We start from the raw sequence: 72,089 nt of genomic DNA on the forward strand, positions 1-72,089 counted from the left end.
ACCAAGGCCTTGCAGTCTAAAACTCCCTATGAAGCTTGGCATGGCAGGAAGCCTTCTGTGGCTCATTTACGTGTTTTTGGTTGTCTTGTTTATGCTCTTATGGCTGAGCAACAATGCAATAAGCTTGATGATAAGGCAATTCAATGCATATTTGTGGGATACAATTCAAAAAGCAAGGGATATAAACTCTACTATCCAGCCTCAAAGCAGATTTTGGTAAGTAGAGATGTTGTTTTTGTCAAAAACTTAGTTCAGCCCATGCTTTCATGTAAAAAACAGCAGAATGTATGCTCACGACATGTTTGATTCGCTCAAAATCAACCTACAAATCAACCTTTTGATGATGAGGCCATTATTGAGGATGTAGTGGATTTGCTCATGGCAAGAAGACCATTGGTACTAAGTGGGTTTACAAGTTAAAATGCAAAGCAGATGATAGTATTAATCACTACAAGTCCAGACTTGTTACAAAGGGGTATGCCCAGCAAAAGGGCATTGATTATGATGAGACCTTTGCACCCACATCTCGTTTGACTACCATTAGGTGTCTCATTGCTTTGGCATCACATCATGGGTGGAATGTACATCAGTTGGACATTAAGACTGCATTCTTAATAGATCTAAATATTGGTCATGTCAATATTTAGTAGAGCTGAAAAATATGTAGGCCCAAAGTATTATTGCAGGTTTTCTAAAGTTCAAAATGGATGGAATGCACAAATTATGTGAAGCATTCCAATTAGCTAAGCATGCATTTCCACATGACGAGAATGTAAGTAAAAGACATTGGATATGGTGCATTCTGATGTTTGGGAACCAACAAAGATGACATCAATTAAAGGATGCTAGTATCATGTATCTTTCATTGATGTGATCACACTAGAAAGTTGTGGGTATACTTCATGAAAGAGAAAAGTAAAGTGTTTATGCATTTTCACAGCTTCAAGGCTATTGTTGAGAAAGAAAAAGATATACAAATAGAATGCCTAAGATGAGATCATGGGGGATAATATTTCTCCAATGAATTTAGTGATTATCTAAGAGAACATGGGATTAAGAGGCAATTTATATATAGGTACACCCCGTAGGAAAATGGGATTACAGAAAGGAAGAATAGGTATTGCCGAAGAGAAAAGTGAAGTGTTTATGCATTTTCACAGCTTCAAGGCTATTGTTGAGAAAGAAAAAGGTATACAAATAGAATGCCTAAGATGAGATCATGGGGGATAATATTTCTCCAATGAATTTAGTGATTATCTAAGAGAACATGGGATTAAGAGGCAATTTATATATAGGTACACCCCGCAAGAAAATGGGATTACAGAAAGGAAGAATAGGTATTGCCGAAGTTACTTGTGCATTGATGAATGAGAAAGGAATGCCTAAGAAGCCATTCACTCACTCGTTCCATAGTGTATTCTGATATAGTAATGTATAGTAGCTCTCCTTGTAACCTTGTCATAGTAGCTCTCCTTGTAACCTTGTCTTATAGCTAATAGTATAGTCTTGTGCATATGATTTAATTGTGTAATTTTCTTTCATGACTACTTAAGTGAGTAGAGAATATTGAGCATTGAATAGTGAGCATTGAATAGAGAAGTAGACACTCACTCACTCCATAGTGTATTTTGATACACTAATGTACATTGGTTTTCTTGTAGCCTTGTCTTACAGTGAATAATATAGCCATGTGAATTTGCTTAATTGTGTAATCTTCTTTCATTACATCTACTGTCTCTTTCAATGGGATATCACATTGTACTTCTCTATGTGAGTGTGTGGATTGCACTAGCAATCTAGCACATTGGGCACCCAAGCATTACCAAATATATCCTAATCAGTGGTGGACTTCCATCTTACTAATTGACCCTTGACACTTTTGGCTATCCTGCTGGGGATAAAACATTGCCATCTAGGGTGTTAAAGTAGAATCTAGAGAGAAGTAGACACTCACTCACTCACTCCATAGAGGATTTTGATATAGTAATGTAAATCAAATTTCTTGTAGCCTTGTCTTAGTTAATAGTATAATCCTGTGCATTTACTTAATTGTGTAATCTTCTTTCATTGCATCTAGTTAGTCTCTTTCAATAGGCTATCACTTTGTACTTCTCTTTGAGGTTATAGCATCTATAACCTTTTTGATCAAGGGAATATCCAATCAAGATACATTTTCCTACCTTGGGATCTAATTTTATTCTCACCTCATTTGGTACATTTTTTTGCATTAGGATCCACTTTACTTCTCACCTCATCTGGTACATATGCAATGCACCCAAAGACTTTGAAGTATGCCAAAATTGATTTTCTTCTAGGTAAATTGTTATTCAGGCATCATGCCTTGAACTATTGTAGCGAGGGTGGTGTTCATGATATAAACAATGGTAGTTGCTACTACTTTAGCCTAAAAATAGAGAGTCTATTAGCTAAATGATCACTATTTGCTATTATCTACTCACTTGACTCAATGATCTCTAATTCTGCACAAATTCCTTATATATATGTGCCTTTCAACTACATTCAAGATTCTAACTAATTGATATTATAAAGTATTATACAAGTAGTGGGTACATTGGCAGCTTTGGATGTGGCTGGACTAGTGCTACCAAAGTCTGTTAAGGAGGGGCTGATGGTCCAGTAGTAGGTTAAGGGTGGATGTCATGGATCAACTCCTAGAGAGGCATTACGAGATAGCCTTTACAATGGTTCTCTCACAAAAGGAAAGGGAAGAAGAAGAAGCTAATGTAAGAAGGAAACCTACAAACAAGCCTTTATGGAAGGCATGAAAGATTCAATAGAGCACAAGTAAGAGTAGGGAAGAAGGGGAGCTCACAAGTATTATTTTACAAGGGAATGATTGTGTGTAGCTTAGTGTCAAAAATGACTTATATACAAATGACCACTTTTCACACTAGGCTTCCAAACTTAAAAATGGTCCCACTATTACTAGTCTTAAGCAAGTATGTATACAAAGTCTTTAGACTTTTCCTAGTTGCCATTAAGATCAGGGTAAAGCTACTTTATATTTTTCAGTACCTTTTTACAAAAGATAAGTTCTTGTTCGAATGGGTTAGATACTTATAGTAGGTCGAATGGATGAAACTATGTTAACCTACAAAGTGGTTGATACCACATTAGTAAAGTGTGGGTGTATTTCATAAGTGAAAGAGAAAAGTGAAGTGTTTACTCACTTTTAGAGCTTCAAAGATATGGTAGGAAAGATAAAGGTCAAGCAGAGGAAACTATATTAACCTACAAAGTGGTTGATACCACATTAGAAAAGTGTGGGTATATTTCATGAGTGAAAGAGAAAAGTGAATGAAGTGTTTACTCACTTTCAGAGCTTCAAAGATATGGTAGATAAAGATAAAGTCATGACATAAAATGCCTAAGGTCAGATCGTGGTGGAGACTATTTCTCCAATGAATTCAATGACTATATAAGAGAGCATGAGGGATAAAGAGGCATTTTAGATGCCTGTACACCTCGCAACAAAATATGGTTAGTGAAAGGAAAAATAAGCATATTGCAAAAGTTTTGTAGGGAAAGGGATACCTCTTTTTTTGGGGGATAAAGAAGCAGTAGCAATTATAATTTATATTATGAATAAGATGCCTAGTTTTATAGGTAGAAAACCAAATTTGGCACACTTAGAAGTATTTAGTTGTATTATAAGCATGTACTAGAGTATAGTATGCACTCTTATCTTTATATTATGGCTATAGAGAAGTGAAGAAGAAGATAGAAGAATGTAGCCATCCATGTCTCTCTTACGTGTTTGTCTACTCTTGTGTGTGTGCATGTATGAGAAGAAGTTTGGCTTTTGCAAGGAGCTAAAGCTCACCCTCTCTCCCAAATTCTTCTCATGGTATTAGAGCATCAGTTCATGTAGTAAAAATCTTAAAAGGAAAGAAAGAGACAAGAAAAGGAAGCGGTACATAGGTAAGGGTAACTCTATCTCTATTGCTTTTATTTAAAAGAAAATCTCTATATAGCTACTAGTCAAGAACAACATCAGTAGGTGCATAGCAACCAAGGAGGGTGTACTGTCATATCTTAGGGAGGCCTCTTTGGTGAAGCAAAACTATAGTGTACACTATGTTACAAGCTGAGGGCCCTTACTGTTACTATTTTTGCCATCTAGAGTCGTTTTCGAGCCACGTTTTGGCCCTGAAAGGTTTTTGTAGGACACTCTACAAAGTGTTGATAGTGATAATTTTTTATTGTGCAGTATTTTTGTGCTTGTTTTGCATAGTTTGTTGTGTATAGAGGTTAACTTGAAGTGCTTACATAGATTTTAGGATCTGCACATAGATGACAGATGTACGCTGATGTGATTGGTTCACATCAAGTGGCTACATAACACGTTTATGATACCATTGATAATTGTGTATGTATCTCTCAGGCATAGCATTGGAAATTTCAGGATTGATGTGAGTGAAAATTTACTACAAGTTTTATTGAGCCTATAGAATACCATATTTGGTTTAGGTGAAAGTTAGTGTAGGTAACAATGTCTGATAGTCTATCTCAAATTGTGAGTGACAAGCTAGACAAGAACAATGAAAGTTCAAGATAAAAAACTTCCTAATAGAAAAAGGATATTGGGAGTTCACAACATGTGAGGAGAAGGAGCTAAATCTTCCTAATGAGAATCCCACTTCATAACAGGTATAAGCCTTTAAGGCATGGCATGAGAGGGCCAACAAGGTTATGTATTGGCTCTCTGTTAGTGTGTCTAATTCTATGATTAGCTTTTTGCTGAGAATCACACTCCACAATAGGTATAGGCCTTTAAATCATGGCATCATGAGAGGGCCATCAAGGTTACGTTTTGGCTCTCTATTAGTGTGTTAGATTCTATGATTGGTCATATAAAGGATGCAATGACACCTAAAGATGTGTGGGTACCTTGGTAAGCTGTATAGCATAAGTGCCATGGCTAGGAAGATGCAATTAAAGTAAGAGGAGTTGCATAATGTGTGAAGGAATAAGCTCACAATTACTCATTGAATACTAAAGGGCTTGCATAAGCCCTTGCCTCTATTAGAGCACCTATTTGATGATGTGATTTGGTGTCAATCACTTTGAATGGGCTCAAAATAGATTTAAGCCCATTCACACTAAATCTCATCCTAATTGACACCAGTTTTAGACATTTATAAGAACTCATGAATTTTTTTCTAATTTTTAGAATCCCTTTTAATTTAGTGAGGAGATGAATGTTGGAAGCAAATCATCCTCTAGTAATATGCAGGAGGAATCCTTCTACTCTTACATAGGTAGAGGTAGGAGGTTGGATTTTATCTAGAGGTCTAGGTGAATGCTGCTATGGAAATAATAATCATGAACAATAGGGAATCAATTTACAAATAGGTGGAAGAGGTCACTCTAGCGGTAGGGGGAGCCAGAGAGGCCAAGATGAATCATAAAGAAACCAGAGTGGAAATATCATTGGGATTACTATTTTGTGATAAAAGGGTATATAGCAAAGGTTTGTTATAAAAAGAAAAATGATTTAAAAAGTGAGAAGTTGTAGAAAGAGAGCTATATGCATCTTTAAGTAAACAAAGTAAAGATAGAAGTGAGCAAGTATTTTTGTGATGCAGACTAAAGATAGAAGTGAGCAAGCTAAAAATACAAGTGAGCAGTAGTAATATTCTTTAAGTTCCATGATTATAAATGTGCCAAATTAAGAGATATATAGTATGTTAATTCAGAGCTGCCTCCAACCAACATGACTAGCCATGGTGCGTGGTTTAGAGAGTTGAGAAATTTGGAAAAACCAAGTTGTGTAGAAAAAGGTAATGATACATGTTATGTAGAAATACAACACACCCTATTGTGCATGTTAGTAAAGTTCCTTTGTCTATGAAAGATGAAAAAATAAAGTCCTTTACTAATGTGCTTCATGTGTCAAACATAACAAAGAACATGGTTTCTATCAGTCAAATGATTGTGCAAGGTGTCTACAAGTACAATTCAACCCTCATGGGTGTTATGTGGAAGATTTCAATAGCCACTGCCACACTTGGTTACAAAGGGAGATAAAGTTTATAGAATGTTTACACATTGGATGTAAACATTCCCGATCTAGTTTCTGTTAGTTAGATGATTGAGCAGGGTATCTATAATAATAAGGTTCAACTCTCATGGATGTTATGTGCAATATTTCAACAACCACTAACATACTTGGTTATAAAGAGAAACAGAGTTGGCATAATGTTTACACATTAGACAAAAGCACGCTTAAAGTGAAGGATGTAATGTTTACACATTGGATGTAAGTATACCTAAAGTGAAGGCTATAATATTTTCTCATTGGATGTAAGCATCCCTAAAGTTAAGGCTATAATGTTTACATATTAGATGTAAGCATACCTAAAGTGAAGGCTATAATGTTTGCACATAGAATATGTGTGATTGTAGACATTGATATTTTTCATAAAATTATGCAATGGACATGTCAATATTCAATGGGGTTGAAGAATATGATTATAGACATTAATATTCAACATAAATGGATTAGACATGTCAAAATTCAATGACTAAATAATATGCATGCCCTAAGTATTGTTATAGGTTTTCCCAAGTTTAAAGTGGATGGAATGCACATAGTATGTGAAGCATGCCAATTGGTCAAGCATGCTGCATGATAGGCGTGCAGGTTAAAGACCTTTGAATGTGGTGCATTCTGATGTTTGGGGACTACCAAAGATGACAATAATCAAAGGATGCCATTAATACATATATTTTGTGGATAAGCACACTAGGAAAGTGTGGGTGTATTTCATAAAGGAGAAAAGTGAAGTGTTTACTCACTTTTAGAGCTTTAAAGATATGGTCTACACATAAAATACCTAAGGTCAAATGGTGGGGAAGAATACTTCTCTAATTAATTCAACGACTATTTGGGAGAGCATGGGACAAAGAGGTAGTTTAGATGCATGCACATCCTGTAACAAAATGGAGTTAGTGAAAGGAAAACTGTGCATATTATAAATGTTGCCCATGCATTGATGAATGAGAAAGAGTTACCTCATTTTTTTGGGGGTTGAAGTAGTAGCAACTACACTTTATATCATGGTGGATAGGATACCCACTATAGTAGTTGATGGCATGATACACCTGAACAAAAGTTTATTGGTAGAAAACCAAATTTGGCATGAAAGTATTTGGGTGCATTGCTTATATACGTGTACCATATGAGGTGAGAAGTGAGTTAAATCCTAAGGTAGAAACTTATTTATTCCCTTGAGCAAAAAAGTTATAGATGCTCTAACTCCACTCACTATGCACGAGATGCAAGTGAGGAGGAATTTATGGTTGATGAAAGATAAGTAGCTTGTAGTACATGCTAGTGCAAGGTATTATAGAGGCTGAAGAAAAGAATGAGATGGGTGCCTTAAAGGCTAAGCAATAATCATAGATGCTTGGTGGGCTACGAGAGTCCTCTATTATAGGACCTTGGTCAGATAGGTTAAGACAAAATGTTAGGTATTCTGATGTATCATGTGGTGGCACTATATGTGCTAGAAATTCAGTAAATTCACATGTATCACCAAAGAGAAAAGAAAAGGTGGATCATGCTTTATAATGGCCGATGTTTTTCAGCATGGCACTCCTTTGTTGATGGATATAGTGGCTTAGAATAGAGGCCTTGATGAGGAGTTTGAAAACCTCACTATTGTTACATTTGGTGTACAAAAAGCCAAAGTAGTGGAGGACATGTCGCAAAATGACCCAGGTGTACACAAGTCTAGTGTTGCTTGGTTTGTAAAGGGAATTAGAGTTGGCACATTGTTTACGTTATATGTAAGCATACCTAAAGTGAAGGCTATAATGTTTGCACATGGTATATGTGTGATTATAGAAATTAATATTTGGCATAAATGCATTGGACATGTTAATGGCTAAAGAATATGCATACCCAAAGTATTATATAAGTTTTCTAAAGTTCAAAGAAGATGGAATGCACAAAGTATGTGACGCGTGTCAATTTTGGGCAAGCATTCTAAGCATGCATTTTTGCATGATATAAGCATCACTAATGACCACAATAAGAAAGTGTGCGTGTATTTCATGAAAGAGAAAAATGTTTACTCACTTTCAGGGCTTTAAAACTATGGTACAAAGAGAAAAATGCATACACATAAAATTTCTAAGGTTAGATGGTGGGGGAGAATACAATAAATTCAATGATTATTTGAGAGAGTATGGGATAAAGAGGGAGTTTGCATACAGGTACATCTGTAATAAAAGGGGGTTGTAACAAGGAAAAATAGGCATATTGCAAATATTACCCATGCATTCATGATTTTGGGATTGAAGTAATAGCAATAGCAATTTATATTATAAACATGATGCCCACTACTATAAATATAGTAACAATCATAGGCACTTTTAGTGGACTAGGAGAGTCTCCTAGTAATGGGTCTATTGTGAGACCTTGGATAGGCAGGTTGAGGTAGAATGTTAGGAATTTCAATATCATGTGGTGGTACTACATGTGTTAAAAATTCAACAATTTCCAAGGTATCATTTAAGGGAAAAGACAAGGTAGATCAACCTTCTAATATCTAATGTTTTAGTAGGTCACTTCTTTGTCAATGGAGATACTGGCTCAAAATAGAGCCTTGATGAGGAGTTTGGGATCCTAATTATTGTTATACCTTTTGTTGATAACACGTAAAGCATACAACCCATCGTTATGCATATATGGTCAAAGCTATAAAAATTGTAGATTCCACATGTTCCACATATTTTGAGGAGGCACTTTGACATAAGCATTAGCCACCATCTGGATGCCCAAGGTTAACAACAAGAAGTGAGTAGCCTCACCACCAACTTCTGTGCCAAGAAAAATCACACCCATGGACCATAAGAACCGTCTCCTAAAAACATAGAATCCACAAGACCTTGCTTGTACTTTGAGCAACAAAAATATGCAACAAGGCATTTCATCAGATGTATCAATATTTAAAGAGCTACCAATCAAAGCTTCAGCTTCAGCAATTACTCTAACAACCAACCATAGTAAAATTGAAGCAAAATCATGCTCAATGGCATAGCCCGAACTATTTACCAACCCACTTTAGCAGCAGGTATAAGGAAGGGCTCCAACACCCATGAAAGGTAAGATGAACATTATAAGTAAGAATGTTCATGCATAATAGTAAGTCCTTCATGCCCATAAAAATAATTCAAAAAGGATCATAAATCATTCTTAGCACTTTACAAAAGTAAGGGGAACAAGAATGATATTTAAAAAATTGGTTGGCGTGCAAAACCAATGGACATATTCACGCCATGAAAAACTCAAGTTTTTTATGACCAAAAATTTGGCCTCAACAACAAGAAGTATCATTCCTAGATCTTCACAATGATTAGGTGAACCATAAAATCACCTCATAAGCAAGGACTGCAAAAGTTCATTCGATGTGAAAAACTAGTAGAGACTCATGATCATATCTTGAGTTTTTCACACCCAAAAAAACTATTCTAAAAGTAACGAAAATCATACCTAGCCTTTTTAACAAATCACTTAAGCCACAAGATAACCTCAAGATAAGAAAACTCAAAAGTTTAGTTGACATGAAAAACTACTCAAAGTTCATAGCCATGAGTATCTAGATTTTTTCACGTCCAAAACAAGTGGTTCAAAGGCAATGAAAATCATATAAAGGTCTTCACAAATGATTATGTAGTTCAAAAAATCAGCTCATAGACGTGAAATTTAAAAGTCTACATCTGGTTAGAATTATAAATTAGCAAGATTTTTTTGCCATGAATATCTTGAGATATTCACGCTATGAAAAACAAGAATGATTTTTCACGTCTAAAAGAAGGTTCAAGAGCAGCACTTTTCACATTGATCACAACTTCTTTTACATAAGTGAAGCATTATAACATATTTGTGTGTTAAGATGATGATGTTTTTTATACATATCTCAAGATATTCACGATCGTGAAAAACCAGTCTAGTTTTTCATGCTAGAGAGAACCATAAAAAACCCTTTCAGATTATTACACATGCATACATATCAATTCATTGCACTACAAAAAGAAGTTAAAAAAAGAGAGTTAAAAACAAGGAAAGATAAAAAAAACTATTTGAGACTAACCCCCACCAGCCATGCTTCACTCATATCTCCGGTCATATATTGAAGAGAATTTCATAAGTTACATAGTTGCAATACACATATGTAATATGCACAGACCTATGGGGGATGGACTATAAAGGGAAATTAAGCACGGTTGTTGCTAGGATAGCAACCGGTAGAGAAGTCATTGGTATAGGTATAACTAAGAAATGGTCTTTACATCAAATGGACATAAAGAATACATTTTTACATGGTGATTTATAAGGTAGCAATCGGGAGAGATTGCTTTAGGTGCAACTAAGAAATGGTATTTATATCAAATGGACGTAAAGAATGCATTTCTACATGGTGATTTAGAGGAGGAGGTCTACATGGTACATCCACCAAGATATGAGGACCATGCGCATCCAGATTTTGTTTGTAGGTTTCCTAAAGCCTTGTATGGCTTGAAACAAGCACCTAGAGCATCATGGTCAGATAAGAAAGGAGAGTATCTATTAGATTTCATATATCCAAGCAGATTTTTCACTTTATGTGAAAAAGACTAATAGGGACATTATTTTAGTTATCATCTATGTTGATGACTTGATTATCACATAGGGGACAGTGATGGTGACATTCATGAGGTGAAGATACTTCTCAAGAAAAGTTTGAGATGAAGGATTTGGGTGAGCTGTGATACTTTTTGAGTATAGAGGTTATAAGATCACATGATAGGTTGTAGGCCAATCTCAGTGTCATTAGAGCATAGCACCAAATTGGCTACACAGATATATGTGACCTTTTAGAGGTCCCTACTATGTATAGGTGCATTGTAGGGAGTTTGATATGCTATTGGGTTGGTAAGTTAGTTTACTCAAGCCCCAAGGAATTAGATGCAGCTAATTAGGATACTTAGATATATAAAGTCCATAGTACACTATGAACTTTTCTATGATATTGGAGTATATATGCATGTACACATACACATGCAGATTGGGCTAGTAGGATCTCAGATAGGAGATCTACTAGGAGCTCCACGTTTTCTTTTGGAAGTATTATTGTTAGCTGGAGAGCAACAAGAAGTAACCACTAAACGGTTGCTTTATCGAGTACAAGGACACTACTATAACAGCAAATGAGGCAGCTTGGTTTGCAAAAGTTACCTAGAGATATGGGTGAGCCCATGAACAGGGTTACTATCATTTATTGTGACAAATGAGAAGCATACAGTTGATTAAGAACCCAATGTATCATGCTAGGACAAAGCACATAGAGGTGCATTATCACTTTGTGAGGGAGAAGGTTCTAGCAGGTGATGTGGTTTTGGCATATGTCAGCACAGAGGATCAAGTAACCAACATCTTTACCAAGGCATTGGGTATCAAAAAGCTTTGCACGTTCAAGAGCTTACTTGGAGTGAGAATTGAGCTCGAGGGGGAGTGTTGAGATATCAAGCTCAATTAGTGTGGATATGGGTGATATGCCACGTGCCACTGGTATGGTTGGTGAGATTATGGGTGATATGTTATAGTTTACAGGCTATGTGATAGCCACCTTGGTGTATTAGAGTTATGGCATAGTTATAGTGCTAGCTCCTATAATTGGGTTCACACTATGGATCGATCTTTGTATATTATAGTAGGAGAGTACTTCCCTTATAGTATATACTCTTATCTTGATGTTATGTTGTAGAGAATAGAAGAAAATTCAATCATCCATCTCTATTATGTGCTTGTCCACTCTTGTGTATGTGCTCTTGTGTATGCGGCATAAAATTGTATCAACTCTCTCTAGCTACATGGCAGAAGTGTAAGGGTGGGGAAGACTGTGCACACGTGGGTTTAGTGCTGCACAATAGTGCGGGTGTAGAACTAGTTTCTTATTAATAGAAAAGAATCTCATCTCGTGCTTTGAAATAGGAGGTTCTTTGTATGGTTTGTAAACACATGTAGTGGGCGGCGATGTTGTGCAAGTCTTCAATGTTTCTACGAGGACTTTGTCTCGTTGTTGACACCATTGACTCTGCCACCCACTAACAAAAACCCACCTTTTATCACCACCACATTACACTATAACTCACTATTTTCAGAGCTGAAGCCAGAAAATTGTATCTGAAAACTAACTAGTCTCCTTTTAATAGACGAGAATTTCATCTCGTCCTTTGAAATAGGAGTTTCTTTGTATTACATGTAGTGCGGGCGAGTGTCGAACGTTTCTACGAGGACTTTGTCTCGTTGACACCACCGGCTCCGCCACCCACCACCCACTAACAGAAAGCCACCTTCTATCGCCACATCACTTTAGGCGCCTTTTCTGCGATGGTTCCTGTGCAGGACACAACACAGTGACCTCGAGTGTTGTAGACGGGATTTTTACAGAAGAAGACTTGAAGCGACCCACATCCTTCTCGGCAGCAGCAGCAAAATCAGGTTTTTCTCTTACCAGTAGGGCCTAGGGGGCCACACATGGCTGAAACCACTGCAGAATTGAGGGACAGGATCTTGCTTACACCCAGCCAAAACCCTAAATCTCCACGATATGTTGACAAAGATGGGGTGCACATCCAAAACCCTAAATTTGAGAGAGATGTTGGGGCCTTGCCTGCAAAGCAGCAAGCCATAGCACTGGACACACAGCATATGCACGATGGCATAGGGTTTTCACAGTTCATGATAGCAGGATCCATTGCCGGCATGGTGGAACACATGGCCATGTTTCCTGTTGATACCTTGAAAACCCGTATGCAGATGACGAGGGAAGCATGTGGATCTGCACACTCCTTAGTGGGTAGGACTTTTGCCTCTATTATCAGATCAGAGGGGGCAGCAGGTCTTTACAGAGGCATTGGAGCAATGGCGTTAGGCGCTGGCCCTGCCCATGCTGTGTATTTCTCTGTTTATGAGATTTTCAAGGAGAGATTCGGTGGCAACCGCCCAGGACACCATCCATTAGCACATGGTGCAGCTGGAGTTGTTGCCACCATAGCAAGTGATGCTGTATTCACTCCAATGGATGTTGTGAAGCAGCGGTTGCAACTGGCAGGCAATGTCTACAAAGGTGTAGTGGATTGCATACAGAGAATTATCAGAGATGAGGGGATCAAAGCGTTCTATGCTTCATATAGAACAACTGTGATAATGAATGCGCCTTACACAGCTACACATTTTGCAACTTATGAAGCAGCCAAGGCAGGCTTGAAGGGCGTTTGGCCTGAGAAGATGAACGAGGAGAATCTCTTTGTACATATAACTGCTGGTGGTGCAGCTGGAGCACTAGCGAGCACGGTTACAACACCTCTTGATGTAGTGAAGACACGCCTGCAATGCCAGGTAATCAAAAAACAGTGTTCTCTTGTCCCATCTGAGTGTTTGATTTACTAGTTTGATGGGGTGTTTTGTGCTGTGCCCATTTCATAAAGTGTTTAAGTGGTTGTTATTTACAAGATGGTGCCCAATAGGTGCTCACATCCAACGGGGTGAATTACACTAGGTGCCTTGCACTTGGCAGCCCAAAGACCACCAAAAGGAGGCCAACCAAGGGCCTAGCATGGGCAACAATCATGTTGGCCAGCCGTAGAAGCAGCCTGTTGGTGGCCAGTATAAGGTGCATTTGGCCAAGAGGCAGGACAGCCAGTCCCACACGTGTGAAGCAACATTTAATGCTTATTTTCTGCAGGCCGACAGCATCAAGGAAAACCAACCAGCAGCATATGAGCATATATAAGCCGCCCCTCAATCTCAAGCATAAATCATCTCATCTTTCTGGCTTAAACCCGGTTCTTTCCTGGAGACTTCAACACTTGTTACCGCGGGTAATCGTGAAGTGTGTGATGGATTAAATGTTGTGTATGGGGAAGATCAGTATCTCCATGACAGACGGAGTAAACAAGTGCAGAAGTATGTGTGCTTAAGTCCTAGGGCTTGTGCACACATAATCCTAGCCAAGCACTTCATTGTGCTTCAGTCCAAGGCAGCCCGAAGTCTCCTTTGGTAGTGAGCCTTCATTCTTGCATCTCCCTCAACAGATCTGGGTGTGCATAAGGCTTCCGAAGTGGCTTCATAGTTGTCTTCAATCCATTCGATGGTTTAGCCGACGTTTGGTCTACATCGTCCTTGTGTTTGGCAATCCTTAGTCAACTGTCTTCAGTAGTTTTCTGCATTGCACAGAAGTTCTCCAAAGCAATAAAGCTAATGCTCCTACTTGTGGAAGGGGGCCCTGAAGTGGTTAGATTGGGACCCAATCTAGTGTCGTCTCTACATTCTCTCTCTACAGTTCTATCTCCTATGAAAAAAGATTAAAGTGGATTGCTTCATGCTTACTAATGTAAAGGTATAAAGACGGCCTTGCTGTGTGTTACACGATCATACCGGTTGCATGTCACGTAATGTGATGTGGTTGCAAGGATATCTTCTTGTTCTTCCACTTGGCGTGAGACAAGTGTTTATGGTTACTTAGGAGGGTCATAGGAAATGCATTGTAAATCCTACAATGCTCGGGTAGATTTAGTGTCATTATTGATTTTCCAAGTGGTTTTGAAAGGTCCATAATACCTCTTAGAGGGCTTATAAAAAGACTCCCTTGGAATCTAGGGCTCTATTTTTTGTCCAACCATACAAATAGCTAACTTGCTATAAAAGGCCAGAAAGCTTGTTGTATTAATCTAGGAACCCTAGCCAAGTATCAGCCTGTTGATCCTAGGGTCCCCCAACCTTGTTGGATTAGTGTAGATTAGTGTCTAGGTACATAGCATTCTTCCCCTCTTCAAACATTTACCCTTAAATGAAATTAGGAAAGCACTTACTCAAACTAGTGCCGACTCCCAAGTCGAGTACTCCTCTTGTTGGGTGGTTAGGGTTTCAGAGAAATAGAGCGCGCACACACACACACACACATGTACACAGCAGCAAGCTCTCAAGAGAGTGAGAGAGATGGTGATTGCTACTCAAAATAGATAGGTACAAAATGTGTGGAGCAAGGGAGTTGACTCCACAATATCATAATACAATCAAATAAGTGTGGTAACAAGCGCTTCATAATTCAGCAGAGACACAACAAAATAATCAACATCAATCAACTTCTACTGCCGGCGCTACCTCTGCAGAGCAGCCTGACTCATTGCTCATCATCGTTTATTATTAGCAGCAGCCATCGGCTCCATCATCCTGCAACAGCAACATTTCTGCCCATACTAGTCTGCTGTCGGCTCTACCCCCTGCAGCAGTAGTAGCCTGGCAATCTCCTGCAGTTCATCGTCCATCTTTAGCACTGTCTCTGTTGTACCTACTTTGTGCAGTCCTGCTTCATCATCTTCAGCAATCTCCTGCAGCATTCAGCCATCTGTTCGCTGCTCCTGCACGCAGCCCGGGTGTCACCATTGACAGCCCTTGACCCCTGTGTTTCTGCTGCCCACTACAGCTACTACCTCGGAGAGCCACCGCAGTCATAGACGCGAGCCTTTGTCACTGACCAGGCTTCAGCTCCGACCTCGTCTTTGCTTTTTTGTCGGTCTACTACTTTGAGTCACCTCACATCAGAGGGCCTCTTGTGCTAGATTTCATTCACCATTATACATACACTCATTCATACATTTCATGCTGTGTTGATTTGCTATGATCTCTCGCACACGTGGTCCTTTCGTCCTTTTGCCCTCACATGGTATCAGAGCTATCGTGAGCAAAGGGAGTAAAGACCTCGAGAGCACATAGCATGGATCGTCTATCCATGATTCCGGAGGACTCCTTACTCAGATCTAGACCACACGGAGGATGGGACTTCTTAGTCATTGGAGAGCCCCGTTCGAGGTCTTACATTGGGAGACGACCAGCCTGTCTACACCTGTCACAAAATTCCTCATTGCTTCTGTTTTCTATTGTTCATGTGTGGCATATGGAGTTTGACATGACATACATGTATGGCTTGTGGAGCCTAACTGAAAGAGTGCACAGAGCGGAAGAAAATAAGCACTAGAGTGTTGAGTAGAGAGTGCAAGAGAGAGAGAGAGAGATGGAGCAACTATGCTGAATATACTGAAGTGATACAGTCCCAAGCAAGAGACAGATAGAGTCTCATAAGTGAGGGAGCAAAAGAAAGACTAGGTAGATTACAAAACTGAGAGGTGGGTGCAGTAATTTTGGGCATTTTTGGGGCATTTTGGCACTGTGTAAGCCATTTTTGCTGCTCTACTCAGTCATTGGTGCATTGAGCTGCACATTCAGAGGATTGAGAGTGCAGGCATATTTGGGTGAACTGTATTCAGTGGAGTACAGTTGCTTTCAGGGTTCTTGCTATTGGCTTTTTTGATACACAGGTACAACATTGTGCATAGGCATAATGGCAAATCAACAGCAGAGTGATGTATTCACGTATTTGTCTAAGGAAGACAAATTGGACGGCACGAACTACTCCTTGTGGAGTTTTATGCTGAAAAATGTGCTTGTGGCAAAAGGTCTTTGGGATTTTGTTAGTGGTGATGAACCACGTCCAGGTCCATTGGCTCCAGAGACTCCTCCCCAAGGGGGTGCTCGTGGACGAGGACAACAGGTACAGGCTCCAGGGTAGCCATTGCCTGTTCAAAGAACAAATGCTCAGAAGACATGGGATGCCAGGGATGCACAAGCTTTGTCACTCATTGCATTGTCAGTACAGAGGTCTATTATACCTCATATTCGTTCAGCTGGCTCTTCACAGAATGCATGGGTGACTTTGGAGCAGATGTATGCTGCTCGTAATGAGGCTCGAATCTCGTTTTTGAAGAGAGAGCTTGAAAATCAGAAAATGCATGAAGGAGATGATATGTCTAGCCACTTAAACAAGCTGCAGGATTTGAGAGAGCAAGTCATCAATGTGGATGAGATTATTCCTGAGACACAGCTTGTGTCCACCATCTTGCACTCTTTGCCAAGATCTTACTTGGCTTTTCATACCTCTTTGAACCTCAGCATGAGGAATGCTGCTGAACCCCTTAAGTATCAGGAACTTGTTGCTCTCTTGCTACAAGAAGAGCAAATGAGGAAGAATATGAATATGAACACAAGTGCTGAACAAGCATTTACTACAGGTCAAAAGGGGAAAGGAAAAACTCAGCCAAAGAGTTCAAATCAGAATTCAGGTGATGGTGGTTCATCTCAGGATACCAAGAAAGGTGATGGACAGCCCAAGAAGAAGGGCAAATGTCATTATTGTAAGAAGCCAGGTCACTACATCACAGAGTGTAGAAAGAGGATTGCCAAAGAGAAGGCAAAGGAAGCTGGGATGTCTGTTAATGAAGCTTCTAAAGCTCCTCCAGAGACTGCTTCTTTTGTTGAGGACAGGGATTACTGTTTCTATACATGTAGCTATGATGCCTCTTGGTCTTCACAGGCACTCAGTATGACAGAGCATGCATGTACTTGGTACTTTGATAGTGGTGCCTCAAAGCATATCACATCTCGCAGGGATTTGTTTTGTCATGTTGGCCCTGCCCCGGTTGGCAAAACTGTTCAGTGTGCCAACAATGCTTCATATCCAGTTCGTGGCATTGGGGAGATTCAGCTCACAGCCATTGATGGCTCTATTCTCCGCCTTACAGATGCCTTATATGTACCAGGGATAAAGAAGAATTTGTTGTCCATTTCTTCTTTAGCACATTGTGGTATGCAAGTCCACTTTGATGATGATAAATGCATGGTTAGAGACAAAGCTAATGCTTTGACCTTAATGCTTACTGGTACATTATGTCATGGACTTTATTAGGTGGATGCATTTCAGCCAGTGGATCAGTCTGCTTATAATGCATTTACTCTTACTCCAGCTATGGTTGATGCGGAGTTATGGCATGCTCGCATGGGGCATGTAAATTTTGGTAGTCTTATGCTTATGCAGCGACATAACATGTTTACAGATCTACCTCTCATGGAGAAGCCTCCAGATCACATTTGTGAAGGATGTATTTTGGGAAAAATGCATAGGTTTTCCTTCCCACGTGATCAGGCTCTACGAGCAACTGCAAAGTTGCAGCTTATACACAGTGATCTTTGTGGTCCCATGCAGACGAAGTCATTAGGTGGTTGCTTCTATTTTGCAACATTTATTGATGACTTCTCTCGTATATGCTGGGTCTATCCTTTGACACAGAAATCATAGGTATATGATGCATTTTTGGCCTTTGTAGCACTTGTTGAGACAGAGTCAGGATGCAAGGTTAAGACTCTCCGTTCTGACCGAGGGGGAGAATATATGTCACACATGTTGAATTCCTTTCTTGAGAGTAGAGGTATAAAACATCAGTATACTACTCCTTATACTCCACAGCAGAATGGGGTTGCAGAAAGGAAGAATCGGTCACTCATGGAGATGGCCAGATGTATGCTAAAGGCAAAGAGGCTACCACATATCTTTTGGGTGGAAGCTGTCATGTGTGCTTGTCATATTTTGAATCGATGTCCCGCAAAGGCATTGGTTTCCATTACTCCTTTTGAGGCTTGGCATGGCCGCAAGCCTTCTGTATCACATTTTCTTATCTTTGGGTGTCTTGCATATGCACACATACCCAAAGAATTGAGGAGGAAGTTGGATGATAAAGCCACAAAATGCATTTTTGTTGGGTATAGCCGTGAGAGCAAGGGCTACCGGTTATATGACCCACTATCCAGGAAGATATTCACTATTTGGGATGTGATTTTTGATGAAAAATCAGAAATATCCATGGCTGGTTATGATGCAAATCAGGCTGAAAATGATGTGTTTGAAGGTCTACTACCTATGGAGTTTCATTCCACAGTTGGTGATCCAACTCATGAGGGTACATGACAGCCAGCCAATGATGAAGGTGGTGCAGAAATTCAGCAGCAAATTGAGCCAGAAGCTGAACCAAATATGGGGCAGCAGGCACCACAGGTCAGACACATACCCAGATGGTATTTGAGGACATTACAGGACAGCCATTTAGAGGGTCCTCTTGCTGGTCGTACTCGTAGGGAGACACGGACCAATGAGCATGCACACATCATGGATTTGAATCTGGTTATGGCAGCCAGTTTACAGGATGATGATGAGCCTGATTCATTTGTGGATGCACGAGATAATGTGCATTGGAACAAAGCCATGCAGGATGACCTTGATTCTATTAAAAGGAATCAAACATGGGATTTGGTTGATCTGCCCAAAGGCAAGAAAGCAATTGGTACTAAGTGGGTCTATAAGTTGAAAAGACATGCAGATGGATCCATTGACAGGTACAAAGCCCGTCTAGTTGCAAAGGGCTATGCACAGAAGAAGGGCATTGATTATGAGGAGACATTTGCTCCTACATCCCGTATGTCGACACTTAGGTGTGTCATTGCATTGGCTGCACATCGTGGTTGGGTTGTTCACCAGTTGGACATAAAGACTGCATTCCTACATGGGGACCTCGAGGAGGAAGTTTATGTATTCAGCCCATGGGTTTTGCAGAACATGGTCATGAAGGGAAAGTATGCAGGCTGAAAAAGGCCTTGTATGGTTTGAAACAAGCTCCACGAGCTTGGTATGCAAAGATAGATGCTTTCCTACTCACTCAAGGATTTGTGAACAGTCCATCAGAAGCCACTTTGTATGTAAAGAAAGAAGAGACAGATCTGCTGGTCATCAGTCTTTATGTAGATGATCTCTTGCTCATGGGATCAAATGATGACAAAATTGCAGCTTTTAAAGAGATACTGCAACAGACATTTGACATGTCTGATTTGGGGCTTGTACACTACTATTTGGGTATACAGTTTGTGCAGGATAACAAAGGCATTGGGTTGTTGCAATCTCGGTATGTTGCTAAACTTCTGGAGAATAAATTTCAGGATTGCAAGCCTATTAGTACTCCTATGGAGCCTGGGATGAAACTGTCACTACAAGATGACAGTATTTCCTTTAATGTCACTACATATGCTCAGGCTGTTGGGTGCCTTATTTACTTGTGTACTACACGGCCAGATATTCAGTATGCAGTCTCTCAGTTGAGCAGATTCATGCACAGCCCGCGGTTGTCACATTGGCAAGCTGTGAAGCGTGTATTCCGATATTTGCAGGGTACCTTGTCTCTTGGATTGCTTTATCCTGAGGGGGGTGACATGCAGTTATACGCTTACAGTGATTCAGATTGGGCTGGTGATTTTGATACCAGACATTCCACTAGTGGAAATTGTTTCTTTCTTGGCTCTTCATGCATTTCTTGGCTAAGCAAGAAACAGACCACAGTGGCCACTTCGTCTTGTGAGGCAGAGTACAGAGCAGCCTACACTACTACTGTTGAGTGTGTTTGGCTGCGTCGTCTCATGACTGATATGGATATTTCAGTGGAGGAGCCTACACCTATCTATACTGATAGTCAGAGTGCCATTGCTGTGGCCAGGAATCCTGTGTTTCATGCTCGCACGAAACACATTGAGATTCACTATCATTTTGTTCGGGAGAGACTCCAGGCAGGAGATATCAGTCTGATCTACTGTCCTACAGATCAGAATGTGGTAGACATCTTCACCAAGGCATTACCACGTCCGAAATTCGAAGCATTCCGCACTGCTTTGAATTTGTTTCCTTTTGGTGGATGATGTACAGTGATCACATATCACTCCAGGGGAGTTTGTTGGGTTTTATGCTGTGTATGCACCCAGAGGAGTGCTAGTGATCATCAGTAGATTACTGGGGCACTTTTTACTTGAGTTAGTGGAGGTTTTTTCCCCCAGATTAGTTTAGTTACACTTATAAACAGTTTATAAGTGTTTTGGTCCACCCGGCACATTTTATGGCCGGACATGTGAACACACATCTTTTTAGGTCACTTTATTATGTGGCTATTGTACTTCACTTCATTATCTGAATACATACAAGAGTCGTGTGCTCTCTCTTTGCTTCTCCACGCCTGTGTTTGCAGCACCTCCAAACCCTAACCCTAACAGTCCAAGGCCTTCACTTGGCGATGGCGATGCAACTCTGATTGTCACACCAAAGAAGAGTAGATCCGGTAGGAGGATAGCCAAGCTCCTCCAATAATCTCTACAACCAAATCGCCTCACATGCAGCATAACAAACCGCATGATGCTCTGCCTTTGTAGAGGAAAGCGCCACAGTAGGCTGCTTTTCACTGCTCCATGAAATGGCTCCAGACCCGAGTGAAAAAACACAACCAGTGGTCGAACGCCGAGTATCTGGATCTCCAGCCCAATCTGAATCAGACCATCCAACAAGAGTGCCCCTCCCTTGCAGACCGCCATCGCCAGCCCCCCCCCTCTCGCAGCCTCGCCATCGCCAGCCCCCTCTCTCTCTCTGCAAATTTTGTGACATGAAGGCCATGGAGACAGAAGAACATATGGTCATGGTTTGTCCTCGATATACACATATTCGAGGCGGTTTCAACAAACTCCTTGAAGGCCCCACACAACTGCCACAAGTATTGCTTACAGCCATACCCACTAGTTTGGGGGCATTCATCACTCGACTCTTCAAACATAGAGAGGAGCTTGAGTCACATTATGCCACACACTAGCTTGCTAGTTTTACCCTTCATAGTAACAGAAGGAGACTTTTTTTTGTTTTTTTGTCTTGAACTAGTTTGTTGGTCCCATGGGTCATATTTGGGCCCCAGTGGATGATAATACAATCTTCTTCTTTTTTTTTTTTTTTCGTGAAATGGTGTTTTATATTATATGTAAAAATATACATCAGCCACATGGCTCACACAGAACCTATGGCCCCAAAAAACACCCCCACAAAAGATCGTCTAAAGGATCATGACCATGCAAACCTGTACACTAATAAGAAAGCCTCCTAGCCAAATAAGCATCCTAGATAAAGGCATCAAAGATGAGCCAGCCGAGCCGCCGTAGACCATAACGAAATAATATCTGCATCCAGTAGCTGAGCTGAGAGAAGAGAAGAAAATTGCCAAAGCAGCAAACCGTGGATACGTAGAATGTGCCCATGTATTCCAGACAAGGAATCAAAGATGAACCCATTCCGTGTAGTCCAAATATGCTTAAGTCCTGTCCATCTAAGGAAATGGAATATCACAAGGTGACTGTCCGAAGTAATGACTTGAGGACAAATCCCAAATATCCACTGATGAGCCGAAACAGTAGACCTCTCTACTGCCTCCCAAACGCGAGAGACAAAAGACTAAATCTGACGGGCCACTGGACAACTCATGAACAGATGCATAACTGTTTCAGTGCATGTCGTGCAGAAGAAGCAAGAGGCCAATGTAATTTTACGACGGCCGAGCTGATCCCGTGTAGGTAACCCTCCCACCAACATCCTCCAAATGAAAACTTTACCTTGGTAAGGGAGTTTAGACTGCCAACCACGCATAAGAGTTTTCTACCACCATGATTTAGACTTGTGCAATCCCCACACCTTATTGGCCTTGGCTGAAACCCAATCTTTCTCTGATACGAGCTTATGATAGACCTGGTTAGCTGAAAGTGATATCAAGTCACCAGATTTACATAGTGCCCAATCAAGCCAAGGCTGATCTGCAGATGGCCGAGGCAACGGAGTAAAAGGCTCAACTGCATGCATGATGTCAACCCATAGTGGCTGAAATGTCCGAGGAACCCTAAAGTGCTGCCGAATACGACGAAACGAATATGGCCTGTCACGACTAGGTATCACAGCATCTCGGATTCTAACCAAGCCTAACCTGACCATGCGGTTGAGTCGTATGCGTGAAGCATCTCTGTCTGGCCAAACAATGACATGCGACTCCACAAATGTTTGGAACTGCAAAGAGTTCAAAAGTAGTCTTTCATGACTAGGATCCCACCGAGCCAATAGTAGAACTTCATGCCAAGAAAGGAGAATATGTGATAAAATGTGAGATGAGCGAATACGGACAGGATGAGCCGCATTCACAATGTCCCACCATGAAGCCTGCACACGTGTCCGTCCATGTGACAATCCCTCCAACTCAATCAAGTCACGAGCCATGAATACCCAAGGGTGCTCCTGCAAACACATATCCTGAAAAAGCGCCCACCTACCCGCCACCATATGCAAGCGGACATCCAGTAAAGCAGCCCCACTCATTCTTTTGGGCGTCGTAATGTGATTCCAAGCTATCCATGTTTGACCCATAATATTTCCTTGCCTCTTCCACAGCATAAACCGAATGGGAGCAACCAAACGGAGAAGAGATTTCTGCGTCCAAGGTAGCAAAGGCAAAAAATAGGAAATCATGCTAAGCATAATAACCTGAGCTACCTTAACCCTCACGTGCATAGGCCACCCTTGAGCTTTCCAATACACAAATTTATCCGAGATCCGAGTAGAAATCCAAGCAAGAAGCGCTTGGGGGTCCACATCCACACCCACTGGACACCCAAGATGACGAACAATGTCTCCTGTATGCGCCACACGGCCTTGCCACCCTAATGCCTCAAGATCAAATTCCGTGCATACAATGAGGGCTGATTTTGTTGAATTTATTTTCAGCCCAGAAGCCAATGCAAAATTATTCCAAGCTTCCATTGCTCGATCTATATTGGCTTTTTCGGCCCTGAGAAACATAAAAGTGTCATCCGCAAGGGCTTGAGCAACCAATTGCTTGCCATGAGGGAGATGCAAACCAACCACTTCACCATGCGAGCATCTAGGCGAGATAACATAGGATGAGTGGCAATGGCAAAGAAAAGAGGGCTAAGAGGACAGCCCTGCCGGAGAGAACGGGTGAGAGAAATACCATCCGAAAGTCCTCCATTGAGCATAATCCGCGTGATAGAGCCAGAGCCAAGTAAATGCACCAAATTAGCCATTTTGGGACCAAAGCCCATGGCCGTCATTAACTGAGAAAGGAAAGACCAGCTGACATGATCAAAAGCTTTTTCAAGATCCAACTGCACCATCACAATCTCTTGCTTCTTTGCCTTGGCATAATCCACTCCAATTTGAACATTAAGAATATTATGCAAAATATTCCTGCCATGCACAAATCCATATTGATATGGATGAATAAGAGTAGGAAGCACCTTCTGCAAGCGATTGGCAAAAATCTTTGTAAAGATTTTATACATAATACCCATAAGTGAGATTGGGCGCCATTGAGCCAAAGAAGTAGGCGAAGGGACTTTGGGCAACAAACGAAGTATGCCCAAGCGTCAAAGGCTCTGCAAGCTGATCAGCATATTTTCGGAAAAACTCATTTGTCAAACCATCCCAACCAGGGCTCTTTCCCATGGGAAGTTTGGAGAGAACAGCTTCCACTTCCCCTTGAGTAACAAGAGCATCAAGCTGAACCGCCACATCAGGGTGAACTTGATATCGTACTTCAACAAACAATGACTCCCTTGCAGCCAGGACAGCCGGCGAGACATCCTCTCGAGGGGCAAGCAAATCTTCATAAAACCTGATGCAATGCTGAATTACCTCAGAAGGTTGAGTAACAAGGTTGCCTTGGGCATCCATCAGCCTAACAATATTCTCACGCATATGTTTTTGATGCAACTTATCATAGAAGCGATGAGATTGACAGTTAGCATCCCGCAAAGCATCAAGACGTGCAAGTAGTTTAAAGCGAACATATTGTGCTTCCTGCACCCTAGATAGCTCCTTTTTCAGCCATTCTATGGCATCCACAACTTCAGCATCCATAGAGTTAGTAAACATGAACGCCTGCAAGCCCTTTAAAAGCGACTCAAGAAGAGCCACATGCTGTTTTTGTATAGAGGCATTAGCAAGACCATAATGCCGCACCAATTTCCGAGTGTTGGTAAGGAACACTGGCCAAGCATGATAATCAGCCATGGACACTCTTGTGGAGAAATGTCGTATCAACTGACGCATATAAACATCAAAAACTTCATGCTCCAAAAAAGTGTGATTTAAGCGCAAAGGCAAGCGTCCCAACAAGCCTTTATATGCATCCACAGGATGATAGACCATTTCAAACACAAGCAGCCAATGATCCGACAAAACCTGTTGCTGATCAACCATCATAGTAAGAACCTCTGGCAAAAAGAGATCTTGATGTAAAATATACATCCTATCCAATCTAGCATAAGTGCCCCGAAACTGTTGTGAGGCATAAGTGTAACCCCTTTCATCTGGATGCAACCAAGACCACATGTCTTGTTTTAACGACCTTGCTGCAAAAGCTCCCCACGCCATTCTCTCCGGGCCATCCATTACAGAATGAGGCGACGTGGCTTGCTCCTTGGAGACACACATATTAAAGTCTCCCATCACAAAGCCAGGATGAGAGATTGAAAGAGCACACAAGTCATTCCACAGCAAACGGCGTGCACGAGCATTATTTGGAGCATACACCCCTAACAACCATAAAGGCGTATCATCCCAAACAATCTGTATCACTAGAAATCTTCCATGAACATCTTTAATCACAAGAGAAGGCTGAAACTGCGAACGAACAACAAACATAACACCTGATTGCGAAGCAGGATGTCCGCTGTAGAAAACGGGAAACCCCTTATATACATAGGCTTTGCCAGCCAACTTATGCTGCTTATGTTCAACTGCACACAAAACATCCCAACCATGATAAAAAGTTGTACGCCAAAGCCTGAACTGCTTTTGGCGCGAAGAAATACCCTTTACATTTCATTGTACAATTTTCATAAGCCTTTCCAGAAAAGGAATCAACAAGGCCGTGTACTAGGCCCAGGACAATCTGCCAAATCACGAACCTTTTGAAGCATTGCATTTTTAGACATGGTATTTGTGATCTCAGACTGCCCTTGGAGTTCCCGAGCACGTGCCAAAGGGTAATGACCATCCCATGGCGAGATGACCTCACCCTTCGAACCAAACATAAGAGGCAATTGTTGTTGTGCTTCTTTTGTTAGGCGACTTCTAATAGGATAGCGTTCTACTCTATCCACCCCAAGAGCCCCTGTACCCTGAGAAAGTTGGCCTCCCGGCCTCTCAATCCTGGTCTGTTGTTGCTGGGCACCTGAACCCAAAGGGCGACGAGCATATGTATGTAAGGGCCCCTGATGAGTAAGCAAAGGCCCCGCCAAACAGCATCTGAGAAATCCCCCCGCGGGGCAACAAATCGTGTCTTTTTACCACGTACTTCCACCCATGGGTGCTCAACCTCATTCTGAACATCCACATGTACATCCATGTGCTGGGCATCATGTAAAGGAGCATCATGCTCATCTTCCACGGGCAATTGCCCATCAACGATATCCTTGGTAGCAACAACTTGTTCTTTCTTAGGACATTCGGAGACAAAGTGGCCCACCTTACCACATTTGAAACAGTGGCCAGCAAATGTATCCCACCTCAATTCATATAAAGGTTGCAGCCCAGCCATATTGACACGCAAATGTGTCGGCCTAGGTCTCCCAATATCCCATAACATGCATAGACGATTTCGGTTTCTAGATGTCATTCGAGGCACCACCAAGACATCACCAATACCTCGCATGAGATCTGGTAAAACACGCCAAAACATTGGTGGGAATTGTTTCACTTCAACCCAAACTGGGCAAGCCTGGCGCAACATATCTTGGTACTTTGCCATAGGCTTCCACGGAACCACATGAACCAACTGCCCATCCAAAAAGAGTGGCACCTGCTCCAAGACTGCCCTACGGGCTTTCGAAGTGCGAAAAAGTGTTTCATAAAAGCCTCTCGGACCATCATAAATCTCCTCAAGTGCCTCAAGCGACACCAAGCGGCCCAACCATGCTCTAAGACGAGGCAACAACGGAATACGCCTAATAAAGAAGAAGATAGCAGCACGATCATGAAAATCTGCTAGCTGTTGTAGCAACAAAGGAGTCTCCATGCATACATCAGCCACACCACCATTATCTACTTCAGCCATTTGCACGCTATTTGCCTTCACATATTCTTGTAGAAGCTCACCAGTGATCTGCAGCAAACGTGCAAACTCCAGAGAAGGTACCTGAGAACTTTCCTCTACATTCTCTCCAACATTCACCGGAGTGTAGCTTGCATCAACATCACGTTTTTGTTGCTCCGAGGCATCTGAAGCATAACCCACATCCTTCTCGATCATCTCCTCAATAAGATCCATGTTAAGACTATTGGCAGCCATGCCACCAACAGCAGCAGCCGGGTCATCCAAATCCATGTACAAAAGCAAAGAAAACCCTTTCTCTCAAACCCTAATTCAGCACCTGAAAACCCTAATTCAGCACCTGCAAACCCTTGAATAGTTGCTTGAACCCTTGCTGCACCCTTGAGAAAACCTGCAAACCTGATTTTTTTATTTTTTATTTTTAATCTTCTTCCACTGCTGCCTGAAACCCTAGAAACGAAAAAGAGTGAAGAAGAAGGGCTAAGCGGAAAAAAGCCAAGGAAAAAGCCCCATCTCTCTCTCTCTCTCTCTCTCTCTGTCGCCTCCCTCTCCCGCCGCTGACCTCTGTCGAACGTGTGTCACCTCCCTCCCGCCTGTTGACCTCTGTCGCCTCCCTCTCCCGCTTGCTGTTTCGAACGTGTCGCCTCCCTCCCGCCTGCTGTTTCGAACGTGTGTCGCCTCCCTCCCGCCTGCTGCCTCCCTCTCCCGCTTGCTGTTTCGAACGTGTGTCGCTCTCTCTCTCTCTTTCTTTCTCTCTCTCTCTCTCTCTCTCTCTCCAATCTTCTTCTTTTCTCTCTCTCTCTCTCTCTCTCTCTCCATTTTGAAATGTTCAAGAAATTAATCCATTTTAGAAAACCCAAATATTCCAAACATGTTAATTTTCAAATTCTCTCAGTTTTCTTAACTCTCGAGTTCTCATTTTTTAAAAGTATTCTTAAAATATAGATGCTCATTCCTCGTCACATTTAGATTTTGATTACTGACATGTTCAATCAATTGGCTGACAAATAAATCTTTTCATTGTATAATTTCGGAGTGGTTTTACTGGCTGTAGGGAGTCAATGGTGCAGAGCGATTTGGTAGGAGCTCAATAGGGGATGTGGTGAGAAGTATTGTACAGAACGAGGGCCCAAAAGCACTACTGAGGGGCATGAAGCCAAGAGTTCTATTTTATACACCGGCTGCAGCAATCTGCTGGTCGACCTATGAAGCAAGCAAAAAAACTTTGCAGCATCTGAATGATAGGCAATCAGAAGATGGTTTTCTGTAGTTTACTCATCTGTTTGCTCGCTTTATGTGACAGAAAGGGTACTCTAGACTCCTAGCTGAATTGAGCCATCCAGGTATCCCACGAGGTTTTGGTGCTTCCCAGCAGTTGTGATGATGGGTCGATGTTCCAATTTTTGGTTGTGGGAAGGGAGCAAGTGTATAATCCTCCCTTATGTGAAGGGAATTTGTAACCAAGGTAAACATTATTTCGACAAAGATCTAGTAAGGTTTCTGGAAAACCTTGTTGATTAGTCCAAGATGTTTCACGTAAGTTGTTTGATCAGTAACAAGTGGTATATGCAACCATGCATTTACTGCAGCATAGTTCTGGTGCTACTCATAGATGTACATGCATTGCCTTTGTTATTTCTTAAGTTGTGTGAGTGACCTTGGTTCAGGATCAATAGTCCCTATTTACATGGAGGATACGATTCGAAGTGTTGCATTCAAAAACAAGGGCAGAGTATGCGTGCAGCAGGGATTTCAGAGCACAAATGATATGCACTTGATTAATGGTCGATTAAATCATTAGCCCTGGATCGGGGACAGGCTGGCCTGCCATCGTCAGTTGGTACGCAAAATTGGTCTCAGAAATTGTGAAAGATTCAAGGTTCTTGCAACTAGCGAAAGAGGAAAGAAATTGGTGGAATTTCATTTCATTTTTACAAGGGGACAAAGCCACTTTGTTGTGTGAACTCATATGGGGGTTCCATGAGAGCTCTCTCTCTCTCTCTCTCTCTTTCACGTGCTTCACCTCTAGAGGCCAATCACTCTCTTTGCAGAACCGAGAGACAGAGAGCTTTCTCACCCTGTGTGCTGGAGAAGGGGCTCTGGGCGGCAAGGCAGACGGCGGTTGCTAGCTGGAAGAGGGTGACTGGGAACCTTAGGTGTAACTAGATGTCCACCCGCGTTGTAACTTCTAAAGAGACTTCTTATCAAACAAAGCTCACTAATCTCCCTTTGCACACAACAGCGCGGTACGACATATTTTCAACTCTTACTTCTTATTTCTTACACCTTTAAGAAAGAAATTTCTAAGGTTACACACACTTTTTCTCTTGGTCTTTCACTCTGTGTGTCTCTCTCTCTCTATAAAACACAACACAAAAACATATACGTGTCAATGTCTTCTAACAAAAATAATGATAACGAGCAACCCATGACGTGATCTTTGTCTTATTAACAAAAGAGATAAGTAGTCAATGTTCTAACTTATGAAAGGATCAATCTAATTGCTAGTAGCATAATGTAGTTTGCACTTTTAAGAGCACTGTACTATGGACAAAATATACTTTGAAAAAAAAATAATTAAAAAAATCAATAGTTCAAAAAATGAAAGATGTAAATAGTCAACATTCCAAGTCATAAAACTATTAATCTAATTGTGATAAGCATAATCTAGTTTGCGCTTTTGAGAGCACTCAATTAAGGGCAAGTTATCATGTCCAACAACATAAGATGGTAATGTAGATGACTTTTTCTTTTAAAAACTTTCTTTTGTGAACCTACACACAAACACAAGTATTAATAAAAAGACATAACAAAAACATTAAGAAACATACGTGATGATTAACCATACCACAAATGAAAGAAGACATTGTCGAAGGTGCGAAGAGCGCTATATAAAACATATAACAAAACCCTAAGCTCGTGTATGAGCTATGTCGGATCCAATCACATGGAATTGAGTACTCAAAAGAGATGTGACACAAATCTTGTGTTCCCAAAAACAAACTCCTTTGTAAATAAGTAGACACCATACTCCAGCTTAGGAGAAACGACTTCATACAGTTGAATGACCTCATCAATTACTTTCATCATAAAGGTATCAACCAATGGTAAATCCTAAAATAAAATATAAAGTAATGAAGCTATATAACAAAATCTATAAGAGTGGAAATGCCTGAGGATGCAATAGCTAGGGCGATATGCTCTTCCCCACGCAATCGTGCCAACGTGCAATTATACAAATATGTCTTTTGTGATCCTCCAAGCTATCAAGGAAGAAAACCTCATCTTCACCCACAACGATTACTTGCAATACAGTATCTAAGGCAACCTATTGGAAATGGTTTAACAATGCCTCCATTGTACGAGATAAATTCAATTGTTCAATCATGTTAAAGGTTAGCTCTTCGGCGAGTAGAGTGTTCCCTTGAAGGTTCAAATGTTCTATCTCAGGTTGAGGCATTCTAGGAAAGTTAACCAATGTCCATCCCAATGCATGAAGCGTTTTTTCTAGATGTAGCAATGCATAATTTTTAGCCAAAGATTGGATTCCCTCAAATGGACCTATGCTTACTGTCAAACTGTGCAAGAAACCCTCAGCCATCACTTCCGAAAATCTCTCCTATAATATTTGGGCAGAAAACGGCTCATACAACAACAATATTGTTATAAATAGATATTTCAATGGCAAACCTGTTTGTACAGCAGATGCTTCCTCCATGCATGAAACCCATTCTCCATCATCCTCTAGTATTTCTCTAGAAATACATGATGTCTTGAATGTAGGGAAGACACATTAAATGGACATAGATCTTCAAATGACTTGTATCCTTTATATATAGTTAGGGGTAACCGTACATGTTAACCCTCTCCAAACGACCCTTCATACATTGATGCCGACCACCACACCAATTTCCACCTCCTATAGCCATGGGCGTCGAGATTGCCAACTTTCACTCTTATAAGCCCTATTTTATATATTTGACGCGTATGATTGTCAATTGTTTATGAAAGACACGCCACGAGATTAGTTAGTGAGAGTACATGTTTTAGACTAGATGTTTGCACAAGCCTAGGTGACCTTAGGTACCTGAGAACCTATTTTTAAAATATGGCCGATCATGTATGAACACTATGGGCTAGGTGTAAAGGCCAATTTGTAACTCTCATAGCTCATTCTCTTGTATGCTCTTATGTGAATACATTGTGTGCTCTTGCTCTCTACACATTCACCCTCTTACCTATTGCGTGCCTTGTGTATGCTTGAGCTCTTGTGTGATCATCTATACATGTGTGAGTGTGTGTGAGAGGTAAGATCGAGAGGTGAGTGCGATCAAGCTACGAGGTGTTTGCGGCAATACGGAGGTCGAGATCACGTGTGCTTCTTCCCGATGCAATCTACAAGTCTACAACGAGGATCGACCAAATGCAAGCATGTTCACGAGGTGAGTGATACACTCCACCAACTCTTTGTGTGCTACCTATGGTAGATTAGGTCCCAGTTAAAGCTCTTGTGTGCTCTTGGGAGCGATACACAAGTTTCCCATGACATTTGGTTTGAGCCTCCATCGATTAGTTGGCATGAGGAACTTCCATAAATGGCATCATTGTCGGGGAATAGCGTGTCTACCTAGCCACATTGTGTCTTGAATGCATTGTGTTTAGCCTCTTTTCTTTGATTCACTAATGAGGCTACTAACGAGTTCGTAATGAGTTGCATACTAACAAAAACCTCCCAAAAATCATGTGCTTTTGTTAATTTTACATCAATTTCATGTTTTTAATTGCATTGATCATCTTTTGTTACTCTTAAACTTGTCAATTTTATCTTTGTTTTGTCAATTTTGTTCAATATTTCCATTCTTGCTTAAAAAAAAGAAACAAAAATGCTCATTTGAGTCCTCGATCGTTTCGAAATTGGATGAAACAAACCCCGCAATTGCGTCCGAAGAGTGCTAATTATCCTAATTGGATATGTGTGCACATGTTTCAATAAGATTTTAGCACCTTGATGACCTATGAATCGAAGAGGCTTTTTGCTTCTTCAAAATTCTAGTTTTTGTGATTAGTATCATAAATTGGATTAACACTATCTCTCATCTTTCTTTAACTCTGTCTTCCTCACTCGCTCTTATCTCTCTCTCTCTCCTACGATGCATCTAACTGACCTCAGGGGGTATGTAAGTATAGTACATGAGTTAAAATGAAGGGGTTTTTTAATTCAAACTTTTAAGATAAATTTACAATTTTTTTTATAAATCGATTTTAAATAAATATCCGTAAGACCATAAAGTTTTTTTCATGAAGTAAGGGGTTTTTTAGATACCCCTTAATCGTACTCTCGATACATAAACTTTCTTAATAATGCACCCTCGAGTACCTAAACTGACGGAGAGCAGTAGCCCAAGTGTGTTGGACTCTAGGTAAGCCCTGCTTCTAGTAGCCCACGTGTGTTGGGGCTCTAGATAGGCCCTGCTTCTACTCCTCGATTTGGCCTTACTGTGCGTTGGGCTCTAGAAGATAGGCCCCGTTTCTGATCCCCGATATGCCACCTAGCGCTGGCATTGCTAGGCGACTGCAGTTTGCAACACCTCACTCACGCCTGCCAGCGCTGAGCTGCCAACTCCATGCTACGCTCCGCAGCGACTCCACGTTGCCAGCGTTTGGGTTGATTAGCAGTTCAACAGGGAAAGATAAACTGAAGGCCTAACTTTTGTGCTAAAAAATTCCTTGGCATTAAAGGGAAAGAAAACACGTGGCATGTTGAAATTGCACAACACTTCAATAGGCCTTAAAGTGTGTTTGGTATCTTACAAAAATCACGGCTATCATCAATCACCTGAATTTCAAGGCATTGAGTCTACGCATTGCGAAAAAGGCCGCGAACACTTCCGCTATCTTGAAATTCAATTTAGCTAACCAGCCAACTAGTTTTGGGTCGGAGAGATAGCTGAACACGAGGCATTTTTCAAGGCTTGTACCTCCACGAGAAACACTTACACCAAAAAGTTCTAGGCATTGGTTTACTTGGCACCATTTTGCAAAATCCTTTGCGTAAACAGAGTCCACACACCTTTCACTTGCACTCTCAAAATATGCGATTGTAGTACAGTCTTGCTCATTGAGCCATCATAACAACAATTCTCAAATTTGGCCCTCACTTGATCTAAGCACTCTAAACTTGCGCAATGGCATCAAAAAATGACCTAGAGACTAAGGTGTCCACCACTTTTTCTAGAAATGAATTGAAGTTTGAATATGCAAAGCCTGCACCAACATTAATGTTGACAGGCGAATTCTAAAAGAGGTTCAAGAAGTAGATGTAATACAGGCTAAGGTTAGAGACCTTGAGGAGAGGGCAAAACTAAGAGCTCAAGAGCAGCTAGTACACAAACTAAGCAAACACACTAGCACATAATTCTTTGCAAACATTTGAAATTGAATGCAACAAGTCTAAACTATGTATTGACCCTCTCAGTGGCTATGTGAGCACTCGGACTATTACAATGTTCAAAGCAGTGACATGGGCCTATAGCATTAGAACACAAATGCTCATGGATCACACCTTACACATTCAATACCACATTCTATGGGCAGAGATTGTGGATGTGATCTCTAAAGCTACAAAAGGAAAAGAGCATTTGCATGAAGTTATTGAGTGCCTAAATCAAATCGTGGAAAGCAAACGTGTCATGCAGAGTACTCTCCTAACATTGCTTGCACAAGACCTCAACCTTGGCCAACTTAAAGAATACTCTTTCGATCAACAAAGCTCAAACTCTGTTGATTCTATGAGCTCTAGACACATCACCATATGTGAGCCTACTAGACCTAAGAGTAGCTGAAGTTCTACTCATATCCAGAGCTCCAGCTTGCAAGACCTACAAGAAACCAAGTCTAGTAGACCTAATTTCCATTGTACTCATTGTTCTATAGACCACTTGATCAAGGATTGTCCTATACGTGCTGCTCAAAAAAGCCTACTGCTAGCTCAAGCCTTGACTATCTCACAACGAGCAGCACAATTAGTTCCTAGCTTGTCATTGCACTACTTCTCAATCACATGTCACCACTGTTAGAAAATAGATGAGATTGCAATGCTAATGATGTTAATCACTTAGATTGAGAAGCATAAACAACCCCACACTTGAGCATACACAATGCTAATGACCTAGAGTGTAATAGATGCCCTAAGCATGTAAATGATTAAGCAATAAACATCATAAATGGAAATGATGAATGATAAACACCATGATTACCTCGATGCAATAGAGAGAAGCCTTTTGCCCACAAAGGAACCACCGAGTATATTGCCAAAAAATGGTGTAGCACAAAGTTATAACATAGTCTCTTCTCTTAATCACAATGATTGTAGAGAACACAATTATATAGATCCCTAAGAAGGTAAGTGCTTAGAATCCCTAAGAAGGTAAGTGCTTAGAATCCCTAAGTTACCTCCATCTCCCCCAGATTATCTCACCTAACTCACCTAAAAGTGACTCCTAGATTAGGGGAAGTACCTACCATGCCTACCCAGGGTAACCATGGTAATTGGAGAGTTTATAACCTTAGGACCTCTATCCCTAAGGTGCACAGAGCATTATCCACTGAGGATTAATGATAATGGATGATAGATCACTAAAATATCAACACCCTCTCTTGATCTACATCCATACCATGTAGGGTGTGTAGTCAAGAAAGTTACAAAGAGTGTCACACAAATTCCTAAAAACATAAATAGGGCAAAGCTTTAAAAAGTGAATTAGTGGCCACATTGGCCTCATGATAGCTGCTCCCAATCTTCTTGTCTTCAATCTTCTTATTCTCCTCATCTCGCTTCTTCTTGTAACAGAATGTGGCTTCATGTCCCTGTTTCTTGCAATAGTAGTAAGTCCGAGGAAACTTCGTTTTCTTCTTCTCATCCATGATGAGAGTTGTTTCAACTGTAATCTGCGAAGTAGATTCCTTGGAAGTCTTCTTGACTTCCATCCTGGTTTCTTCAAGAATCAAATAAGAGGCAACTAATGCAAGAGTCATGTTGGATTGATTTGGAAGAGCAAACACACTGCTCAAGCATCACGCATACTAGCAAATAAAATGAAAACTTCCTCCTCATCAATATTGACCCTAGCTCCACTGAGCTAATCTATTAGAATCCTTACATTGTTAACATGATTAGCCACTTCATCTTTTTCATGCATTTCAAGCCTATATAATTTCTTTCTAAGGAACATCCTAGCTATTGCATTAACTTGTCCAAAGATTGATCTCAAACGGTTCTAAGCTTCATGATAAATCTTAGAAGAGCTCACTTGATGAATTTGATTGTCAGCTAATCCACAAATGATAAATGAAAGTGCCTTGGAGTCATTGCTTGTCTACTTAGTAATGTTGTCAGGGTCCCTGGTAGCCTTTTTCTCTATGCCATTGACAATGGCCCAAATATCTCGATCCACTAAGCCCATCTGTATCTTGATGCTCCATGTGTAAAATTTGGAGCCATCAAACTTCTCAAATTTCTCCAAGAAATGACCAAAATGATGACTAGATGAGTGAGACATGATGCATACACTATGCTAGCGTACACATAATGATGGGAGAGATCCTTTATCAGTCAACATGATCTTGTACAAATTGGTAAAGATGGTATAGTAATCGAGCTCAACTAAATGATCCCTCACACAGAAAGGTGCCCTTTATAACTGGAGGGCTACAATAAAAAATACTTTTCCTAGATCCCACTTACACAAAGTGATGGAAAGAACTACACAAATCAGAATTTTCCTTCACCAAAGAGATGCATATGAGTGCACATAAGTTCTAAGAAATCAAGGATTGTGCAAGGTAGTAGTAGTGGGACTGTGACTTTTCCTTTTTAATGTTTTGAGACTCTTTAGATAATTTGAGTTGTGCTTTAGTTTTGATATGAATAAACCTAGGCATCTCTCATTGAACAGATCCAACCCTTCACACAGAATGAGATCAGATGTTTGCTCTTTATAACATTAGAGCATGGTACATAATGCTTATCACAAAGAAATGCATACACTCACCACTTAAGATGATGAATGAAAATGTGCCAAGGATGTCGTAACCACTTTATCACTAAGGATTTATTAAATACCTTAAACCTTAGAGCAATGTGACCCTTGAATTAAATCACCAAGTAACTTCTTAAATGAACCTTTCCCTCATATAATGAAGGGGAAAAGGTGTGCAAGCGGTGGAGGCTGATTTCTCCTAGAATCGTGGACCAAACCGGCGTCTATTTGATGGAGATAAAACGCCTTCAGCTGCACAAGAAGATGATGCTGTAAATTACTTCGATTATCCACAAATTAGAGGCTAATTAGGGATGTAATTAGCACACGTTTTTTTGCAATAACCAGGCTCAGAACCCAACTGCAATAGTTACTGCTGTGTGTCCTGATATGCATAGATTTGAGCAGAGTTTTGGCTGGGCTGAACCACCTTGAGTAGGGCTACACAAGCCCTCATACAATGCGTGTGATTTGCCACAGTGTGTGGCTAATGAGGGCCTCCAAATTGACCTTACTTCTCTACTCAACATAATAGAAAACTCTAGTATGATGTCGTTCGTGAGCACTATTTTTGCAGGGTTATGTGCTTGTCTTTGATGCTCTGAGGTGAGCTTCACAAGCCCTCAACAAATTGCCAAAGATGATGCTTACAATGTTCCAATTGAATCTCCCGGATCCACCTTGTTACAATAAGTGAATCCCTTTGATCTGTGAATTTTCATGAAGGATAGACAAAATCCCTCCCTCCCCTCTATCATGCACATAACATGAATAAACTAATAGCCACATTGTAACATGCATACCTAGTACATGAAGGATAGACAAAATCCCTCCCTTCCCTCCATGCACATAACATGAATAAACGAATAGCCACATTGCAACATGTGTACCTAGTACACGAGGATATTTAAGGATAGACAAAATTCTCCTTCCGGGTACACAGAGATACTCAAATTCCTCTATCATGCACATAACATGAAGCACCATGAACACCACATATATGCAATTTTTTAATGGTTTATCACCTCTACTGACTTCAGTTCAAGCTTTATTTTTGTAGATTGCAATCTAGTATGTACAAGCAGCCATGAATTAATTTTCATGAGACAACATATCACATTAACACACCGCCTACACACATATAGAGGAAACACACATTAAACTTGATTAGGGCATAATAGCAGTAAACTTGGACAATGCAAAGAACTTGGACAATTGCATGGAACTTGGACAAGGGCATAACAACAGCCATACTTTGATAGGGAAGAGACCTTGGACAATTGCCTTAAACCTGAAGAGTGGACAATGCAGTAAACTTGGACAATCTAGAACTTGTAGCAGGTCAATAAACCAATAAACCAAGGCATATACATATCTTCTTTTTGTGCATGCCTCATCACCCGCCGACCATTGCATCAACTAGTGATTGGTCAAGTGGGGCGCAAGATTAAAAGTGCTTGGGCCTGAACTCCAATTTGATTGCTATCTAGTATGTACAAGAAACCATGAATTAATTTTTGGTCAACATACCACATTAACACAGCACCTAGAAACATGTAGAGGAAACACACATTAAACTAGTAGTAGTGACCTTGGATAGTTTCCTTAAACCTGGATAGTGGTGGATAGTGCAGTAAACTTGGACAATCTAGAAAGTGTGGTGAACGTAGCTAGACTGGTCAGTAAACCAATAAACCAAGGCATATACAATAGTTAGAGTAAACCAAGCCTCTGTCTTTTAATCAAAAGAAGGTAGCTTAGATATATGTAGGGATGTCAAACTTGGATACACAGGCAATGGTTTCTTGCACGTGCACACACACACACACACACACATTCATGGAGCATAAAATCGCATTGCAAACCTGCGTTTTTACATCTAATGTGTCTTTGTTAAGGAAACCCTACCCTAATGTGTCGTGGAAAGTTACCTATCCGTCGAGCTCGAGCATGGCTCAAGAGCTCCACCGTAAGTTGCTCATCATCACCATCCTCCCACACTTGTCGTCACACCGAGGCGGTTGCTCTAATCCAATAGGTGATGAAAGCTCTCTCGCGGAGATGGTGTGGGATCTCTGTGGAGGAAGAGGATCACGTTGGTTAACCTAATCATCACGAGAGAGAGAGAGAGAGAGAGAGAGAGAGAGAAGAAACAAGTGATTAGCACTAATCACTCCCAAACCCTAACCCTAAGCATACCACACATGCTAGATTAGAGTTGCAAGAGAGAGGGAGAAAGAGAACACTCCACTTCTATTGCACAAATGGGAGAATGAGTTACAAACAAGAGAAATTGGCTTTTATAGTTCCACACCTTTTTCCACTAGGTCGCCTTTTTCCACTAGGTCGCCGAGGAGTAAGTGACCCGGGACGCCCAAAACATACTTACAAGGCTTTTCTCTATGGTTTGGCCAACTGACCAAAATCCTCTTGTCTGTCCTTTGAAGCTCAATACTTGGAGCATCTTTCGGGCATTTCCCTCATCAAATGACAGGATTTACAATATAGCACGGGCACTCATTACATAAGTGTGCGAACATACTTGTCATAGGAATATGTTAACCAATATGTGGTTAACATACTCCCCTTCCTGGTCGATCACGTCCTCATGATCGGTGAGGGGTTGTCGAGGCACGCGGGGAAGTATCTCACTTGGTTGGATCTCTTGTCTCTCTGGAAATGAGAGGAGGTGGGGGAATTAATAAGATGGAAAGAAGTTAGTGGAGTATTGGTGGTGATTAAGTATCTAGCTAGTCGTACGGGCTCTTTTTTGTATGTGCCCAGTAGTACTCTCTTTTTTTAAATAAAAAAATCGCCTTTGCAAGCGGGACAACCTCATTAGAGGAGTTAGAGTACTTAAATGAGTAGACTAGCATGGAATACTTAATGACCAGTATCCCAGTGGTAGGTGGTATGATTAAAGAGGAGTTAGTAAAACAATGGGGTCAGTAAGCAAGTGGTGAGGGGGGAATTCAGGAGGGACAAGGAGGCAACACACATAGAGACTTCTTTGCGCTCCGAGATGCTGTATGTTGATGGCAATGTTAATGAAGCTCTAGCATCTTTCTCAAGACACTGTGATGGGTATCCTTGCTCCCATGGATGTCAAGTCATCAGGCGCTGCTGTGGGTATCCTTGCTCCCATGGATGTAGACATGAAGTGCAGTTATTCGGGTGTAAAAGGGGTGATCAAGAAGATCCAGGCAATGGGTCCGACGGCTTACGCCCACCATGGTCCCCCCATCCAGAGATGTACCTGGATGGCTATCGATGGTGAAGCTTTATGTGGTGTGTGTGCATCGGATAAATCCCAATGAGATTTGCAGGTGTTGTGCATGGGCGAGAGCAAAAGGTGTGCTCGTGGTCCTAATCATCTAGAGTCTCCTTTTTTTTGACGTGTTTATTGGTCAGCACCCCTAAAGAGGGTTTTGTACTGAGTGGCCCTATTACCTTTGAGTTTATCTTTGAGTGGTTGGATGAGCTCAGCCATGTGTAGCATTGCCCCTTGGTTTGGTGACGAAGTCGAGGGCAGGGTGAAGCTTCGTGGATGAGACTTCATGGGTTGAAAGGGTTGGGCGAGTTGGGCGTTGGAGTGCCCATGGGTTGGGTGTGGGAAAGTCTGGAGGATTTTGTTGAGGAGAAGGGAACTTGCCTGCATGTTGGTCGCCAAACCATCTTTGTCAATTGGACAGGTTCTAGTGTGGTGGATGTGGTTTGGGTGAACTGCTAAGAGGTATGCCTTGGGAGCCAAATGATGGAATTGCCATCATGGAAGCCTTGGGCTTCTAAGAGACATTTGGGCACCCAATATTGTCGAGTGATGAAGGTCCGTGTGGTTGGCGAGGCTTCCGGCTTTTTTGTCGATGAGGCTTTGAGCTACGAGGTGGTTGTCGATGCGCAGAGAAGAGGCTTTTGATTGTGACTTGGGGAGCCACAGGTGTGTGTTGCCTTCATGAAAGCCTTGTGCTTTGAGCACATTGGTAGGCCCTAGCATTGTTGGCTTTGCTATTCTTGGGGTTTCCGAGCTCGTGGTTGTGGGACCTTTTGGCGCGGCTTCTGGGGGAGTGGTTGTGGTGGATGACACAAGCAGCATTCTTGGGTAGCCAGAAGCTAGTGTTGCCTTCATAGTAGCCTCGTGCTCATAATAGGTGGTCGGGGACTAGCCAACGTTGAAGCTTTATCTTAGGGTTAGTTGGATTTTGTGCTTGGCTTTTAGAGATGGTCATCTGGGGATCCATAGTTCTCTGTAGCCATCGTAGAATCCCTGAGCGGCTAGAAGATTCTTGGGCACCCACCATTAATTGTCATGATAAAGATATGAGGTCGGGGTGCTTGCAATGTGGGTGATCGAGGATGTAGAGTTGAGGGGCAATGTCGATTTGATGAGGCTTTTTTGTCACATTGGTGGGGTTGTGTCCATAGTGGCCAATCGACCGGCTTAGGTGAGGCATGGGGTGGGGGAATAGGGAAGACTGCCGGGGTGATGAGGCGTGAGGGGGAGGGGCAGTCGAGGGGGAGGATGTGTGGATGATTTCCTCTTGGAGATACAAGAGGATAGTAGTCTTTTTGCCGTTGATTTCCATGGTGGCCATTTCTTCATGCCAATTGATTTGGCAGTGAGTGGCATCAATCCACTCTTTTCCAATGATAATCCAGACTTGGAGTGCATCTACATCTATGACATGAAATCTGCACTCCAACTGGTTATTTCCAATAGAAATTTTAGGAATGAAAGACCCAGCACTCATTAAACGCATTTCATGTGAAATTAGAATATAATTGTTTTCTTTTGTTAGTGTGGGTTTTCTAAGGGCTTTCCATGCCTCCAAGAATATGAGATTGGTGTGGACCATGGGATATATGTGGGATTGCCACCATTGTAGACCATTCTTGGTCGGGAGTCCAATCCATATTCTTGGTGGGTTGAGTTCCGGTGGTAGTTCAGGGACAGTAGAAGACTTACTAGTTATTGTGGGGGGTGAGGGAGTATCCTTTGTGGAAGCATTTTTTGTGGGCGGAGGATCAGAGTAAATGCACTCCCCGTCCCAGAGGAGTTGTGTTGTCAGTGGAGTTGCTTGTACTTGTAGCATTCTGGACCCAACTTCCTCCAAGGTTGACTACATCTTTTGTTTCACCTGTGGGAACCACATAAAACTTACAAGCCAATGGGTTAGATACAATATGTATAGTTTGTGTAAAAGATCCAAAGCTTTGTATGCGTTGTCCACTAGGAAATTGAACTTTGGCATGGGTAGTTTTAAGAGAGGGTTTACCTAGAGAGACCCATGTTTCCCATGGTAAAAGATTATGGCTAGTTGTGGGAGACAGCAAGGCATGTTTTCTTTGCGTGTTTCTACCAAAGGTGAAATCTATCCAGACCTGAAGGGTGGTTGTTTCAGGTTGTGGAGCTACACTTACACTCAGGGTGTTAAGCGAGGCAATGGCTTTGCAAGGTTCATGAAGGAGGGTCTGGCCATTTGGGAGCACGAATTGTGTGCCAAGTTTGCAACCTGGGAGGGTGTCAAGTGTAGCAAGGATTTTAAGCCGATTGTGGTCGCCTTTGTCACTATTGACAGAAGTGACTGTGCATGGCACCCACGCATCATCAAAGGGCTTGAGGAACAAGCCTCACAAACCAAGAGATCATTGGTCCTGGCGGTGGTATAGAATGTTCAGCAAAGAGAGATTTGGCCATGGGATGTGAGTGCCTAGTATATAAATTGACCTTAAGTGTTTGAGACTGTTTGCGGACGTAGACATGATACAGGTCCCAATCATGGATTAGTCAGGTTTGTCTCATGAAGGGTCTACCCAAGATGGCATCATAGGCAGCATTATGAAAGTCCATGACCACAAATGTGAGGTAGAATGTCAGGTCACAGACTTTGACCTTGAGGTCATGCACTAGGCCCATGGGGTTTTGCAGAGTTCCCATCCGCAAGCTTGATCACCAATTGGGTGGGATCAAGGTGTGGTTGGCCCCAATTTTCTGAACATGTTTGTGTGAGGATACTTACACTAGTACCTCCATTTAGGATGCCTTTGACCACATGTCTCTCTTTCTCTACTCTCTCTCCATATCTACGTTTTGCATCAGTATGTTTTCACGAGTGTTTAGGGCTGAAAGAAGACCCCTAGAGCTTCCGCGTGTTACAAACTGTGTGAGGGCATTCAATGGGACATTGGATATCTTCCCATGTTGAATGCTCAACACATTGAGGGATGGCATGCCTTCGCCTGTGGAATGAGAAACTAATTGCAACAAAGGGCAATCCTTATAGTAATGGTCAATTCCACAGCCATAACATGGGGTTGCATTGGCAAACGTTTCTTTTTAGGGCATTCTGCCACTCTATGGGATTCTTGGAAGAGGAAACACAGAAGAGGTGGTTTCCCTATGCGGGGGCACCTATAGTGTGCACAAGTGTTTGAGGGTCCATGTGAGGCACCGACAAAGGGAGATGAGGTGTTAGGGGTGCCTCGGGGATGGCGGAGCACATGGGCTCCCCAGGTCTAGCAATGGACTTGGTTGGAATCTTTCTATGAGCAATAGGGTGTGCTTGGAAAGGTAATGGTTGAGATGGAAAGGCAATGGTTGAGATGGAAAGATTGGTACTGGAGAGGGGCGTGGTAGCGTGTTATGTGAGTAGTTGGTTTGGGGTGGTGCCACCAGCAAGGCTTGGGTCCCGGGAGGAGAGGAGGGTAATGTCACAATTGAGCTTTGGGTTGTTATTGGTGCAGTGGCCAATTGTGTGGAATAGCTTTCTCGCATGTTGTCATCGAGAAAGATCGTCCATTTGCAGGCCTGATCAAAGGTGGAGGGGTCCTTGACCAACAGGTGGTCGTGAAGCCTTGGATTGTGCAAGCAAGCCCAAGAGGAAACAATCCCTTAATTGCTTCTCTCTCAATTTTTCCCTCTCTTCGCAAACGCAAATCGAGGTACTTGCTGTGAGCGATGTAGTCGTGTAATGCTTGCTCAGGTTTTTGTTCCAATTGGAACAGTTGGATGACGGGGCTCCATTTGGGCCCGTAGGGTGCAAATCCGAGAATGAAGGCCTCTCTCATCGCTTTGAAAGCGCTTTTGTGCCGAGGATCCAAGGATTGCAATCATTGCACGGCCTTGCCTTCAAGGCTGAGCCCAAGGAGATGGACTTTGGTTGCATCGTCGAAAATTTCAAATGCCTAATAGATTTAGTTAAAGACCTCGATGTGGAATACGGGGTCTCTTACTCCGTGGAATTTTGATAGAAGTTTGAAAATTTTCACCCACATAGGTCTTGTATGTGATGTTTGTGGGTGCAAGTGTTGTGACACTGCCCTTCCTAGAGCTTATGCTAAGCTTGGAATGTCAAGTTATGGCGTAAAGGAAGGTGGAGCAAGAATGGGGGTGGGAATAGATCTGTGTTGGATAGAGAAGAGGGTATGTGAATGTGCTCAGGATGTCTATCCACGCTGGGTTGCATGTATGAAGGGGCCTCACTAGATGAGGGCTCTTCAAAGAGTACGCTTACAAGCGTACACTCATGGCTTTAGTGTGGAACGGCCGTGGCAAGTGTGGAATGACCGTATGATTTTTTTAAAATTTTAAAGATTTTTTTGGTACAGCCGTACGCTTAAAAGTGAACTCCCGTTGGCTTTAGTATGGATCAGTTGTGGCAAGTGTGAAATGACTGTACGGATTTTTTTAAATTTTTAATTTTTAAAAAGTTTTTTTTTGGGTACGATTGTACACTTGCAAGCGAGTGCCTGTGGCTTTAGTTTGGAAAACGGCCGCAGCAAGTGTGAAACGACCGTACGAATTTTTTATTTTTTTTAAAAAAAAAAGTTTTTTTGGTACGAGCGTACGCTTATAAGCAAACACTTGCACCTTTAGTTTGGAATGGCTACGGCAAGTGTAGAATGGTCATACAACATTTTTAATTTTTAATTTTAAAAAATAAGTTTTTTTTGGGTACGACCGTATGCTTACAAGAGAACGCCTATGGCTTTAGGATGGAACGGCCGTGGCAAATGTGGAATGGCTGTGGCAAGGTGGAATTTGAGTTTGAATTTCAAATTGGAGGGAAGTGAGTGGGAGACAACTAAGATCCCCTCATTAATGCTAGGTAGGTGGGAAAGGACTAAAGTTAGAGGCTACCTCTAAATTAGTAGATTTTGACTAATTTAGAGGCACGCTAGCTTAACTAAAGATTAATTCTCTGAATCTCACTGTTAATCACTCCTTAACCCTCTTCTTTGCCCTCAAATTACTCCTGATTGGTGAGGAGTTTATGCATGGAGATTTGATAGGTGGATTAGAAATGTTTATGCTAATCCAAAGATGTGATTATCCCAAAATAATTTCACTAATTAGGTCACTAATTAATCCACTCAAAAGAGTGAAAATTAGACAAAAGAGACCAAATTAGTACTAATTAAAGGCTAATTGGAGTGAACTAAGCATAGATTTGAGTCAAGGCAAGTATTTAGAACACTAATGCCACTCTAATTAGTCTAATTACAAGCAATTAAGCTCAATTTTTTAGTTTTTTACTCTCTTTAAGTCCACTAATCATACTAACCAGTAGGTTAGTGATAATTAGTAAAAATTAACAGATAATTTATGGTTTTTGGTTTGATTAGTGTTCTATCTAGTAACGCTAACCTACATATGCAAAGTGATTAAGCAAAATAAAAAGTATTAAACTAAAAATTAAGAAAAACAATTTAGATTTAAGCAAAAACCCTCTTGATTAGACTCTCTAATCACTAAAATTAGATGTTTTTTTACTCAAACAAGTAGTAATCCTACTCTAAACACAAATCTATACATGAATCTTAACAAAAATATCAAAAACAACCAAGCAAGACATCAAAATACAACAAAAAGAAAAAAAAAACCACATGTCAAAGAGCCTACGTGCCACTGGGCTATGGAGGCTCCCTCGGATTCGAATCAAAGATGGCATAGACAAGTAGCGGATGGTGCTCCCCGACAGCAATGCCAAAGATGTTAAGGAAACCCTACCCTAATGTGTCATGGGAAGTTGCCTATCCGCCGCCGAGCTTGAGCATGGCTTAAGAGCTCTATCATAGCTGCTTGTCACCGTCGTTCTCTCGCACTCGTTGTCACACTAAGGCAGTTGCTCTAATCCAACGAGTGATGCAAGCTCTCTTGCAAAGATCGTGTGGAATCTCCATGGAAGAGGATCACGTTGGTTATTAACATAATCACACGAGAGAGAGAGAGAGAGAGAGAGAGAGAGAGAGAGAGAGAGAGAGAGAGAGAAAAGTGATTAACACTAATCACTCCCAAACCCTAACCCTAAGCACATCACACATGCTAGGAAACAAGTGATTAGCACTACTCACTCCCAAACCTTAACCCTAAGCACACCACACATGCTAGATTAGAGTTGCAAGAGAGAGAACACTTCATTTCTATTACACAAATGGAAGAATGAGTTACAAATAAGAGAAATTGGCTTTTATAATTCCAAGTCTTTTCCCACTAGGCAGCCCAAGAGTAAGTGACCCGAGGTGTGCCCAAAGCATAGTTACAAGGCTTTTCTCTATGGTTTGGCCAACTGACCAAGATCCTCTTGTCTGTCCTTTGAAGCTCAATACTTGGGACCGTCTTTAAGGCGTTTCCCTCATCAAATGACAAAGATTTATAATAAAGCATGGGTGTCCATTACATAAGTGTACGGACACAGTTGTCATAGAAATGTGTTAACCAATATGTGGTTTATAGTCTTCTTCAACTAGACTTCCCCCCTTTTGGACAATCTCGAAATGCCCATGTGCAACCTTAAAGATGTGATGCACAATAGTCAATTCCTCACTACTAGCGCATGATGGTGGTGACATTTATACGTATTGAAAACAGTTGAGGTGTGTATTGCCCCACCCTTCCACATTTGAGGGACAAATTTTCACTCCTTTTTTTCAATAAAACGGGTTTCTGCGTAGCATACACCTAGTTCCTTATAGAAATGAGAGTCGAGCATGAAAAAGAGACTGCAAGAGAAGATGTGCTCACCTTATGCTGATCGGACGTGTCCTCTTGACCGATTACCGGCGTTTGAGCATCTTCTAATGCTTGATTTGTCATGAGGCAATATGTGTTGGTTTGACATGTCCTCCCCATCACTTGCCAAATTCTTGAGCACCATCCAATGCTTGACTTGCATCGGTTGTGAATTAGACAATATGTGCAGATCTGAAATGTCCTCCCCATCATTTGATGACACTTGAGCATCTTCCAATAGTTGATTTTTTTGCAGTAGACTATGAATCACATGCAATGTTTCATTGTCTTTGGGAAAACCACCAAGAGTTTACAATAAGCCTTCAATTCACATAGTGTGATGATGACCAACTCTTTTAGGCTATAAAGGAGAAAACAAAACTTACATGTTCAAATCCCTCATCAATCTTTTCTACAAGCAATGAGGCTTCTCTAACATGTACGTTGCTATCTTGTTTGCTACAAAAACTCAACCATGTAATTGTCCCTTAAACCTACCCGATCATCATCTTGGAGAAGAAAATCCCACATATGGGTGGCTTTGGCTAGTTGCCCCTTCTCGTACTTCTTTGCATTTAGCTCAAACTTTCGGTCTTTAAGATTAAAGCGGATGTGGCTTTGCCTAACATATTGAACAACGTTAGGCCTAGGAAGTGCATGTGCAACCGCTTTGTCCTTTGGCAGATGCCCCACTGTTCGACACAAGATAAACACATCAATGCCATGTTATTCTTTAAGATGAGCCATCGTGTGCTTCCTCTTGAAAATGGTGTCATATATTTTCAGACAATGGAAGTCTACCATCATCCAAGGTTACCTCAACATAAGGTGGATCCCCTTGCACAAAGGAAGACACTGTACCAAGCCATCACAATACTAAGCCGTCAAAAAGAGTAAACTTAGTCATAATAGTAAACAATGATAGAGTAGAAATCTTGGCCAGTAAGGGTCAAGGAGCACATGCCTCTCCTCTGCTTTCTCCTTTGGCAGACGCCCCATCGTTTGACGCATGCTATTCTTTAAGATGAGCCATCATGCGCTTCCTCTTGAAAATGTTGTCATATCTTTTTGGACAATGGAAGTCTGCACATCACCTTGCTATTGTACCATCATCCAAGTGGATCCCTTTGGGGAAAGCATAAAGGAAGACATTGTACCAAGCCATCACAGTACCAAGCTGTGAGAAAGGGTAAACTTATTCATAACAGTAAACAATGACAGAGTATTAAACTCACCAAGTAAGGTTTAAGGAGTACATACCTCTCCTCTTGCAACTTTTTGCTTGCTTGCATTTGTCTCTGACGATGATCGAAGCTTTTCTTTTATGGGATGATGTGGAAATATGAGATGAGGGACATTTCAGGCCATGGACTTTTGTCTTTATTGACATTCCAAAGCATTGTCTTCACAAACCATTTCATGGGGGTGGGGCTTCTCCTTTGGAGGGCCACGATTTACTTGTTTTCTTCTTGTGCTACAATTTAGACTTGCTTCCCCCTTTTTACATGGTGGGGATTCTCATGCTATTGTGACACAAAGTTGGGGTTTTGACTTCGGTCACTTCTTAGAATCAAAACACACGTGTATGAAACCTCACAGCCTCCTCACCTCCCTTTCTCTCCCTAGGTTAAGATAAAGATAAACACATCAAAGGTGAGATCATAATTCATGGAAGGAAAGATGAAAGGCTCAGGAGAAGCAAGAATTTCTGCCAGTCTTGCAGCTCCAAACAAGAGGGCAATTCTTTGTTGGAAGAAAATCTTCCGACTCAGGAGTATGTGAACGAAAACATACGGGGAATGTTGGTAAGGTTCATCCGTTCGAATTGGGCGATTTGGACAAAACATCTTAAAGTAAAAGGATATAGTAATCACTTACAGGAGGATAAGATACATGGGATTTGCCTTTTGATAAGAGATTAGGAGGAATTAATCATTATTAAGAAGAAATAATGGCCAAAAGTTTATAAAAATAGAGATACACAGAGAATTGTAATTTTAAATCCATATAAACTGTGTAAAATAGGATTACATAGGTGCGTAGAGCTTGAAGAGAGCTTTGCGTCTATATATTAACTTTCAAAAACGGAATATCGAGCGAAAAGTTATGAGCATTTTACTACAAGACTATAAAACTGCCAAAATTCGCCTAAAAGTTAACAACTTTGGGAGAAATTTTGATCATAAATGAAGTAAAGGATTAAGAAATTAGTTATATGAGTGGAAAGAGAATATGAAGAGCTTCCTAGCCATATGATCAATTTTAGAAACCAATTTGGGTATCAGACCACAAAAACTGTACTTCCCTCTCTTTGCATGAAACCTCCATTTTCACGTAGCCTCTTGCCTCTCATCTCCTTTATGATTCAAGCTAGAGGGTAAGGGTTAACATTGCTCAGCGGACAATCGTAAAGATTTATTTATGGTCCCTAAAGTCTTTCCACATGCTCATTACCGCTAAAACCATTGGTACCTCCAAAGGAGGGCGGCAATAAGGCAAGGGCTACCTTGAGAAGTCACAGGCCCGCCAAGATAATAACTCCTTATCCCACTTATCATGAATCATCAAAGAGGTCCAAAATTGGTCTGAGCATGAGGAGCTAATGCTAAATGAGACATTCACATGTAAAGAGAGTGTTTGAATAAGGGTTTGAAGATAAGAGAATGGCAATGACACAAAATGCTCAATTGAGGAGGCTCATTTCTTGATTTGAAAGGGAGAGGAGGGCTCCTTTTATAGGTGGAGAATCACCCTCTCTTTCATTGTTACAATTACAACTTAAAAATCTTCAACCCTTCAATGACATAAGGGTAGATATCACCATCAATTGTCCTCTTAGGCTAAGTCTTCTATTGATTATTAAATTGAAGACTTTTTGACCTTGAAAGTGTGATGAGATAATAGCCAAGTCTAAGTGGCATGTAGGTGGAGATCCCACTTACACATGGCGGAATTCTCCTCTTTCATGTAGGCATTCTAGAAGAATCTTTCCCAATTATGCACCTACACACACTCCTCCACATGCCTTCCACACTCCCCAACTTGTAGCCTTATGTATGGTGAATACTATATTAATAATACAATTAAAATCCATGTGAGCATGAAGGCCCACTTTTATTTTTCACATCACTAGCCTATCTACCATACCAAAGTATTTATCAAGCATACTTGTGGCATTTACAATGTTTGCACCCTAAATCAAGTAAAACCATTATATTTGAAGATAGAATGCTGTTATCGGGGTAGCTGCCAAGCCGCCGTATCACCATGCCGTTATTCCATTGTGGATGCCGCAATCTTCTTGGACAAGCTTCCACCTTATTGCCATTGAGAAACCATCAAAATATGCACAAAATTGAAAATGAAAGATATCAATTTTTCATGTCACATCTTCCCCCCCAATAGATCCTCCATGCTTGTCTTGGGGATCTGCTGGCCATGGTGCTCGAGGGTAAAATATCTTTAGCCGGTACTCATTGGCACGTCCGGGAACCTCCTGGCCACTTGCATCCTCTTGAAGATAGGTGTTATTTTTGAACTTTTGCTTTATCCTGAAGGGGCCTTCCCAGCGTCGAAGAAGCTTCTTATCTAGCCGTTTCTCCACACGGCCATCATACCTCATAACTAAGCTTCCTTGCTTGAGTTCTGGCTTCTTCTTCTTCTTCATGAGAGTGTCATGCCCTGCCTTGCGCCGTTGTTGTGTAGCCTCTAAATTTTGAAGTGCCTGAAGTCACCTCTCATCCAAGGTCTCCAATTGTACTAGGCGTTAGGCATGTGTTTCTTCTTCATTATTCAAGCGTGCAAAAGATGTGCGAAGGCTTGTGCTATTGGCAAAATAGCCTCCATTCCATAAACTAACTGAAAAGGTGTGAAACCAAGAGAGAGTTTGTGCGTTGTCCTATAGGCCCATAGGACTTCTGGCAAATGCACATCCCACTTTCTCTTCATAGTATCCACTAGCTTAGACAAAGATCCACAAAACAGTCCATTAGTTTTTTCTACTAAACCATTACATTGGGGATAATAGGGAGTTAACATAGCATGCTTTATTTTTAATTTCTGCACCAAAGCTTCAATCAAGTCATTCCTGAAAGACCTCCCCCCATCCGTAAGGATTTCTAATGGACACCCAAATCGGACACATATGTATTCCCTGAGAGAAAGGATGCCACAGCCACCACTGCTTTATTATTGGCCATGGTCTTTGCTTCTGCCCACCTTGTTGCATAATCTATGGCCACCAATATGTAATACTTCCCATGTGAGGAACGAGGAAGTGGGCCCACAAAATCTAATCCCCACTTTTCAAATGGACCATATGCTAGGATAGGGTTTAAGGGTCCGAGAACCAATTGCTTATGCCCATATGCCTGGCATACTTCACAGCTTCTCCACCACTCATAGACATCTTTGCTGAGTCGAGGCCAATAATAACCTGTGTTAAGGATCCTCCGAGTTGTGCTGGCTGAGACAAAGTGACCTGAACATTCATGACATAATTCCATAATCCTTTTAGATTCTTCCAGGCTCACTACCCTCTTAAGAATCTTATCCTTACCTTGCTTGTAAAGAACGTCCCCTAGAATTGTGTAAGGATGAGATTTCCTTGTAAGCCTTTGCTTCTGTTGAGGATTCAATCCAGGAGGGAAGTATCCTGTAACTAAATAGTGTTGAACATCTTGGAGCTTAGGCCAACCTGTATCCATTAATGCAAGAGTAGCTACTTTGAAAGAAGCCAAGGTTTTAGTAGCCAATTCATCAGCCTTTTGATTATCCTTCCTGTTAACATGCACAAATTTACAAAACTCAAAAGCTTCTTTTAACTCCGTTGCCCTTTTATACAATTCTTGGAGATTAGGACTCATTGCCTTATATTCTCCTTTCATTTGTCGGATGACCAATTGCGAATCCCCTTTAACCTCTACCTCTTTAATTCCATCTTTTATGCAATCCTCTAATCCCCAAATTAATGCATTGTACTCAGCCACATGATTTGATATAGCCTTTGGAAATTCCCTACCCTTGGCCTATACCTCTTTTCCTTCTGGATCAAATAAAACCATCCCCCCAGCCCCACATTGCCTGGAAGGGCTAAAGGCTCCATCAAAATGCATAGTGAAAGCAGTTGTTGGTGTCTCCAACTCTTAATATACTTCTTCCTTTGTTCCTGTTCCTTCTTCCTCTTCCTTCCTTGTAAGCAAATCTACAAGAGAGGCCCTAGTGGTGTTTGCTATAATAAAAGTGAAAGAGAATTCTTGAAGCTCACAAATCCACTTTGCAAACTTCCCTCTTGCAGGATTGGGTTTGCGGACCAAGAATTGTAAAGAAGGTTGAGATGTGAGGAAGAAAAAAGGGCGAGGTAACAAGTATAACCTGAACTTCTTTACTGTAAAAACAAGAGACAAACCACCTTTTTCTATTTCACCATACCTCTCCTCAGCATCAGTGAGTTGTCGGCTTGCATAATACACTGGTTGCATATGCCCTTGCTCTCCCTTTTGCAAGAGTATAGCACCCACTGAATGTGATGAGACACTTGGGTTCACATAAAAGTCCTCCCTCCACCTGGAGGCTGCACAATTGGACTTTGACTCATGCATTCCTTGAGCAAACAAAAAGATTGAATTTGATCGGCCCCCCATTGGAAAGAAACATTCATTTTTGTCAACAGATTTATAGGATACATCTTCTCAGAGAACATGTCAACAAAGCGTTGGTAATACTTTGTTTTACCCAAAATCCTCCTTCCCTCCCTTACATTGGTAGGTGGTGGGAGGGCCACAATTGCCTGTACCTTCTCAGGATCCATCTTTATGTCTTCTTCTGAGATAACATGTCCCAAGAGAACCACCTTCCTTCATGCCAAGCAGCATTTTCCAGGATTAGTACACCCTTTTGCATCATCAATACTTTGCAAGGCCAACCTCAACTTTTCCAAGTGATCCATGCGGCTTGAATAAATGCAAAAATCATCCAGAAAGACCCTTATAAACTTTCCCAAAGTAAGGTGTAAATACCTGACTCATGAAGCGTTAAAAAGTTGCTAGTGCATTGGTCAAGACAAATGGCATCACCCTATAGGCATACACTCCCCAAGGGGTGATAAATGAGGTTTTCCTTTGATCTTCTTCACAAATCCGGATTTGAAAGTATCCAGAGTATCCATCACACACCTCATGACCTGCAACTTGATCCAAAATCTCATCCTGAAAGGGTAGAGGATAATAATCCCTCTTTGTGTATGCATTCAGAGAGTGAAAGTCCACACACACACGCCATTTTTCACCCTTTTTGAAGGTGACTACAAGTGGGGACATGCCATTTTTCACCCTTTTTGAAGGTGACTACAGCTTGCATCATCAATACTTTGCAAGGCCAACCTCAACTTTTTCAAGTGATCCATGTGGCTTGAATAAATGCAAAAATCATCCAGAAAGCCCCTTATAAACTTTCCCAAGTAAGGTGCAAATACCTGACTCATGAAGCGTTGAAAAGTTGCTGGTGTATTGGTCAAGCCAAATGGCATCATCAACACTGAATACAACTCACGACCTGCAACTTGATCCAAAATCTCATCCTTAAAGGGTAGAGGATAATAATCCCTCTTTGTGCATGCATTCAGAGGACGAAAGTCCACACACACACGCCATTTTTCACCCTTTTTGAAGGTGACTACAGCTTGCATCATCAATACTTTGCAAGGCCAACCTCAACTTTTCCAAGTGATCCATGCAGCTTGAATAAATGCAAAAATCATCCAGAAAGACCCTTATAAACTTTCCCAAGTAAGGTGCAAATACCTGACTCATGAAGTGTTGAAAAGTTGCTGGTGCATTGGTCAAGCCAAATGGCATCACCCTATAGGTATACACTCCCCAAGGGGTGATAAATGAGGTTTTCCTTTGATCTTCTTCACAAATCCGGATTTGAAAGTATCCAGAGTATCCATCACACACTGAATACAACTCATGACCTGCAACTTGATCCAAAATCTCATCCTGAAAGGGTAGAGGATAATAATCCCTCTTTGTGCATGCATTCAAGGGTGAAAGTCTACACACACACGCCATTTTTCACCCTTTTTAAAGGTGACTACAACTGGGGAAATCCACTCTGAATTCTCTACTGGAAAAATAAATCCAGCTTCAAGCAAATTAGTTACCTCATTCTTAAGCACCTCCGCTTGCACTACTCCCAAATGCCTTAGCCGCTGTACCACTGGCTTACTTTGGGGCTTGAGATCAATCTTGTGCTCTACTAGGGTAACTTGGCGTACTTGTGAGTAGCTGTTTGCAAAAAGGCTAGGAAATCTATCCAACATTTTTAAGTAATTCTCCCTTTCAGTACCTGCTATGAACTCATCAAGAAGAAGTTCATTCTGTTGGTGAAGAAGACTAGTGAGGTCCACATCTCCTGTCTTGCACATGGTTAAGCTTCCCCTTCCAAGGCTCCATTGTCTTCAGTATCCCCTCGATCCCTTCCCAGGGAAAGACCAAATGCAACTCCCTCCACCTCCCCTTCTGAGATGGAATCCTCGGGCTACCACTTGTCTCCTCTTCGTGTCGGATGACTCTGACTCTCTGCTTTCGGAAGTTGAAGGTTCACCTCTTACCACTTTCTTGCGATGACTCTTGATGTTGTAGTGGACCTTCTTATTCTCACCTTGTAGAATAAGATCACATGTCTCCCACTTTTGAATTGCCTTCACTTGGCGAAGCCATGGCCTACCCAATATCAATGGGTAAGCCCTAGCATCAGGCTTTGTAGGAATGACCTGGAAAGTTGTAGGCACAGAAATACCACATAAATCCACTCCTAAATTCCTGACAATTCCTAAGGTTTTCACCCTAGTATTATTAGCAAGTTTGATGTGATAGGGAGAGTTAGTAGAAGACAACTTTAAATCGGCATCTTTCATTGTTTTTTACTCATGACATTGATTAACGCACCTCCATCAATGTATGCATTAGAAATTATTTTCTCCTCAATGATGACATCAATCACTCATAGGCACATCATCTCCTACATCAATATCCACCTTTTGAGCCATAGGAGTTCCATTATCCCTCTTCTTCTTTTTCTTAGATTCCCTTGTGGTGCTAGCCAACTTACCCCATTCCTTTTTGAGCTTGGGAGAGAGTGCCAAAAGTTGCCCAAATGATTTGTGCCGTTTTCTCCCTAAGGTCTGTCATAACTAAGAGATCCTTGTCTAAGAGGAAAGTCAGATTGTCCAATTTTTCTCCTAGACTTCTTCTTCTTCTTATTTTTCTCCTCTTCTTCAGATTTATCTTCTTGTTCTTCTTCTTGACTCCTAGTTTTACGACCCCTTTTTCTCCTAGACGACTTCTTCTTCTTCTTATTTTTCTCCTCTTCTTCAGATTTATCTTCTTCTTCTTCTTCTTGACTCCTAGTTTTACGACCCCTTTTTGTCATTAATGGCATCAATGTTTCCTCTTCTTCTTCTGAGCATGTTTCCTCTAAAAGTGCTAAACTTTTATCCTCTCTTTTCCTCAATTTTGGACACTTAGTGCGATAGTGCCCCTTCTCTTGACATTCATAACATGTGACGCTACTTCTATCCCTAGGTTTATCCTCAACTCGTGGAACCCTAGGTGGCCTTGTGTAAAAAGTGTAACTTCAAATCAGCAAATTCTGCCATGAGTTGTGCAATGTTATGATCCAAGGATAGAGCTTGTACCTGAGATGTTGAGGCTGTCTCTACTCGTGGTGGGGTTGGCACACTCGGAGAAGATTGGAATGTGGACTCAATATGAAGAGTGGCCTCCTTCTTCAAAGCAATACAAAGAGCCTCTTTAAAATTAGTGGGATCTTTGCTAAGAACTTTTCCATGCAAGCGGGGATCCAAAGCCCTGATAAACTTGCTCATCTTAAGGTGCTCCATTGCTAAGAACTCTTTGAATCTCCCATAGAAGGTGAAGAAGAAGAAGCAACAACATGTAAAGCAGCTTGTTGATATTTGATGAACAAGGCTTCATACCTCACTGAAAAGGCAGAAGCTGACTCTCCTTCCTTTTGAAAAATCTGATGATCCAATTGCAAATAGTAAAGCATTTGGTGACTCCACTGTCCCAAATCTCTTCTTCATTGCTTTGGTCAACCTTTCCCAATCATTCTTGGATTCCTCTGGCAAAGCCTCATGCCAAGTTAAGGCCACACCCTCCAAGAAATCTGGAAGTATTTCTGCCCTCTCCTTCATAGACCAACCCATCAAGCGGCAAGCTCGGTTAAACTCTCGGAGATAACTCCCTGGGTCTTCTCCTTCTGATCCTTGGAACACCGGAATGTTGAATATCTTGCACCAAAAGATGAGTAGCAACAAGGAAAATTTACTTATTTCAAAATAACTTTTCTTTAATCATGCGGGACCTTGAGGTTAAAATAGAATAATTCTAAGTAAAACCTGCCCGCCGTCTCCATCAAAAGATGTGACACAAAGTTGGGGTTTTGACTTCGGTCACTTCTTAGAATCAAAACACGTGTATGAAACCTCACAGCCTCCTCACCTCCCTTTCTCTCCCCCCTAGGTTAAGATAAAGATAAACACATCAAAGGTGAGATCATAATTCATGGAAGGAAAGATGAAAGGCTCAGGAGAAGCAAGAATTTCTGCCAGTCTTGCAGCTCCAAACAAGAGGGCAATTCTTTGTTGGAAGAAAATCTTTCGACTTAGGATTATGAGAATGAAAACATACGGGGAATGTTGGTAAGGTTCATCCGTTCGAATTGGGCGATTTGGACAGAACATCTTAAAGTAAAAGGATATAGTAATCACTTACAGGAGGATAAGATACATGGGATTTATCTTTTGATAAGAGATTAGGAGGAATTAATCATTATTAAGAAGAAATAATGGCCAAAAGTTTATAAAAATAGAGATACACAGAGAATTACAGTTTTAAATCCATATAGACTGTGTAAAACAGGATTACATAGGTGCGTAGAGCTTGAAGAGAGCTTCGCGTCTATATATTAACTTTCAAAAACGGGCAACCGAGCGAAAAGTTATGAGCATTTTACTACAAGACTATAAAACTGCCAAAATTCGCCTAAAAGTTAACAACTTTGGGAAGTAAAGGATTAAGAAATTAGTTATATAAGTGGAAAGAGAATATGAAGAGCTTCCTAGCCATATGATCAATTTTAGAAACCAATACCTGAGTGATGAGTAATTACCGGTTGAAATTTGGGTATTAGACCACAAAAACTGCACTTCCCTCTCTTTGCAGCATGAAACCTCCATTTTCACATAGCCTCTTGCCTCTCATATCCTTCATGATTCAAGCTAGAGGGTAAGGGTTAACATTGCTCAGCAGACAGATTTACCTATGGTCCCCAAATTCTTTCCACATGCTCATTATCGCTAAAACCATTGGTACCTCCAAAGGAAGGCAGCAATAAGGCAAGGGCTACCTTGAGAAGTCACAAGCCCGCCAAGATAATAACTTCTTATCCCACTTATCATGAATCATCAAAGAGGTCCAAAATTGGGCTGAGCATGAGGAGCTAATGCTAAATGAGACATTCACATGTAAAGAGAGTGTTTGAATAAGGGTTTGAAGATAAGAGAATGGCAATGAAACAAAATGCTCAATTGAGGAGGCTTCATTCATTGATTTGAAAGAGAGAGGAGGGCTCCTTTTATAGGTGGAGAATCACCCTCTCTTCCATTGTTATAAATTACAACATAAAAATCTTTAACCCTTCAATGACATAAGGGTAGATGTCACCATCAATTGTCCTCTTAGGCTAAGTCTTCTATTGATTATTAAATTGAAGACTTCTTGACTTTGAAAGTGTGATGAGATAATAGCCAAGTCTAAGTGGCATGTAGGTGGAGATCCCACTTACACACGGCGGAATTCTCCTCTTCCATGTAGGCATTCTAGAAGAATCTTTCCCAATTATGCACCTACACACACTCCTCCACATGCCTTCCACACTCCCCAACTTGTAGCCTTATGGTGAATACTATATTAATAATACAATTAAAATCCATGTGAGCATGAAGGCCCACTTTTATTTTCCACATCACTAGCCTATCTACCATACCAAAGTATTTATCAATGCCACAAGCATACTTGTGGCATTTACAATGTTTGCACCCTAAATTAAGTAAAACCATTATATTTGAAGATAGAATGCTGTTATCAGGGTAGCCGCCAAGCCGCCGTATCACCACGCCGTTATTCCACTGTGGGCGCCGCAATCTTCTTGGACAAGCTTCCACCTTATTGCCATTGAGAAACCATCAAAATATGCACAAAATTGAAAATGAAAGATATCAATTTTTCATGTCACACTATGCATAGCCCACACCTGCTTCTAGCTTTTCCACGAGGTGGGGCTTCTCATTGGGGGGGTTGTTTCTAACTTGTTTGCTTCTCATGCTACGTCCCACACCCTCTTCCACCACTTTTTCTATAGATTGGGCAGGCTTTGACGGGCTCTTTTTGCTTTGTGAAGATGATGAGTTTCCTTTATTTTTACATGACAAATCTAAAAAGCTTGTTAGGAATGACACATTGCACCATAAACTTGGACACATTATCCCCTAAACTTGGACCATCTCTTCTGTGCCATGCATGACCATCCTCCTCACTATACGGTGACACTTGGCTTTAATGAAGCCAACAGATGGGATCCAAGGCCAGGATACTAGACATATGAGTAAACTTGGACATATAAGTAAGCGTACCAAACTTGGACACTGGACAGATCTATACAGGTGTGTCAACTTGGAAATGTTATATGGAGGAAGATCGATAGGTGAAGATGGAGATGTTGAAGGCCTGCATTGTAGATGCATACTTGGACACACACACGGACACATATGCACCCTTCAAAGTTAGATGCTTTTGATGTAGAATAGATAATGGACCTTACCATTTGGACGTTACTTGCGAGACCCTAGCATGAGACCAACAATGACAAGGGCACCTTCTTGTCTTGACCATCCTAGCTAAGGCCTAAACCCTAAACCATTTGTGCCACCTCCTATAAACTCTAAATGCCCCCTATAAGCCCAACCCCTCCTCACCTCCTATTCTCTCTCTCTTTCTCTCATGTCCCATTCTCCCTCTTCGCAATGCGACATGCCCAAAGCCATGTCACCTCCTCTCAGTTGGGGGCCCATCTTTCTCATCCTAGTAGCATGCAGAACCCCTGTGCAAACCTCCTTGCTATGCAATCCCTGTGTGATCAATCAGCCTCGACATACACCCCTTCCTCAAACTTCAAGTGCCTCTCTCACACGGTCCACCTAGCATCCACGTGTGGCTCACATGACCCACCACGTCAGTGCACAAAATCTCGCCCAATTGGCCTCCACACAAAAACCTTACAAAATACGCTTGAAGTGGCCCAAAATACATAAAAACTCAGTTAATGTAGTTAAAAACACACTATAGGGTATACCTTCTCCACCTAATATGATAGCTCAATTTGAGACAATGTGCCTATGCTGGACGCAGTCAGCATCGTGTACGTGCAGTGTTGTGGAGTGCAAGTGGAAAGGGGGTGAGGGCCAAGAGAATTGTTGGAGTGGAGATGAAGCTAGCAACACACACAGATATAGCAAGCAAGAAGAGATAGAGAGACACAACACTTAAAGTAGATTGATAAGAATGAGTAAAGTACAAGTGAAGTGATACGATAAGGTCAACTACACACATTCATAAGAGTGTGTACATACGCTCATGGGAAAAAACCTTTTAAAGAGAGAGAAAGTGCCCCAATCCATTATTAGCCTCCCACACATCACTACCATATAAATGGCTACGTTGCTCATAATATGATTCCTTCATGTCCTCAAAGCATGGCAAAGTTGTGATTAATACTAGGTATTCTACTTAGGGACTAAGTTTTCTTTACCAAGATTGATCAATTTTTGGCTTAGAAAAAATTTCAAAACTATTGCTAAGCCAAAAAGTATGCATATTTCTTAATATGTTCCAAAATGTTGTTTGGGCCATGTATTAATTAATTAATTTAATGGGAGGAATGAATCAAACAAAGGTTTGCTTGTTACTAATTGTAATGTTTTTCGAAGGCTTTTTTTGTCAAGACATATTTGGCAGTATATCTTTCATATATGGGAAGTGTATCCATGTGTCACCGTTTGGACGCATAAACTGACGCATGTCGCGACGAATAGGAGGTGGCGCCTGTCTCACAAGGGTGAGGGCTTTTGCAAGGAGTGGAGTGATTTCATCTTTTCTTTTTCCATTTATGATTTATTAACTTTCCATTTTTTAATTTTTTGGTGGAGTTTTTATTTTTATATGGAGCTCATTATTTTCTACTTAAAAGCGTACTTGTAAAAAAGCATCGTTGACTGATTGAAGATGTAAGCTTCACGCCACAGTTTCCTCTACGAGTGTGGTGCACGGCATAGAAGGTGAGACCCTTTTTTATTAGCGTGTGAGGGGGAGGGAGGACACACACGCGCGCACACACACAGAAAGAGAGAGAGAGAGAGAGAGCGCGCGCACACAGAGACACACAGAAAGAGAGAGAGAGAGAGAGAGCGCGCGCGCGCGCGCGCAGAGACACACAGAAAGAGAAAGAGAGAGAGAGAGAGAGAGAGAGAGAGATGAGGAGAGAGGGGAGAGAGAGAGAGAGAGAGAGAGAGAGATGAGGAGAGAGGGGAGGGTCAGGGGCTACACAAGGGATAACAGCAGCGGGGAAAAGAGGCGCGTGAAGGTGACCAACAAGCCCAAGGTGACCAACAAGCCCACCAACGGATCCAAGGACTCGGGGAAATGCAAGCGGCCAAGGTGCCGAGGGTGCCACACCTGGCCGCCCACCAAGGCCATGGCCAAGACCAAAGGCGAGCGCAACAAGGCCAAGCAGGACCTGGACGTGGAGTGGGCGCTGCTCCGCCACAACACAAGAAGGGGGCTTTGTGATCCAATGATGGCCCTGGATAATCATCATCTATACGATTATAATGACATGGATCATCATCGTTTTTATGATGATGATGAGGAGGAGGAGGAGGAGATTCTTCATCATGCTGCATATGACGATGACAGAGAATCTCAGCCGCAAACCCAGAAGGCATGGCAAGAGATTAACACTAAGCCAGTGGAGATTAACACTAAGCCAGTGGAGATTAGCATCAAGCCAGGGAACCTTGACGATCATGAGGACGAGATTACTGCCCATCTTTACATGCATGAGGATGGAGAATCTCAAAAGAATCTCGGGGAATCTCAAGAGAATCTCCGTACCCACGCTTCTGATGACGATGCAAACAGCGATTGGTGCCACGTGGTTGCTTCCGAAATGTGGTCTCAAGAGGACGATTGGTACCTTTGCTGATAAATGTGTACATGTATGTATGTATATCTTTGCTACCCAAACGACCCCTTACGCCTTAGTTTTTGGTAAATTTTGTTGAAGTATTGATCTATGAGCTCCTACCTTTGTTTTCCATTCTGTTGAAGTTCTTGCTAGCAAATAAATAATAGAGCAAATAAACAAAAGAAAAACTTGTGCCATATGAAAATGCCCCCACCGAAAGTGGTGAAGGAAGTCACTGCTAGATGATTGGAAAAGAGTAAAATAGGAGATGTTTGAAACATCATCTAATGTGGGATTACTTTATTTCTTAAACAATTAATTTTTTAAGATTGCCAACTATGTACCCTTCTAAAAAACGAGTCCTTTGGTGTTAATATCTATTGTTCCCAAAAAAAAGATATTATAAATTCTTAATCAGGACACATACTACACTACCTAGGACCAACAAACAAGGTTAAAAAGATATTATATATTCTTATGTATGACACATACTACACTAGCCTAGGACCAACCAACAAGGTCAAAAAGACTTTCTATATTGTTCAATCTTTAATAGGAATTTCTCTATGAATGATAGTTTGTGTAGCGGGAGATGAAGCCTTATTAGTTATATACATGTATTCATAATGGAATGTCCACTTGCCACTGCCTATATTTGGATCTTCAAATATTGTTGGACCTAAAGCTTGCACTCCCCAACTTTGTAATAAATTAAAATGACTGGCTAAGCAAGTCATGTTAACCCAAACTAAAATAGTCATTTATTTTTATTAAGCCTCTCTTGAGTCTGAAGTATATTCAACTATTGAATAGAATATTGTTCTAAAGTTTTCATTTGGGATATCCTGAAGTTATTACCGGATTTTTAGAAAAGTTTCAAATTCTTGGAAAAGAGTAAAATAGGAGATGTTTGAAACATTGTCTAATGTGGGGTTACGTCATTTCTTAAACAATTAAATTTTTAGGATTGCCAACTATGTACACTTCTAAAATGAGTTCTAGGATGCATTGGTGTTTAAGCTATTATATATTTTTTATTAACACTAGCCCAGGAGCAACCACCAAGGTTAAAAAGATATTATATATTCTTATGTAGGACACATACTATAGTAGACCAACCAAAGAGGTCAAAAAGATATTCTATATTATTCAATCTTTAATAGGAGTTTCTCTATGAACAACCATTTGTGCAATGGGAGATGAAGACTTATGGTTCCTTCCATTAATTATAGACATGATTGAGAATGAAATGTCCACTAACGAAGTAGATCATCTTGACCTAAATTTGAATAATAATTTATTTTGATTAAGTCTCTCTTGAGTCTCAAGTATATTCAACTATTGATGAATAGAATATTGTTCTAGCGTCAAAGGTCAGCATGCTCTGCTAGATAGACAGAAAGTATAAGGTGTGTTCTTTTTTGGAATCCGATTCAAATTCTTTTCCTAACTATCAGTGAAATTGAAGCTAAGGATTAAAGCTAAACAAGTGCATCCTATTTGTAGTCCATAATTGATAATATCTTTATCAATGAAATTGAAGCGAAGGATTCAAGCTAAACAAGTTCATCCTATTTGTGATCCACAATTGATAATATCTTTATTGATTTGCATCAAGACATCCCTCAATAGGCCAATGATAAGCCTCTCTCTCTCTCTCTCTCTCTCTCTCTCTCTCTCGTGTGTGTGTGTGTGTGTTCTTGTGGAGAGAGAGAGAGAGAGAGAGAGAGAGAGAGAGAGAGAGAGAGAGAGTTATGTCCCATGTGTCATGCATGAGCATAACGAGACTACTGATTAGAGATTGTCTGGACACAGTTCTTATAGCAGTGTGAACTAGTTATTGGGCTTTATAGCTGGGTTTGTGGCTCATTAGTTGGGGAGTTTGTGTGTCGAGCTCTACCTTGTGAGAAAAGCCTCCCAAGGGACATAACTTGTGGTTAGCCATACCAATGACATTTGTGATGAGGATTGGGGGTGCATGGTATGGGGGGACGCACATGCCTTGAGGGCATGAGCTTGTTGGCCTCTAGCTCATGGATGGTTTACCATTATGTATGGTTGGATAGTGCGTGCTAGCGGACCTCTTTCACACTCACCATATATACTATACACAATTTACCAACAATGACATTTGTGAGGATTGGAGGTGTGTGGTATTGGATGCACATGCCTTGAGGGCATGGTCTTGCCAGGGTTGTGTTAGCCTCTAGTTCAAGGATAGTTTACCATTACTTATGGTTTGGAACCATGGTTGTATACTGAGTGCTAGTTGACCTCTTCCATGTTCCCATGTGGATATTTATGTGTACTCACCATATATAATATACACGACTTATAGTGCTTTGGACATGCTTCCTGCCCCGCGATTTCTTTTGTGAGTGTGATGTCGGGCAAACTTTATGTGGATAACTCATCTTTGAAACACTTTTGCAACTCTCCAGAGTTGAGGAGGAGAAAGGATCATTGGTCATAAGCTTATGCAACATTGAGAGTTAAGGGGGAGAAAGGCTCATTGGTCAGAGCTTATGCAACATCCATTATTGAAAACGGTCTGCTAATAAGGTGGCAGATGATTTAATCAGAAACAACAATGTGAATTAGCTTTCGTTCACTAAGATTAAATTTGACCTATTTAACTCTCTTAAGGGCTTGTATTCGAGAGATAGATTCTTTGTATTGTCCAGGCTAGGATATCTTCTACTTTGTTAGTTTGAGAGAGTATTCTATTTGAAGTGGTTTGCTCTTCCTAGGGGAAAGGTCTATGTACCCACCAATGTAGATGGTGCGAGGAGGTGCATTATGTTTGAGTGTTATGACACGCCTTCTAGGTATACTACGGACTGAACATTTGGTAAGAAGAGATTTCTTTTGGCTAAAGCTGAAAGATAATGTCGAATAATATGTTCAAAATTTCTATCAATGCCAAGTCAATAAAGCTGAGAAGGCTTAAGACATGGTAGCTTGTTGTATCCACCATTAGGAAGATACTTGAAAAGAAATAGTAAATTATTTCTATGTATTTTTTGGTTAGATTATCATGGACTTGAGAGAGAATAATGCCATATGAGTGATCATTGATAAACTCACTATGATGGCGAGATTTATTCCTACAAAAGGTAAAAATTAAACTCTAGAACTTACTCATTTGTTTATTGACGGAATAATGCCATATGTGTGATCATTGATGGACTTTAAGGGGGAATAATATAAAGCATACATGTGACTTCTATTTTTGCTATATAAGAGTCATAAGGTAACTAGTTAAATAAAAGTAGATAAAATACCACTATTTGTGTTGATAACTATATTTTTTATTATCTAGTTGCATAACTATTTTATTATCTATTTGATAACTATATTTTTTATTATCTAGTAGATAAAATATCGATATTTGATAACTATATTATAGCTATCTAGTAGCATACTGCTTTATAACTATATTATAGCTATCTAGTAGCATACTGCTTTATAATATGCATATATTCATGTCAAGAACCTTCTTGCTCTCTAGTACTAGTGGTTAGAACACTTGTCTTAGAAAATGGAAGTTCCTAAGTTGGAGAGGCTAAAGAAGCCAAGAGGTGTGTGAATCCTTCTTGTTTAAGCCATTCCTCCTCTCTAATCAACTAAGCAATCCTTTCTAAAGGAAATGGTTAAGCTAGGAAGCTTGAACCACTCTCTTCTACAATCTTGCTCAATCACTCTCTCACTCTTGGGGGAGGGGGGTCCCTTTGTTAAGCCCCTATGTAGCACATATGTTCAGAGGGAATTTAAAAGGCCCCCTATTTACAGATTTTTAAAAATTTAAAACACCCCTTTTGTACCAAAATTTTCACCATTTCAATTAAAAATCCCCTTATGTATGTAAATTTTATGTAACTCCACAAGAGAAAAAAACCCCTTCTGTTGAACTCACGTGCTATCTTCATTGAGCATATCTAGGTCACTAAGTTACATGGTGCAGCATTAGGCATAAGATGTTGGTTGTTGAGGCCCAAGCATTAAAAAAGCACTTAAAAATCCATACACAATTTCTTGGATCATGGTAATCCAACTTCTAGATAGTCCCACTTTCCAAACAATCCAACATCTTCAATTGTTGTTGATCTCACTTCTATGATCATGATCCGACCTCATCAATCTCACATATCTGATCACTAATCCTAATTTTTAATTCATGATTTAACTCTACCGATTCCACCCTTTGATTATTGACTTCATATAGTCAATTTGCCTTTAAAATGATTATTCTCCCAATCTTTGATCGACAACCAGATACCTCAAATTGTTACAATTCAACCCATGTTGATTTGACTTAAGTGCTAAGTCAAAATGGCCAAGAAGCTTCCTCAAAGGGAACCGATCCATGGAGTACATAGATTAGAGGTCATGCTTATGCAGCTGTACCTCAAACAACCTTTCAAACAATGGATATAGAATATGCTAGTCTACGAGCACGGGGGTTATAGAAGAGACTAGCTAAAGCTTTTAATAATGCTAAGATGAAGAACCAGCCAAGCCTCTGCAACCCTAATTGTTGGGCCACGTACTGCATTATGCCCAGTTAACCAAAGAATCAACCCGATATACATGCCAGTGCACAGGTGCATGCATTGGAAGGAGTATGAAGCAAGAAAGAAGACCAATCCTCTAGTTCTCAACTTCGGAGAGTTCAAATCGCCACCCTTTAGAATACTTCCCATAGAGGAATGGATGTGTGGGTTCATCATCCAATTCATTCACTTCTTATTAGGATGCCCCAGATGTGGCCATCCAAGCTTCAATAAAATTCCTCCACACAATCTAAATTTTCTTGCAAGATTTCAAGGATGAGAAGGGAGGCATGTAGTGGCAGAAGTACGATGAGTCTCCTGTGCAAGGCCTTGCCTTCAACCTTAATCTTAGGCCTACATTGTGCCAAATCTATGGGATTTTTACCAAGATTCAATTTTTGGAGGCCTTCCGCATATGTGAGCTTTTGAGGAGATGTTTTCTTCCAAATTCATCCTCTCGGGCTACAGTTTTATGTTCACCCACAATAATAGTAAACCTCTCCAATGACTAAAAGCGGTGTAATACTTCCACCATATGTAACATCACATGCGAATATCCTCAATCAACATACCCATCTTTCTTAGCAACTTCCAAGAATGAAAGCAAATCTATGCACCTGAGGGGGGGTTTGTGAACTCTTTTTGTACACCTAAAATCTCCACCTCTAGCCTCAGTTGTATTCACATTATGTTTATATCATGGGACACTATTGTATTAAAGCCTACCATAGCCATAAGAGACTTGTATATATGGGTAGAAATAGGAATCTAGCACCCACTTAAGTTGGTCTGGCAAAGCCCTTTTGTATATGTACAACTTTTGATAATGTGAATTGGGAATTCTATCATTTCTTATGTGTAAAGCTTTATTCTCCTCTTGAAATCTTGCCTTCTTTCTTGCTTAATTATAGTGTGCATACTTGTGTGTGATGATGGTGTGTATGGAGTGTGCATGCTTGCTTGCTTAAGTGAGAGCTTGGGGGGTCACTCAAAAAGATGTCATTTATGGCATGTTGTGCAAGAGAGCTCAGTTAGGGTCTATGGGTTGCCACTGCAGCACACGACGAGGTTTCTATCCTGGGTGCTTGGGGCATGAATGATATGCAATAATTTAAGAGTACTTATTAAAATAATAAAAGCATGCCTAATGTAATTGCTAAGTAATTTGTCACCCTAAAATGTTTTATGATATTAAGAAATTAAAGATCATGCAATGTAGGAAGGAACATTATGATGGGTCCTCAGTAGTAGGCGATGGGTCATACACTAAGCTAAGACACTTCGAGGTATCAAGGTTTCCCACTCACTATGATCCCCCCATCCAAAGATGTACCTAAGAGGCTCTTGGAGTTAAGGTTGCACTAAATTTTATTATGTGGTTAGTGCATGAGTGACACCTACTCCTTAGTCTACTTAAATTTGGACTTTGACACTTATGCCTATTGCATCCTACATAGGCAACTTGACTTGACCGTTATCTTATCTCTCAAGCACAAGCAACTTGATAGAAAAAGACCTTATAAAAAATTATATGAGTGATGTGCTTAGCATTTACACTGGGGAACATTTTGACATTTAGTAATCCAACTCTTGTCTCTTATGCCCTCCACACATTTTGGCCTCCAATGACTAACAACTTAGCGGCCATCCCCTTGGTCTTTTATTTTTCTTTGTTCTAATTGATGTTGTATAGGGTAAGCAATAAATTTCTTTGTCCTTTGATTTGGCATGAGGGTGACATCATCCTCTTGCAAAAAAGATTTCTAACCATGTCAAGATTGAAGACTTTATTCTCTTTGGGGCAAGGTTTTCTTGTTAACTTGATGCTTGCTTCGGATTTAGATAAACCTTCTTCATGGTGGAGGTTGAGGGTAGGTTCTAAATTTTCCTTTGGAATTATTCTTGCTCTTCGATGGTTAATTGTTCCTCTACTTTAGCCTTGCCTTTGTTGGTTCTTTTGAGTACCCATAGTTGCAGTGGTGGTGGATGTACTATCTCATGGATTGGCTTTGAGCACAATGATGATTTTTTACATTATTTGACTCCTATGCTCTGTTGTTGATGATGGTCCCCTTTGTGGACTTAATATTTGTTGGCAACCAAATTAAGCCTTATCCTTGATAATATGCTTGGGCCTTGAGGGAGCATTCTATGGTTATCCATCCTTGGGTGGTTGGATCATTTCTTCACCTAGTGTTTCTACCTCGCTTTGGGATCCATACTAGCTTGTCTTAAGGGGTTTGTTATAGATTTGGTATACTGGCCTTTGGGACCCATACCCGTTGAATTTTGTTCTGAGGCAATGGTGAAGTTTATTCTTAGGTAATGGTGTGGTGAAGTGGAGAGAGTTGGGCATCTCTGCATTGTGTTTGGCTTTTGGCTCATTGGCCCTTGTTTGTGGTAGATTTGGGAACGATTGGGGTTGTTTTAATGAGTCTTGTGGTTTTTGAATGATTGAACTTATCGGCTTGATTAGACATTCTTGTAATAATAACAAGAGCAATTTCTACGTCTCTGAGGATATTTATCCCTGTTCTCCTTTTACAAGAAGGCCACTCAAGGTTCTTTTCTCAAAATTGAGAGTTGCAATCCTTGTCCTCTAGTCGATGATGTTGCAATCATACTTAGCAATTCATCCTCTTCCAAGGATGATTTCTATCAAACAGAGTACCTACAATCATGATATAAAAATTGACTCCCATGGGATAAAATTATTTGACAAAGATTCATGTAATACTCAGGATTTTTATCCATCTATGAGCCATTCTCTCTTTCAAGATACAATCTTCAAAAAAAACTTCCATCTTTCCTTCTTTTGTTTCTCAATCTATCTTTATTTAATAAGCAAGATTCAAGAGGGGAAAAAAAAAGAGACTGAATCACAAAAATGATTCATGACTTAATATTTCCTTGTCATTTTTACCATAAAACTACCATGCATGTAAAACCCAAAACCATCAAATACGTGGCATAGCTTGACATATATTTCTTGAGAATTATTTCTTTCAAGGTATGCAAATCACCTACATAACATCTAGGATACCAATACATGGCATCTAGGACACTAGTATCCATCATTCAAACATCTCAAGAATTACTCATGCGAGGGAGCTCAAGATTAACACATCTGAGAGCATCACTTTCTGGGAATCACACATCCAACATTTGGGATACCAACAAGGTTAACACATCTATATGGTATCATTGTCTGTGAATTACACATCCGACATTACCATCTAAGGGTGCTCATGATTAACACATCTGAGGCCATCGAGTCACTTTTTGGGAGTTACACATTCAAAAATTTGGGATACCAACAGGATTAACACATGTGAGGGTATCATTATACCTTGGGACTTATGCATCCAAGGTGTAGCATCTCCTAGGAATTACACATCTAGGTTCTTTTCCCTTGGGAATTACACATCCAAGGTTAGACCCACGTTTGCTGGAGATGGGGTTAGGATCTCAAATGATTGTCTTTGTGTGGAGGCATCCAATAGATGACATCCAAACCTCAATTGTTCAATTCTGTGTTGGTACCTTTTACATGTCTCTCCTTGATTTTAAGATGTTCTTCTTTCTCATAACATTATTTAAAAATTTACAATACATAAAACAATGAGATGTGTCTTAATAAGTAGTGTTTCCGACAATTGTGGCCTCTTTGACGACTCTTTCATTTTCTCATAGCCTTAGGTGATAAATTATTCCTAATATTATTTGTCTTTTTGTTATCCAGATATCTTGTGTGTGAAACCATAAGATACAAGCACAATTTAGAATGACTGCCTTAGCACATGAGGATACTCGAACCATCTCCATGGCCAATGGACAGGATCAATTTGTTCTCATATGATAACAATCACTCATTTAATTTCTTAATAGTTTCAAGTAATGCATTAGGTTGAATCTCACTTTGATTAGTAAAATATGCAAGATGATCATGAATTTATACACAAGAGCGCATGTAAATATGTGTGTGTGTGAGTGCATGATACACGGCCTAGTATGCAAAAAAGAGACAAATAGAAGAAAATCTCAAAAAAGATTAGTCCAAACAAGGAAATATGTTCATATTTATCAAAGTTACAAAAAATTTGATTCTCTCATTACCCACCCAAATACACACCTCTTCTCTAGCCTTCCATAAATACTCTATCAGTTTTATCAAAAGTGAAGGGAAGGTGATTGATTAGGTGTAAAAATTATCTTAATTTATTGAAGTTAAATTTCATTAACATTCATCCAAAAACTTCCATGCCAATCTCTCATAAATGACACATTGATAGGTAGAGACTATAGTATCCACAAGCTCTACGGCAGTAACCAATTGGATGTACAGTAAGTTGTTAGTGTAGATGTCATCCCGAGTAGTTTGTGTTGAGAAAGGCCGTGCCATTGAGTAAAAGGAAGAGGTAGGGAGTGAGTATGAGTAGCGAATCAAGAGTAAAGTCTAGCATGAAGCCACATGAGAAAAGGGAGTTATCCCACATTGATGTGCAAACCAAAAGGTGTACCTCCTCATATAAACATTTTTAAGCAATGAACATATCACTTGCACTTATCTCAAGTTACTATATGTGTCTAAGTTAATCTATCTTGGAGTCTAATTAACTTGAGTGTAATTTAATTAGCACACACTCATCATCATGAGTTCACTTAGGTATCACCCACCTTAGATTAGTCATGTTAATTGTGTTATCATTAGATTAGGAGTAGCATCTCATTAGGAAGTTGATTGTTATTAGGAGAGCTCAATCCATGCTTCTCAACATGGTATCAGAGCCTAGGTCTAGCTCTCCTAGCTTAGCTTAGTGTAGTTTTCTAGTAAGTGATTATCTTGAGTTAGAGAGTGTTTAAGCATTAGATTAAAGATTATTTAGACCAATCATAATTTTTTATTGCTATCTTAGTATTCTCTCTTTTAGGGTTAGCATATGTGCCTTTAAGAGAAAGAGAGATTCTTGAAGGAATAGAGAGAAATAGAGCTTTAAGTAGCATAGCCATTAGATTGTTTAAGTGCTCAAACTCACATAATAGAGAAAGAGCAGTGGAAAAATTCTAGATCAAAGTCGACCAACATCAAGAGCAAGCACCCATTGTGTAGTACTGCATCACAACAAACTTGTGGAGGCCTCTACAAAAGCTCAAACAGAACATGCACGCACCATCATCTCCATAGTGTGTAGAGCTCCTAACAGTCGTCTAGTAGCCTCGCATGCTGCCATTGTTGTGGCTCCTAGCCAGTAGCAACAGCAGCAACCCCTTTAGTAGAGTATTGAGAGCCCAAAACAAGCGCACATCTGTGCATCTCTGAGAGTTGGGCCAAGAAATACACGATAGCAAAAAGTCTCCAGCCAACAAACGCGACGCTGAGCGCAGAAGAGAAGGTTTTATTTTTATTTTTTAATCTTTGAGCTAAGGTTAAAAACCCTATCCTCTAAGGCCCTATTCACACAGAGCCTTTATCAAGCGGGTATTCACATGGCCAATGGCATTGCCCCATATTGGGCCTCCTTTCACATGGATTCATCATTGGTAAGTGTTTTTTAATGCAAATGTGATGTTGACTTCATCAAGCTTCATCAATATTGGCTCCATTGACACAAGCTTCCCCACAAGTATTGACATCAGCGTCATCGGCATCGATATGGTGGGAATTCGCATGATTGTCATCAACAAAAAGACTTTCGACAAAATGCTCATCAAAAAGCTCTATGATCAAAGGACAGTACAACTTCAAAAACAATGCAAGTGGCCAATTGAGCACGCTTGTGAATATGTGTGTGAAAAAGAAGTGTACAACCTTTGTGAAAATGTTGCAATTAAATGAGTACGTGAGCGAATGTGTGCATAAGCAAAGCATAAGTGGCAAAGAGCACGAGGTCTACACCAATGTCAACATCAAGAAAAATATAATGCTAAGTGATGAACACTCCAAGAAGCTAGGACAACGACATCATCAAGAAGAAGAAGAAAAGAGTGGAGTCAAGGTCGAGGCAACCAAGAAGGCTACCACATCTACATCAAGCCAAGGAAGCAACAAGGGATCTTCATCAAACAAGAGCAAGAAGATCTCAAGCAAGAAGTAGCACTGAGCGACAAAGGAGCTACCAACCACTACCCTAACCTAATTAATTCATATGTTGTAAGCCACTAAATGAGTAGGTAAATCTATGTGTGCGGAAGCAAGTAGCCAAAGAGCACCTAGAGGAAGTGATGCAAATGTAAACATTTGTGACCACCTGAGAGTATCTAATCAAGCACCCATGGGGGAGGGGAGATGTTCCATGTCCATCCACCATCCACCTACATTAAGGGGGTGAAAATTTGTAAACCTCACATTTGATGAGACGATGACTTGGTGTCAGTCATGTTGAATGGGCTTGATGATGAGTTTTGGACATCTTTCCAAACTCGAGAAAACTTCTAAAACTTTGAAGATCTTAGAGCCCTTCTTATCACACTGAGGAGATGAATGTCAAGAGTAAATCACCCTCATAAGAGGAAATACGAGCAGGTCTTCTACATGGACACAAGTAGAGGTAGAGGTAGGTAGATCATAATTTAGAGGCTAATGTGAAGGCCATTATATAGCAAAGGAGTGTTATAAAAAGTAGAATGACATTAAAAGTGGGAAGCTACACACAGTAAGGGAGCTATGCATCCTCAAGCAAAGTTGAAGACATAAGTGAGCAGTTCTTTGTGATGTACCAGATGTTTGGTTCCATGACTGCAAATGCATAGAACCCTAAAGCTGTCTGGTATATTGATTTGGGTACTTGTTACCACGTGACTAGTCATGGAGAGTGGTTTAGAGATATGTAGAAAATGGAAAACCTAGGGTATGGTAAAATAGGTAATTATACTATGCATCCTATTCGTGCATGTTGGTATGGTGTCATTATCTATGTAGGATGGCAAAATGAAGTACCTAGCTAATGTACTTCATGTTCCAAACATTAGAAAGAGCTTGCTTTCAGTTGGATAAATGGTTAAGCAGAGTCTACCAAGTGAGATTTAACCCTCAGGGTTGTTATGTAAAATATTTTAATAACCAATGTCACGTGGTTGCAAAGGGCAACAGAATTGGCAAAATGTTTACATTAGATGTAAACATGCTTGAAGTGAAGGTTAACTAGGGGTAGCCTAGGGTACAACACAAAACAAAGTAGAGAGGAAATACAGAGAAAGGCGAGAGGGTTAGAACCCAGTAACTGCAGTGACACCACCTCCATCTCTATAGTAGTCATTTCTTTGACAAGGGCAAAAGGCTGCTTTGTTAAG

General features: G+C 40.8%; 2 protein-coding genes across 3 annotated transcripts; both read left to right on the forward strand.

The window, feature by feature from the left end:
* Nucleotides 1–12,248: 12,248 nt before the first annotated feature.
* LOC147610754 (uncharacterized) lies at nt 12,249–29,192 on the forward strand. Of its 2 annotated transcripts, XR_015263875.1 has the most exons (3): nt 12,251–13,414; nt 27,929–28,339; nt 28,542–29,192. XR_015263875.1 is itself a non-coding variant. In XM_086785226.1 (2 exons), the coding sequence occupies exons 1-2, from the start codon at nt 12,551–12,553 to the stop codon at nt 28,142–28,144; spliced, it is 1,080 nt and encodes a 359-aa protein (XP_086641352.1). In that variant the 5' UTR covers nt 12,249–12,550; the 3' UTR covers nt 28,145–28,391. The 2 variants fall into 2 exon arrangements, 1 of the variants encoding a protein (XP_086641352.1); XM_086785226.1 differs by lacking the exon at nt 28,542–29,192 and having other exon boundaries at nt 12,249–13,414; nt 27,929–28,391.
* A 30,354-nt stretch (nt 29,193–59,546) lies between these two features.
* Nucleotides 59,547–60,403, forward strand: LOC147610755 (histone-lysine N-methyltransferase trithorax-like protein). Its single transcript, XM_086785412.1, has one exon. It carries the CDS (start codon nt 59,575–59,577, stop codon nt 60,262–60,264), a length of 690 nt encoding a protein of 229 aa, XP_086641538.1. The 5' UTR covers nt 59,547–59,574; the 3' UTR covers nt 60,265–60,403.
* The last annotated feature ends 11,686 nt before the right edge of the window (nt 60,404–72,089 follow it).

This window comes from Cibotium barometz, chromosome 48 (genome assembly GCF_041138505.1).
Source record: "Cibotium barometz isolate CiBa-2024 chromosome 48, ASM4113850v1, whole genome shotgun sequence".
NCBI classification, from domain to species: domain Eukaryota; kingdom Viridiplantae; phylum Streptophyta; class Polypodiopsida; order Cyatheales; family Cibotiaceae; genus Cibotium; species Cibotium barometz.

Bases quoted from the DNA above. Each gene is read 5' to 3' on its own strand.
- LOC147610754 (XM_086785226.1), top strand. From the start codon at position 12,551: ATGGCTGAAACCACTGCAGAATTGAGGGACAGGATCTTGCTTACACCC. The intron at 13,415-27,928 runs GTAATCAAAAAA...TACTGGCTGTAG, and splicing joins AGACACGCCTGCAATGCCAG to GGAGTCAATGGTGCAGAGCG.
- LOC147610755 (XM_086785412.1), top strand. From the start codon at position 59,575: ATGAGGAGAGAGGGGAGGGTCAGGGGCTACACAAGGGATAACAGCAGC.